The 72,089-nt window shown below is 38.0% G+C and overlaps 1 protein-coding gene across 1 annotated transcript; it reads left to right on the top strand.

Annotated features, from left to right (window-relative positions):
* Positions 1 to 3,055: 3,055 nt before the first annotated feature.
* On the top strand, positions 3,056 to 41,207 carry APOB (apolipoprotein B). The gene is made up of 29 exons (XM_065055783.1): positions 3,056 to 3,213; positions 4,781 to 4,819; positions 7,493 to 7,608; positions 8,457 to 8,602; positions 9,657 to 9,810; positions 9,996 to 10,151; positions 11,154 to 11,278; positions 11,473 to 11,558; positions 12,291 to 12,510; positions 13,521 to 13,748; positions 13,919 to 14,036; positions 14,160 to 14,306; positions 15,360 to 15,571; positions 15,929 to 16,166; positions 16,707 to 16,883; positions 17,178 to 17,369; positions 18,147 to 18,314; positions 19,513 to 19,724; positions 20,479 to 20,661; positions 20,888 to 21,009; positions 21,629 to 21,839; positions 23,229 to 23,404; positions 23,539 to 23,726; positions 23,974 to 24,119; positions 26,497 to 26,873; positions 27,703 to 35,283; positions 36,077 to 36,191; positions 37,008 to 37,191; positions 38,318 to 41,207. The coding sequence occupies exons 1-29, from the start codon at positions 3,156 to 3,158 to the stop codon at positions 40,142 to 40,144; spliced, it is 13,902 nt and encodes a 4,633-aa protein (XP_064911855.1). The 5' UTR covers positions 3,056 to 3,155; the 3' UTR covers positions 40,145 to 41,207.
* The last annotated feature ends 30,882 nt before the right edge of the window (positions 41,208 to 72,089 follow it).

Below are 72,089 nucleotides of genomic sequence, written 5' to 3' on the forward strand. Positions count from 1 at the left end.
ATGTCTCCAGAGTAGGAGACTCCACAACCCCCTGGGCAGCCTGTTCCAGTGTCTGTCACCCTCACTGAGAAGAAGTTTCTTCTCAAGTTTAAGTGGAACCTCTTATGTTCCAGCTTAAAACCATTACCCCTTGTCCTACTATTGTTTGTCACGGAGAAGAGCCTGGCTCCATCCTCGTGACACTCACCCTTTGTATATTTGTAAACACTAATAAGGTCACCCCTCAGTCTCCCCTTCTCCAAACTAAAGATCCCCAGCTCCCTCAGCCTTTCCTCATGAGGGAGATGCTCCACTCCCTTAATCAACTTTGTTGCCCTGCGCTGGACTCTCTCCAGCAGTTCCCTGTCCTTCTTGAACTGAGGGGCCCAGAACTGGACACAATATTCCAGGTGTGGTCTCACCAGGGCAGAGAAGAGGGGAAGGAGAGCCTCTGTCGACCTACTAGCCACCCCCCTTCTAATACACCCCAGGATGCCATTGGCCTTTCTGGCCACAAGGGCACAGTGCTGGCTCATGGTCATCCTGCTGTCCACCAGGATCCCCAGGTCCCTCTCCCCTAAATGATGTGCCATGGCTTACAAGTGAGAGTTCAAGCAGTTTGAAAATAAGCAAAACATTTACTCAGTCCTGAGCCCTAGTCCCTGCCACATGTATTATATTTGCATTTAGTCCAGATGTGCCATACATACACAACTGAAGCTAGGACTTTGTACTCCCAGACACATGCCCCAACATGCACAGGAGTTGTTTCATTATTTACTTGTTCAATTTTCTGGCTATACAAACTTTGAATCGTGTCTACAGAGTTTCCAGGTTCATCAGGAAAGCTGCTCCCAACCCAAAATTGCAGGTAGCCTTATACACAGGACACTTATATGTGGGATCAAATGCTCTCTTTTGATGGCAAAGCAGGAAACTTGGCCATCTACTTCTCAAGCAAGTACTGTAGTTCCAATGGAAATGTAGCTGTTCCAGTCATTTGAAGTATGGCAATGCACCCAAATACATATTTCTTCATGTACATGTGAGCAGGCAGTAACCTCCAGATAGATTGTAGTCCATGAAGGACAGGATGTCAAATGATCATTTGATTTGGCTTTGCTGTATGAGGCCCAGAGCATTCTGATCTAGAGAGATCTGCTTTGAGTGTGTGGTGGGTCTAAATGATTTTTAGAGATCCCTTCCAAACCAAGATTATCCTCAGATTCTACGATTGCTAAGGCTTGCACGTCATGAGGGGTTTTCCATATCAATAATACCCTTGACTAGGTAATGCAGCAATATAAACTTGTCACGATAGAGTGGTGCATGAATGTTACCTGCACGCTAATGGACTGAGTCATAACTTCTGGAATCTGTTTATGTCCATGCAGCGTCATATTATATACAATCAGTTAGCCTCAGCTTGACCCCAAATAACCACGTGAAGACATGGGGAGATAACTCTTAATGCTGGGCACTCCAGAGCTCTATTTATCTGCAGTGCTAAAGTGAATAAATAAATAGATTTTAAGTAATAGTCAAAATCTCTTGATGTTTGAATTCAGAAAGGGATCAAATGCTTTGGGCAAAGATATTGTATTTTTGTACAGTCTCTTTGGCAGAACCATACTACAAAGTAAAGTCATCATTATGTATCACAACACATATTGAGGCAGCTGTAGACACCAAAGTAAACAAAAACCTATGTTGCTTTTTGGAAGTAAAAAATAATAATCACCTATTGGTTGTTTTATTGATTTATTGATTGGTATAAGCCAAGGACAGAAATCAAAATGGAAAAACGTAAGAAATAATTTCTTTGTGATGCCTCCAACACTGATGAATCCAGGAAAGAAATTTTTGAAAGCTCCGTGAAATGGCATCTTGTTAATGTCATTAGATGAAATCCTAATTACAAGGATGTGTCCCTTGTTGGAAAGTACTTCCCATTGTACGTCAATGCTTAGCTTTTGCTTGAACTGATGTTAAGAGTTACATGATTGTAGTGCATTCTGGGAAATATAACCTAACTATGAAGTCCAAGAGAGAAAGGGTATGAAGAAATAAGAGACTTTAAAGATAACTGGCCTGATGTATGGTAACATGGTAAGAGTTCAAAGGAAACAGAATTACCACTTAGCTAGCCAAAATTTGATTTTTTGATTCAATAAGCTAAGAGGAAATATTTTGATTTGGGAATGTCAAAACATTTCAATTTGATCAGATATGTGAAAATTAAATTTACTGAACAATATATTCTTAACTATTTCCTTAGTGAATTTTTTTACTGCAATTAGCTTTGATAAATATGAGTAGAGAATTCAAACGACTAGAATTTCTGATGATATAAAATTATTTTTTTAGCAATATACATATTCATAAAAAGTTTTTTTGTTTGTATTTTATTAAGGTTTATCTTCTTCAGATAAATTTAATCATCTTATTTTCATTTTTTTTCCACTATTTATAGCAAAAAAGAAATTGAATCTGAAAATAAGGAAACAAAATAATTATGAAGGGCTTACTTTCAACATGAACATGACCTGATCAACCAGAATATTGCAAGTAAAAGTCAAATCATTCTTACGAAGGTATGTGAAAAATTTGGGTACCACAAAGGAAAAAAACTTACACTTTAATTCTCTTGCCTGTTAATGGAAGATGTCTAAACTGCACGGTACTCTTATTTTCTCAAGTACTCATACCCTTAAGTCTTTCAACATCTATACTGAAAGCATGCTGCAGTGATCATTTCTTCCAGCTATAATATATGCATTGTAATCGTTCCTATGTAGATGTGGGAAATTTATTTGAATACATTGTTAGAGTCTGCAGCTGAGGAATTTTGCTTTTAAAGCTCTGATTTAAAAAAAAAGGAACTGGAAGAGATGTATCTCCAGTATATACTCAGTCTTCTGCCTTCAGGGACCCAGAACAACCAGAGCAGAGCATTGTCTGGAGCGCAGTGAGGACCTGGGACTCTCACCTTTGGACCTTTGGCAATTTGCTCTGAGCTTTCTAAACCGTGTGCCTCAGCTGCTTGCTAAAGGCTATATAAATGGAGGTCCAAGTCAGAAGGCTCATTCTCCCTCTGAGGCAGTAAGGAAGAGGTGAAGAGGGGAGGGAAGGAAAAACAGGAAAAGAAAGAGCAGCAAGAGGGTTTGGGGCTCACCATGGGCCCTGTGCAGCTCTTGCTGCTCTTGCTGCTGCTCAGCAGTGGTGTTCTCACACGTAAGTACTGCCTTTTGTGTTAGCGGTTTTTGCTGATTTATGAACCCATTAAAAAATGATGCAAAAATCAACAGGACAATGATTTGTAGAATCAGATAGGGTAAGTGTGGCAAAGATGTAATCTCTTCCCTTTGTAGGAGTGTGCAATCATAGGAGAATCCCAACATAGAAAATGTCACAAACGTCACCTGGTGTCTTTTGATCAGATTTAATGCAGCTTATAGATATTATACAGACTTATTCCAGCTGTTGCTGACCTATTTTGAAGCAAATGTGAAGACAGAGGACAATAAAACAAAATGTATTTGGCATGCAATACTGATATTTGAAATACAGTTTTGTTTTTAAAGGGACATGGTCATCAGTAGTAGTAGTAAAAGTAGGCCAGTAAGGGTTTTTTTCTAAGATCAGAAAAGACAGCCTAGATCAATATGGTGCTGTGGATTGTGAGCTCTCCTTGCCTCCCAAGAAGTAGCTTTTTTGAATATGATACTGTAGTGTTACTTAAGACCTCAGGAACCTTAAGGAGGAAAGAGAGCCTGGGGCCAATTATACAGGTCTGGTTTTACACGCCAATCAAATTCATCATAAATACCCTATGGTTGAACTAATATCCTCTTGTTGACTGATGTTATACAATTTTAAAAGACGCACTTGTTTTTCATGGGTGTTAATAAAGTTAGTACAGTTACTATTGAAATAGTAATGGTAGTAGTACTGTTGCTATTGCCATTACACTCTAAATCTATAGAGTGGCCTAACTTAGAATTCTCGGAATGAAAACTTGGAAAGTGTGCAGAGAATATTGTGAAAAGTGCTGGCATTCATGTGTGATATCCCAAAGAACTACATAGTATCAGATGAATGCAGCAAATTTACTAGATTCTATTAATTTTATTTTATTTTAAATAGAGCCATATGGGAAATACCTAAGACAGATTGGAGCAAATGATTCTTCTTAACTTAAACAGACTTCCAGTCAGTTTTCTTTTCCTCCAAAGAATGAACTCTCAATATTCAGAAAATATTTAACAACAGAGATTGTAGTATTTATCATCAAAGTTTTCCTTTTTAAAATGTACAAAAACCATGATACAGCCATTCATTCACTACGCAGTATCTTTATGTGCTCAAATAGACTAAAAATTTAAAGTAAACCATGTTGTATGTTACATTTCATCTGTCTGCCTCTACATTTTGTGCCCATCATTTATAAACTTTCTATTTCACATAACATAGGGCTTTTAAAATTACTTGTGGACCTAGAAGCTGTTCCTTATCAGTTTAGATCAAAATAATTTAATTCAGTGACTAAAAGATCTTAATCTGAGATCTTTATTCACAATATCAAGGTAAATACTGTAATTCTCTTTAGATTTGACTCTATATTGTCCATGTTAATAGTAGGTTTGCTATTCACATCAGTGTACCAAAATACATTGACAGTTGGCATGAATTTGAAAGTTCTTACAAGAAAATGTAGTATTTCTATTTATATTGCAATAGCCTTTGTTTTATAGCTATAAAAAGTTTTCCAGCTTTTAATTCTTGTTTTTATTCTTTACAGAAGAAGAAACGCCTGAAAGTGGAAATTCTGGATGTTCAAGTAACTAATTTCTTGCATCTACTTGCATCTGCTATATTAACTGAATACATCTTTCAAAGCTTGACTTTTCCTATTCCATAAATCTGTTACTCTGAAATAACAAACAAAAGTGATGGCAATATTCTAAAGTCTTTATTGCCATTTATTTTAGGTTTTTAATTATCCATAAAGCTTGGCTCAAAGAATTTCTAAAGTTTCCTAAGATCGGAGGAACTGAGATTACATTTCCGAACTTCTAAAAAGCTCCCATTAAGAAAATACTTTTGTTTGTTTTGTTGATCTCTTAATTGTCAGGTGCAAATTATGTAATCTAGAAATTCCTGTTTATCAAATGTGAAGCTTTAGCAGTGAGGTAATTTACATTACATTTTACTATGGGCTGAATCTCACTTATTTACCCTTCACAGTGGCTGATAAACCCACAGAACTGCAGTTGGATATTTAACTAAATGCCAGTAGAATAAATCATCAACTTTGTCAGGAAGGGCAGCAATTTCTTTAAACAAGTCAAGACTCGGGAAATGATGACTTTCTGCCCTACCTTTACAATGAACTCTGACTGTCCCTGACTGCTTGGTTAGATACATAATGTTCCACCATAGGGTCAAAGTACCAAAGGGGTTGTTTTGTTCTTTGTCCCTTTGGAACTTGAGGGTTTTTTTCTCTTCTTGGATGCTTTAGCACCATCTCCAGGCAACTGGGTTTATTTCAGCTGCCTGAATCAGCTCAAAGACTTCTGGGCTTCATTGCCAATTTCTCGTGTATTTTTGATATAATAAATTTTGGGGTTGTATTTGCATTTCTAATCTTATAATTTCCCTATTCCTTTTCCATTTATTTCTGTTTAAAAGCAGGAAATGAAGCAATATTTAGTATTTTGACTTTAGCATAGTAGATGCTGGTGTTGCAAAAATTTCTGAGAATGTACATTTAATCTCTGTCATAGTCCAGGACAGCCAAAAGTGACAGGGATGGTGTTGAATTTTTTTGTAGCACTTAATTTTAAGGCTAATTATGTAACTTAATTCAGTTTTCAAATGTCTGTAAGATGCTGATTACTGTATGATAAATCGTATTAATTAAAATAATTCTGTTTAGTGATTACATGAAAGTAATCAGACTTAAAACAACATTAAAGTATGTAAAACTTATAAAAGTGGTAGTCAAAGGAGAAAATATGAGATTTACAGTAATATTCTATCCTGCTCCCTAAGTATGCAATTCTGTGACACAAATGGCAAGGTAACATTGCCATTGGCCTCTGACATGACAAATATTTTATAAAAGAGGAAGACTAAGGTACATTCATGGCAGATATAGGCAAACAAAATCATACAGATTTGATGGTAGATGTGAGTTTACACTGAGATGACTTTAACATTTTTCTTTCTATAAAAGTAGATCAGGGTTCTAATATATTCAGTCACAAATAACCACAGAGGAGCAATTTAGGAAATTGCTTTTCACTCAGCATCACAACAACATCACAATCCCAGTGACGTGCTCAGTCCAAACAGAGGGAACAGTGCTTCTGGTTCAGACAGACCTAAACTGCTCTAACACAGTCACTTAAAATGCCCATTCATATGTTTAGCTCAAAATGATATCTGCAGTTATAATGGGAGCAAATTGTAATTGAGGCCATTGTTTGGCCAGTATTATGCATTCCAGACACCAAAAGAAGATCTTATATCCCTGTATTTGACACCAGGCCAAAATATTTTCTTATGTCTCAGTTGTCATGTTTATTCCTGTGGGGTTCCTGTGTCATGTTTATTATTGTGGGGTTTAAAATTACGGATTAATTGCCTCTTAAAGCAACAGGGAGAGATTAAACACAGGTGAAAAAAAAAATCCCTTTGAGAAAGTCCATTAGGTTTTGGGGCTTCCTTTGATTAAAAGAGAAACACCTCTGTGAATACTCTCTCCTGCCTTATTCTTACTCATAACTTAGTGGTTTTGCTTTGTTCTCAATGCTCTTCATTTAACAAAAGTTTATCTCCACTAAAAAGAGTCTACTGTAGTAAAATTTGCTGATTTAATAAGTGAATTAGAGCAGATCATGTTTCAAGAGGAAGATAATCTCTAGATTCAGGTGAAATTGTATTGAGGAATGCTAGTTGTTGTATTTTGTCTCTTTCTATGTTTATTTTCTTTTAGTATCAGTCATGTGACTTAGGTAAAGAAGTTCCTTGGATTTGAATTATGATGGAAAAATTGGAGTTGAATTGAATGCTTTCATCACCAATTTGAAAACTAACATTTGATAGGTTTAGTTTAAAAGAAATAGGGTAATTTTTAAAACAGTTCCACGTCTTAAATTTTGTCCTCTTTTTATCATTAACTTTAAAGGGGCATGATTTGAAAGCCAGACACAGTCATATTGTCAGATCTCATCAAACAGCAGTGAATACAAAAGCTTATGCTTCTCCCCACAAGTTTTCTCTGAGCTATAACTTATACTTTAGAAAGTGTCCAGCTGACATGAAGGCACTACTTCTTTGTCTGCAAACCCTTCTATAGCAAATATAAAAGGAAATATTGGGAGGGTCCTCATGCTTCCTTTATATGTAGCATTCATTTTAATTACAGAACACTAAGTGTATACTATAAGGATCTACATACACACATCCTACCCAAATTATAAAAGTACTATTGTTTTCCTAATTGCAGAAGATGCAACGAGATTCAAACACCTCAGAAAATATGTGTACTCATATGAAGCAGAAACATCAAATGGGATCACGGGAACAGCAGATTCTCGAAGCGGTTCAAAGATCACTTGCAAGGTAGGGAAAAACAAGTAGACACAACCCCTTGGGATTGTACACTGAATAAGATGGAAGCTGATGACCGAGGAGAATCCTTCAGTGGTTTTCCAAATAAAATCATTATTTTAAAGGGCAAATGTTGAGTGTCCTGAAGACTAAGCCCTTCCTGTCCTAGACCTGGACCTGGGCACTGAGGATGTCAAAAATCCTTCATAACACTGTGCTAGTGCATTTTGATCCTGATCTCACATGAGAGAGGGGAACGCCCTGGTAGTTCGTTTTTCCTTGGCTCCAACCTGAGTCTATGAATGCCCACCAAACAATTCTAGAGTTGAACTAAACCAGCACATTGATGCCATGAAGACCACTTCATAGCCTGTTGATGGTGACAGTCAAGACATGATCAGGGCTGTAGGAGAAAAAGGTCCCATAGGCCATTAAACTATCCCTCCATTTTGCACAAAATTCTCCCATCATGACTTTTTTTCTGAAATGCAGTAACTGCGGATTTTTTTTTTTTAACTAGCACACACTTTTATGACCAAGTATAGAAATTGATTAGTATAATGAATCAAGTTTTCATACTATTCTAGTACTATAAATTTTCAGAACCTACATTGCTTGTTGACCATGTAGAACATGTACTACATGCCATGAGCCAAGCAAATAACTGCTTTCATATCTTCTCCCTCAAGTTACCTTAATGTATTTAGAGTACTTTGGAATCCTTCCCAACAACTGCTAGCAGAGAGATTCTGACACTTTATAAAACCCAAGGAACACCATGTTTTCAAAACTGTAACTGGATGATTCTGGAAACATGATCATGAAAAAAAAGGGTAAATATATCGTATTTGTGTTTTCAGGTTGAACTGGAGGTACCACAGCTGTGCCACTTCATCCTGAGGACAATGCATTGCTCCCTGAGGGAGACATTTGGTGTTGACACTGAGGGAAGGGCCATGCTGAAAAAATCAAAGAACTCAGAGGACTTTGCAAATGCCATGTCCAAGTAAGCAATATCAGTTGTCAATAACCAATTCATCAATACTTGTAGGCTTGAGATTTGAAAAGCAGTAATGTTACAGTCCATCTTCACAAAGTTTTTTTCAAGCATAGAATACATTTCATGATGACATGGCAGATTTATAAGCTGGTTCCACAACAGAACTCTCCCTGATATAATTTAGAGCTAACTTGGCACATTTCTCAGTTTCTAGTAGGGGAGGACTTTTTCCATCCAGAATTTTGACCTGGAATGTCTTTGTCATTTCTATCATCTACATCAGGAATCTGTTGAGTAGTCCCCAAAAGATTATTGCAAGTGTTATGTTCCTTCTTGTAAGCAAATTCTCAAATGACTGTCTGCAGCAAATTTAAGATAATTTTCCTTTGCTGACATGGTACGAAGAATGTGCAATAGAAGGGCATTTGAGACTGAAGTCCAGGTTTCCTATCATGATCTTTAATGACCTATGCAACTTATCTTCTCCTTACTTATCTTCTTTCGTAACTTATTGCTACTACTCCCTCCACCCAACTAAGTCTCCAGTGCTTGTCAGTGCATGTTTTACTCATGCACCTTCATGTTTGTTTCAATGCCTCAGTATCCATTCTGCCTTGTCTCACAAGCCATAGATCTCAAAACAGCTTGAGACAGTGTTGAAATATGTTTTTCGGAAAACAATCAAGGTTTTATTTGAAGACTTCAACTAGTAGAGAATCCTACCCATCATTTTGTAGCTTATTGCAGTAGTTAATAATTACCCCATTCTAAAAATTTACTTATCTCCTCTCTGAATTTGTGCAATTCCAACTTCCAGCCATTCCTCTTGATATTTACTTGTCCTTAGATGACGTAGTCTGGTGATATCAGAATGTCCTTGGTTAGAATTTTGCTGCTTTAATAGTAATACTCTGTAATAGTAACAAGAGAAACTAGTAAATAATGATAGACCAAAATAAACATTATGCTTTAGCTATAGCCCAGCAGTTTATTGGTAACATATTCTTCACTGGGTGGCTTTAACATGATTTTATACTGATGTTTGGGTTTTTTTGGACAGACATGAGCTAAAATTCAGCATTCAGGATGAGATGAAAGTCAAGCTGTATCCAGAGAAGGATGAACCTCTGAATGTACTGAATCTCAAGAGAGGGATCATTTCAGCTCTACTTGTGCCAACAGAAACAGTAGAAAATGTAAAAACAATTTCCATGGTAGGTATTTTGAAAAACATTCACCTTATTTCCTTAACAAATGGAAGAAATCTCACCTAGTAGAGTTAGTCCTGAATATAGTTTTCAAAAGATCTGGGAATTCAGATGAGAAAGGTCACCTTTCAGCCAGATCAGAGAACATCTGGCAGCATGAATAAAGACACTGACTTATTTCTTCTTTCCAGGATACTGTATATGGAAAGTGTGACAGTGAAGTTGAATTCAAATCTAGAAAAGGAAATGTTGCAGAAGATATTTCAATTAACAGGGACCTGAAAGCCTGTGACAACTTCAGTCCCATCAGAGATTATGTCAGCCCTATTGCCATTGTAAAGGGACTAGTAAGTATACCATTAAAAATTCTACGATACATTTTTCACTACATCACTTAAAATGATAAACAACTACTAGAATAAGTAATTTTTTAATTTATGTTCTAAAAGCTTAAGAAGCTTTTCTACACCCTTGTGTTAGATCAGATTGTGGCTTTGTAGACAGTCAATTGAGAAAAACATACAGAGAAAGAGTTTAATTACCTTCTTTCCTGTTCTTCTCAATTTTTAAAGCAGAGTTTTTCACAGATGGAGTTGGTACTACTGATTGCACAATAACCTATCAGATCATATCCTAATTTTTAATTTTGTGGGTCAAAATTTTCAGCATTCCCCTTTAATGTGAAATGCCACCAAAACCCTGATGTGTATGGGATGTGCAGGAGGAGAGAATTCTAAATGCTCTAAAGTAAATGGTTTGACATGCAGTTCAGCCTACCTGTGAATCCACAGTGATCAAGTGCAGTTGCTTGCATGAAAATTGGTAGATTTTTCCTAGTATCATGGCATCTGTAATTTTAAGTGTTTTCCTTAGGGGGAAAAAAAAAAAAAAGTCAGGACTTCATATCATACTAAAAAACCCCACATAATTTCCGCCACTTTTACAGCTTATTGTAGAAATCTTTAAAATGTGTATAACAAGACTGAAACCATAAAGAGCATTGACTGTTATGAGGGGCCTGAACTACTCCAAAAATTACAAACTGGTTTCTATGAAGGAGTCCTTTGTTGTAGGCAGCAGGGGATCAGTCATGAAGTAACTACTAAGCCAAACTCCTCAGTAAGGCCTGAGGGAAAATTTCAGTGGGATTTTTGCCTGTGAAGAGACTTAAGACTAAAGATTGATGCTGGCACGATTTTGTCTTTGTGCGAGAATGATTCCAGTTATGCACCTTTGTTTCCAATATGCTCTTAACTCTTAATAGTATGGGAAAACTGTGGCAGCCCTTAAAACTATGTTTGTTTCTTATACTATTCAGTAAAATGACTGCCAAACCATTTATTTTACAGAACATCCCATTATCTACCCTTCTGAGAAGCACTCAATTCTGTCATTACAATATTGATGCAAAGAAAAGACATATAAGAGATGCTGTCTGCAGTGAAAAACACCTGTTTCTGCCTGCCTCGTACAAGTAGGTTGTTCAATATTTGTCAATAGCCTTTTTTAATAGATATTCATTTTGAATGGTGATGTGTCACATTCTGTCGTGACTTCATCCCCAAATATAATGTGGGGTTTTTTTTCTCAAGGAGGCGGAAGGCATGTCCAGATGCCTCAACGGTACTTTAACTCAACTAAAGCACTAAATTTCTCTTTGTTTGCCAGAAATCGCTATGGTGTGATGACAGAGGTCAACCAGACGCTGAAGCTTGAAGATACCCCAAAGATCAATAACAAAAATTTTGATGGAGGTATAGCTGCATTTCTCGATAATACAAATACAATGTATAAATACAGGTCAAATACCAGGACAATTTTGATTTTTTAAAATGTGTATTCATTAATGATGCAGTTGATAGAATGAAAACAATTCATAAATTTCAAATTAAATTTGATCACTTTAGTCAGGAAAATGTTAGTGTATAAAAGGGGAAGAAATTAAAATTCTAAAAACACTCTGTAATTTTAAATAATCTTTGTCTTTTAATTTTGAAACTATTCTTTATAATTAAACAGTTATAATTTACTTGGAACATAGATTTAATGTTATTGCAAAGGAGTTTAATGATCCCTTTTTAGCTAACCATAATTTCTTATACAACTTCTAGCTTTATCTGCCAAAGATAAACAGTCCCTGATTACTGTATGTTTGGGATGCAGTTGTTGTTCCTAGTCATACCATATTTCTCCTAAGATATATTCATTAAAAGTTGAAGGAACAAACTGTGCTAATATAAAAGGTGGTATGGACGCCACAGAAATTTAAAATAATTTATGCTAACAGGTATTATTATTAATTTTATGGGAGAATGACATTTAATTTCCATTGTTTTATTTCTAAAAACTGTTCAGCTGTTAAACTACAACAATTTTCACATAAAACAATCTACAGAGTTTATATTTATGTTGAATGTATGAAAGAAGGTAAAAATTAACATAACTCCTTGATAATAACATAAAAATGCATTTTCTTTAATTACTAGATGAACTGGAAGAGAAAGGACTTGCACTGGAAAGTGCAGATGCCAAATATCCAAAGCAGGGGGATGCTGTTCTGAAAATCCTTCAGGAACTGCAGAAACTTGCAGCCTCCCAGCAGAACCAGCAGAGAGCAAGACTCTTTTACAAATTTGTTTCCGGACTCAGAAGTTTACATAACAGCACTCTTGGCTCTCTTGTACCAAAGATGATGGAAACTTCAAGGTATGTTACAACAGTTCATTATGCAAATACACATGTCAGTGCCACAGCCAGTTCTAAGGTCAATGATTTGCTGCAAGTGGTTTTAAATTTGAGATTAAGTAGATGTAAAGACTGTCTTTCAGAAAGATAAGTATAATCAGAATTATTGAGAGAAAGAAATAGAGAAGGGAGAGTAAAACCTGTGGATTTCACATTTTTCCATCAGAACTACTCAGTTGTTAACTGGAACGTGAACATTAAATATATGAAAACAATGTAAGAATTGAAATAGGTCTGAAAGTTCTAGCCTTTATGAAGAAGTAATATTGTTTTGATCATTCTCCCAGCAAGCCTTCCAAACTTATTGGGGAAGCTGAGCTGAACTGTGAATTAGAGTATAACCCAGCCCAGCAAAGAGTTTTTCTCCCCACCACCAGCCCAAGTGTGTTTGCCAGACAAAATCCTGTGGATATGTTATTATAGCCAAATATATTTCACACAGTTTTGCTCAAGGACAATGACTGTAAATCCAAACTTCCAAGTCTGACTTACAGCAAAGAACACAGTTTTGAAAGAGATTTCTGGAGACATGGAAGGGCACAATTCTTTGGTCTGACCCTGCCATCTACTCCATACCGTTACACTTCTGTCCCAGCTGGAGCTGAGTCAACTTACACATACTTTATGTCCTCAATCTGAAGTGGGACTATAGCCTCATTCTGGTTAAATATATTATAATACTTCCAAGTTGTGGGAAAGACTGTTGTGGAGAAAAATGATATGTCTGTGTGATTATAGTATATTAATACTTTCTTGTGGTTCATAGCTAATCAAGTTATTAGTATAAATTGTAAAACTAAGAGGCTTATTTTTTGTAAATAATTGTGTGATTTGCTTCCAGGCATGCATAAGGATATATTGTTATTAAAACACCTTCATAAACCTGGCAAATATTTATTTCAAACATGTAACATGCAGTAATAACTGCAAACAGGAAATTAACTAATCAAAGTCTTCTCTTTTCCTTTCAGTTCCATCACAGTTCAGGCACTGACTCAGTGCGGGACTCCGGAGTGCTATGGTGCAGTCCTTCAAATACTGAGGACTGGAAATGTGAATCCTCTTGTGGTAGACCTGGTGACATATACCCTGGCACTATTGCCTTCTCCAACTCCAGAAACAATACGGGAAATTCTTAACATGGCCCAGTATCAGCCAAGTAGAGCTTCTTTTTATGGCTTGAGTCATTCTGTTACTAAGTGAGTAATGGTAACATGTAATTGTACAAAAGTACCTCAAGAAAACATGCTTAGAGGTGGTTGCTTTTTGAGGGTTTTTTGTTATTCTCATGAATTTTCTCTTTGGGATTAAAAAATAAATAGATATTTCCCATTTTCACCTTTTGCTTCTATTGTGCTTACTTCTTTAGGTTCTACAATGAGAAGAAGATTGTGACAGAGGAAATAACAGATGTTGCAGACTTCATGGTATCACTGCTCGACACTGATTGTTCTGGAGAAGATGAGCTCACATACCTCACACTTCGGGTATATTTATTTACCTCTTTCCCTATGCAGGCTATTATTTTAAATTGTGGCACATAAACTACTCTACTTTTCTTGGTGGAGAAAAAAATGTGTATCATCTTTCTGTGTTTTCATAACTGACAGGCTATTGGAAACATGGGTGCCGTCATGGAGAAAGCTAAACCCAGCCTGAAATCTTTTCTTAAGACATGTATCAGAAATGAAGCTGCATCACTTTCAGTTCAGAAAGCAGCCATCCAGGCATTCAGGAAAATGACTGTTACTGAAGAGGTAAATTAGGTCACAAGAACCAGGACAAACTGTCTTCAGGTCACCTTGACTGTTCACAGACGTTCCTGAATTTGTGAAAATATTCCCATTATTTCATAGTTTTGCTGTCTCCCTTTTAGCTCTCTTCAGCGTTTTTAAAAATCCTTTCGTTAGTTCAGTTTCCGTACATATATCTGAGAAGACCTGCAGACTTCTGACTTCATGGGTGTTGCTCCTTTGAGATGCAGTTTCTTTGTACAGAAAGTCTCAGTTTAAATGGGAAGTTTGGATCTGTTCCTGTCAGAGTGTCTGAAATGGAGTTCTACTTATTTCAGAGTGGTTTTAACTAACAAATTACTCCAGATTTAAATGGATTTAACTGAGACAAAAATCAGTTCCCTATTTCATGTTGGCATTTTGTTGTCATTGTTATTAATGGTACTGGCTAGATTTATGATTACATTACAATGATATTAAAGCGCATCTTACAGAATAGATGTCATTATGCAGAGCACTTTAGCGTAGTATAATGAAATAATTTCAATACCAATGAGTTTCTCCTCTAAGAGACATGCTTTATTTTTCCAGACAAGGCTCAATGAGTCTGGAAGCCTGGAAACACCTGGAACTCATGTCCTCAGATTCAGTTTAATTTAAAGCATTTAATTTTTTAAAAATAATTATTTATTTTCAAACTATGTTTTTAATTTTCCTGCAGAAGAATATTTCAATCACCTAGTTTTCCTAAATCAAATGATTTTTTTTCCAAAATCTGAGTTTTTGTCTGGAGACCAGAACACTTCTAATTCCCACCAATCAAAACTCGGTATTCTAAATTAAAAAGTAACCTGCCAGTTACAGGATAAGGAAACCAGTTTTAATAAAACCATAATCTCTATGACATTTTCTGTCAATATAAACTTTATTGAATGAACTTTAATGAAACATTTTAAGACAGTTATAGAAATAAGGTATAGGAATACATCCTAAAATTATTTCACCCTCTATATTCCCAAAAGAGTTTAGCAATATCATCTACTAGTCTGCTAATCAGGGTGAACTTTCTCTAAATAGGACCGTTCAGCACTTCTGAAAGCATTCCAGGAAGGGGATTCTCCTACAGATAAACGTCTAGCAGCCTATCTCATGCTGATGAAAGATCCTTCCGCAAGTGATCTCGCAAAGATTTTGAGAGTCCTCACAAAGGAGAAGAACGAGCAAGTGAAAAGCTTTGTTGCCTCACACACTGCCAACATCCTAGACTCTGAAGAAGTAGGCATTGAAGAGTGAGTAAATTTAGTTATATATTGGTCTAGGAAGAACAAAGTTCTAACCATAATTGCAGTGGTAGTTATTTAGCGGTGCATTTTTTGCTTTTTGTTTTGGTTTGATTTTTTGCTTGTGTTTTCTTTTTTTTTAACAAATGCATCACCTGAGTAAATCTGTGGCTTTGTTAGAGCAGTGCCAGTTTAGTCTTTCTGTTAAGTATTATTTTTACTGTTAAGATGTGCAGAGACCTACCCATTTACAATCACCGTTGTTGTCTGAATGTCTGCAAGTGACACAAGAATTCCCGCATCTAAGACTAAATGAGTTTTTGGAATTTATACTAGTCATATTTGCATTGCTGTCCTCTTTCCTAGCCTAAAAAGCCGAGTTGAAGAAGCTCTGAAAGGAAACCAAATTCCATCAGCTGAAGACTTCAGAAAATTCTCACGAAATTATCAGATTTCCAAGAGAGTTTCTCTACCTGGACTTCATCCTATCTCTGCCAAAGTAGAGGGAAATGTGGTATTTGATCCAAACAGCTATGTTCCTAAAGAGACTATGCTAAAAACCACCCTGAATGCATACGGACTTGGCCCAAGAGATATCTTTGAGGTAAAAAAGTTATAAAAAACTTTTGCTGGTATTCAGCTGTTTTTGTTCTCATTTCTGCTTTCTTATGACAACTTTCTCCTAACAATGCATTGTTTCTGTACGCTTTGGGAGAAATCTAAAGATCATTATGCTTACAAGGGGACTTTCATTTGATCTCAATGGACTTTAGAGCAAGCCATCCGTTATGTGATGTCCCTTGCCACTGACTCAATGGACAACCAACCCTGTTGGAGTTACTAAAGGCCTCAGCTAGGGTAAAATGAACCCATCTGTAACAAATTGACTTCATGCTAATAAATCATTACTGGCACCCTGAAGTAGGTTTTAAGTGAGATACAGCATGTGTGAAGGTTTTTTGTGTGGATCTCACCACTGAGAAAAAATAAATCGTAAGACCTAGTATTTCTTATCTTCCCATAAGAATCAGAGACTTGTAAGATGCACTTGAATGCATTGCTTGTTCCTCAGAAAGTCTTTGTTGTAAAGCTCCAAAGAAGTGGAGAAATTGTCTCAGTTCTTGCATTGTCCTGTTCGTTTCAGTTTGGCTTGGATGGAAAGGGGTTTGAACCAACACTGGAAGCTTTGTTTGGAGAGAATGGATTTTTCCCAGACACCGCAAGCAAGGCCATGTACTGGGTTGATGGCAGAGTGCCGGAGCAGGTTTCCAAGGCGCTTTTTGGCTATTTTGGTTACTCCCCAGATGGCAAACAGGATCAGGTATGGCTAGAAAACATTCTCTGCACAGCACAGCATTCCTGTCTTTATACAATAGTTACAGCACTTCCCTCTTTTTTGTATGTGATCCTTCTCCTCTTCTAGTAAGCTGAAATAGAAATCCTTAATGATATTTAACTTTTTTTTTCTTAATCATATTTGGGAGGAGCCTTTGGACATAAAACTCTAAGAAGTGCACGTGCAGATTAGCAGACATTCACTAGATAACTGTTCTAGAGATATGATCTTAGAGATTTCTCATAAATCTGTTTTACTACTTTCTGACTGATTTTTCAGGATCTCATGAAAGGAATAATGCATAACCTTGAAAAATTGGTAAAAGAATTGGGCAGCAAAGAAGCTCCTGAAGGAAGAGCATATCTGAGAATCTTGGGAGAAGAACTTGGGTACATGAAACTCAATGATTTCAAATTTCTTGGAAGCATTATTTTAAAGAGTGTTAAAACTCTTCAGACTGTTCCTGAAATGGTATGTTTCTGATGCACTGATGTGTATTATGAAATTGTTCTTGTTGCTTGTTTCTTCTACAAGATTATTTTAAGATTTATGTTGTGTTCCTCTATTATGTAAAGAATGGATATTTGATACCAGCATGAAAATACAATTATTTAAAACAAAATATCCAAGTTAAGTCCAGTTTAGTACTCTGAGAAACCCACAAAGACTCCTCAATAACCAGGTGGAGTCCTCCTGGAAGATGGGTGAGAGGAAGGAAAAAGGGAAGGTTCAGATCTTATTGTATGACTGAGATATCCACTGGAACGATACCTAAAATCTTAGTGTTGGCCATTATGTTATACTATTAAATTTCCAGTTATGAAAATATATATTAAAATTAGGCAGTAATTTGTCATGTTAAGAGCAAATAGGATGCAGCACAGTTTTGGAATATGTGGCAAACCCCTTCTTTCACTGGAGTGAAAAAATGCTTTGCCGTTGACTTTGGCGAAACCAGAGTGTTACATACAAACCAATTCACCTTTGTATGTGTATGTCAAGGTAAGTGATCTTTGTGTATCGAGGCAGGTGATAAAATCTAGTATTTGTTTAAAGCTGAGATTTTGGTAAACAGTCTTTAATAAATGTTTTGAAGCAAGGAATCCCTAGAAACTAGATTCTATACTTTATACGAAATTAATTTTTGGATTATACAGTTACAATCATTCCATGGTCAATTTTTAAAGTACAAAATGTACGTATTCCAAAGTAGATTCGTTGGAGTTCATGTCCTTGTTTTATTCACAGATTGCACAAGCCATCTCCAAAGGTGTTGACAGGGATTTATTTGTCCACTATATATTCATGGACAATGAGTTTGAACTCCCAACTGGAGCAGGTTTGCAACTGAAGTTTGCTTTGTCTGGAATAGCAACGCCTGGGGCCAAAGTAGCTGTGAAGCTTCATCAAAAAAGTGTAAGTCTCAACAGCTATCTACAATTTCCTCCTCCTAGTAATCTACAATCTCATTTAGGGATAAAACTGTAACACCAGAAGAATTTCAAAGACTACAAAATACTCTTGAAATGAAAAAAAACACTTACTTATTAGAGGTCTCCAGTTAACTTGTGGATAACATTTACATTAAAGCAGTAATACATACAATGAATGATGTATGAGACATAATAAAATTTATTAATTAGAAGTATTTTAATCACCTTTTCAAAAATAATCATTTTAATCTCTATTTATTTTTCTCTCCCTGCTCTCAAATGAGAATAATACAAAAGTTACAGCATATGCATTTGCTGTTCAAACCAAACAGTTAATTATAAAAAATGATGTGGCCAATTGAAAATGAGAATTTTAATTTTTGGCTAAAAGAAATATTGAAAATTGTGTTAAATGAAACATTTTTTGATCTAAAAGGAAACATTTTAAAATCATAACAATTAAAGAGCATGTGACAAAACTAATTACCTGATGACAGTAAAAAAATAAAAATAAAAAAATAAAATATTTATGTTTTTAACCATTTTAATAACTATTTTATTCTAATTTAGTCACTTCTCGATAGTTTCAGTTCGCCTAAGCTTTAATTTTCTACCATACGCATGATTTAAGTACAAGTAAAAAAAATGAGCCCTCTAATTTAGTACTGGTTGTCTCTTAGTTCCCTTTGGAATATTTTTGAGAATTTTGCATTCTGTCCCTTCTTTCTTTAATGGCCAAAACAAAAGCTTGGAAATAATCTGTTTTCTGTTTAGAAACATTAAAATCTTGGATCCATTTATTTTTTTGTTGAATAGTTTGCTCATTGTTTTTGAAAACTGCTTTTTTTTTTTTTTTTCTTTTACAATGGAAAACTGGCTCTTGTCTTCAGATTTAAAAATACATGCAAATAGCTCCATGTACAAAATCTTCCTGAAGCATGAATATTTTTACATTAAGTAGATATGGTTCCTTGGTGTTATCATCTTACTGTTGCTGTTACATTATAGTTACCGCTTATGTGGTCCCTCTGCTTATGTGACTTGGAAATCAAATTTTTTGAATAGCAAAAACAATTGTATAAAACTTACCTATAGGTTATCAAGAATATTACATTTGTTTCATAAAACCAGTAAGATATGCATTGGGCAAATAAATACACCATTTTATTTTTATAAACTAGATGCAAGCAGAACTCGTTGCTAAACCTTCAGTGGCAATTGAGTTTGTAACACACCTGGGAATAAACATGCCTGAATTTGCCAGAAGTGGTGTGGAGATGAATTCGAATGTATTCCATGAGTCTGGAATTGAAGCACATGTTAGTATGAAAGCTGGACAGCTGAAACTCAGCATTCCTGCTCCGAAGACTCCAACAAAGCTTCTCAGTATCAGGTAATGAGAACTGACTTAGAACTTTCAAGGCTATGTTCTTTACTTCTCTTCTTGCTTTTTATTGTGATGGAATTGAGAGGCTAAGGGAGGCACAGAGAAATTTTCATTTCAGAAAAATCCTAGACATCATAAAACTGTGATGTCTTCCGTTAGATAAGCAAATAGCCCAGATATGTGGTGACTGCAATCTATGGCTTATAGATTATTAAATTTATTGCTAGTTTCTGAAATTTTCAACAAGACTCTTACCGTTATTTAGTTTTCTTTCATGGAAAAAATATTTTAGTAGCAATGTCTATTTTTTGATTGAGTTTAAATGAACTACTTAACACTAATTTTAGAGACGGTAAATGGCTCAATACAGACAATTATAATTATCAGTAATAATACAGGGTGTTTCAAAAAGGTGGACCAAATTTCACTATGGTAACATGTTATAATTACACAAAAATTTACAAACAGTTTAATGAGTTACCAAGTTTTAGTAACCTTCTTATAAACACTCTACATTCCCTCTGCCTGCTGTATGGACAACATCTAGATGATAGCTGAATTCATCCCAAACGCCTCTCAATTGGGTCCATCTTTTTGAAACACCCTGTACTTAACAATAGTAAACCACCATCATTTAGCCATCTAATGTTGTTTCATTAAGCCCCTACCTTAACAAGTGATTTTTATTCAGAAAATAACCTTAATAGGACAATGTCTGAAACAAGTCCTGGTAATAAATGGCTCATTTTTTTAATTTCAGCAATACGCTACATTTGGTGTCTCCAGCCAAAACTGAAGAGATTCCATCTCTGACTGAGAACCAAGAAACCTGGACTTCTTGCAAGCCTTTCATTCCTGGTCTAAATTTCTGCACCAAATTATTGTACTCTAATGCCAGTGCCATGGAGGCAGCTCCATATTATCCCTTGACTGGAGAATCGAGGTAAGTCATATCAGCTTTAACTATGTTTTTCTTTTATGTTAACTAACTTTCCCTCCTAGGACGTGGTATCTACAGAACCCTCTCACACAAATCTTGCCTTTAAAAATCTCTAAAAACAGGCTAGCAGGAGAAGCTCAGTAAGAGAGCTATTGAGAACTGTATGATTTATTTTGTTTGTGGTCATACACAAAATAGTTATTTGAAATACATTTGTTTACTCCTTTAGATATGAAGTTGAAATAGTGTCCACAGGTGAAGTGAAGGAATACTCTGCAAGTGCAAACTACGGCCTGCAGAGAGAAGGAAATGACCTGATAGACACCTTAGAGTTTGCTATACAGGCAGAAGGTAAGAGTCTGAAAAAAGCAGTATGGATTAGCTCAGTTTTGAACTGTGTCGTTTAATGGAAAAAAGATTTATATGAATAAATCATAATAGAATTCTTTACAGTATAAAATAGGATGCAATTTTCAGATGAAAACAGGCCAATACTGTAACTAGCATTTCATTTCATGTGTGCAATCACAGTGCAAGACTTTCATGATCAGAGACTGATTTCATATCCCCAAAATGCTTCCCCTTGATTTAAATAAAAGCGTGATGTTGGTGAATGGAAGCAAGGAAGACAAGTTGGTGGCTTCTATACGGGCAAGAGAAAAATATAATTTCTGATCAAATCTGGAAGTAAAGTACACAAACTGAGAAGAACTTCTTTAGCATCTAAGGGAGAACCTGTGAGATGGCAAGTTTACGTAACAAAACTAGTGACAGGATTAAGTGGATTAGACCATGTTGTGTTTCGAAGATGAGGAGAAGATGACCCAGTTTTTGATTCAGGCTCATCAAAAGTTATATTAGATCTTCAGGGTGATATAATTTCCAGTCGATCCTTTTTTTATTCTCCTTTTAAAAAATGTCCAAACAGATTCCATAGTTGCAAATAACCGTATTACATTATATCTTCCAGGTGTAAAGCAGCATGAGGCCACATTGACATTGAGGTACAACAGAGACAGAAAAATTTTGACCAGTGATGTCCAGATTCCACGTGTTGATGTTGACTTTGGTACAAACTTCAGAATTACTGATGAATCCATTCCTGGGAAGAAAGCATATACCATTATCTTGGACTTTAACAACAAGAAGATTTCTGAAGTTACTCTTACTGGTCAGATAAGGTAACACAGAAAACCACTTAGACTTTTATATTTGAACAGCATATCTAAAGGCAGAATACTTTGGAAAATTTCATCTGATTTTTGAGAAATTACTTATATAGAGAGACACATACACTTATCATTAAAACTCTCTTTAAAAACCCTTGAAGTATTTTATTTGTAATCCATCATGTATACATCAAATACATACATCTAATACACCAACTGATCTTTCCTACTATATGCATATATATATATATATATATATATATATATATATATATATATATAAAAAATTTGCATTACAGTTTCTTTGAGCTAGTTCTCCCATGTTTGCACATGTACAACTACAAGAATGACATTGTACTAGTGTTATTGCAGGTGTGATAATCCAAGGATATAAACAAGGCAAGGTTTGTTCAGAGAGGTATTATCTTTTACTGGATATGTTTGGCTCTAAAAAAAGTTATTACATCTCCCCATGAAGAAGTCTAATGGCACTCAATAAGCAACAAAATCAAAAATAACTGAGAGCTTCCTGTAAAAATTCCCACGCTTCATGATGAGAATATTTCCGGGAACATCTACAGGGGAGCTAACAAAAATGTTCAGCCTGCCAGGGTTTCTAAAATTGTCTGCCTCACAAGCCCATAGTGAAATGAGCTGATCACATTCTTTAATAAACCTCAATCTTCCATGGAATTCTGTGATCTTGATGGTGCCCTGGGGAGTCTTTGTCTTTGCTGTTCATGCAGAATTGCCTCTGATATCAGTGGGAGCTTTGGACAGATGTCAGGGACCTCAATTCCCTTTCATTTGCACTAACATAATAGTAGAAGTTTGCTCAAGTCAACAAAGTTACAGAGATATAAAATAAATGTGAATAGAGGAAAATTAAGCCCAGTGGCATAATATATTTTGTCAAGTGTTTTGTTTCTGTGTGATTCATGGCCACAGTCTGTACCCTTAGTAGACAATTGAGCTTGAGTAAAAAGTTCAGAATTTGGTCCAGGTACAACTTTAGCAAGACAGGTACATATTTCCATCCATTTCAGTGTTATGAAATTAATACAGAATTATTATTCTGTGTATATGCACAGCAGCATTATAATAATTTATCATAGATTTCCCAAAGTAACTAACAGAAGCTGAAAACATTCATTGAATTGAAATAGAGTTTACAAGTTTGATTCAATTTATTTTTTGTAACACCTATTATTCTTTTACTATAGATTTAAATGCTCAAATTGCTCCTGAAACATAAGTGAAAAAGTAGAGAAAAATGGGTTTTTTAATTATTTTTCTTTATTAAAAATACCTAAACAAACAAACAAAAACCAAACCAAACCAAACAAAAAACCCAAACAAACAAACAAAAAACCCCCACACATTTACTTTTTGCTTTCACAGATATGCTGGAATGGAAGAGGCAATGTTAGGAGGCACCATTTCTATTCCTCGCCTGCAAACTGAACTTAAAACTGAAGTACTGGTTCATTATTCACCAGCCAAAGGATATCTTCAGATGAGCTCAGCTGCAACAATTCACGGAAACTCAGTTTCAGAAAGAGTTATTTTCAGATATGGTAAGGACGAAAATATTATCTACATGTACAACCTATGCATTTAAACATCTTGTTACATTAGTTTATAGTATATCCTTAAATAGACTACGATTATTACTAATCCTACCATTTGCTTTTAAATTTTTGATTTTCAGATTCTGAGAAAGTTGAGCTAGAGTGGAATTCAGGTGCCAGTGCTGCTGTGAAAAAAATGTCTTCTGGCTTCCCAGTTGACTTTTCAGACTACCCAAAAACTTTAGAGAAACATGCCAATGAACTGCTGGATCGGAAAGTGGCTCATACAGATATGACACTGCGACATATTGTGTCACAATTTATTGTGGTATGTTTCAACTTATGGTAGATATTACAGTTTGACCACATAGCCCTGGTGAATTCTTGCCTCCCCCATGAAAGCCAAAACAGGAAATATGTGTAAAAGTACTCATCAGGTTGAACAGGATGTATATTTCCAACTTTATCAAATGCCTTGGGCTCAGTATATGGATAGTTACAATGGCTTTCAGATAACTGACTGGGAAGTGCTGAAACTTGTTGTTTACTTTGAAAAACGTGTCTCCTCATTTCAGGCAACCAACACCTGGCTGCAAAAGGCATCAAAAGATGTTCCTTATGCCCAGATTCTGCAAGACAAACTAAGTGGACTTCAGGAACTGAACATTCAGAAAATTAGCCTGCCTGTTATCACCATTCCTGAAGAACTTTTCCTGAAAAGGTAAGGAGAGAAATGAGGATAGTCACACAGGAAACTGAAAATAGATATTTGTTCATATTGTTGTGTTATTTTAGTGTACTTTGTTTTATAAAACAACGGGAGTTGCTTTAAATATTAGCATAAAATTGGAATCATAACAAAGAATATTAAGACCAGAGAGATTAAACTATGTGGAGGAAATGATGCACGTCTTTAATACATATTTGAGTTTATAGCATTCACACCTGCAGTATGTGAACACATCCTGAAGTATTGAGTTATATAGTAATGAAAACCAAACAAAAATACAGCATTCCACAATCCTTACTCTAAGCCACAGAAATCATGAAGCCAGGCTTCCCATAATTTTGTGTCCTAAACCCCTACAGACCCCTTGTCTTTGGCCATAACCTTAATATTTCTAGTTTTTCCTGTGCAGTCCTGTTGGACAGTTTTTCCCATGCCCCAACACATACTGGTTGATCTCCACAAATATATTAACAGCACCCTGACTTCTCCACGGGGTCTGACTTCATCTTCCACTTGCTCAGAGGCAACACGTGCCACTGTTATACACGTATGGACTCAATGCTTGCACTAGTTTCGGCCCATCTCCTCTACTTATAGAAAGTTTCACAAAACTTGAATGAATGCAATTACCCTTGAGGCTTTTACCCTTCTGTCACATTTGATAGAAATCATCCAATATGTTAAAAAATTCTAGAAGGTGGGGTTTGGCAAACAAAAGGAGAGACTGGAAGGCAGATAAATAGTATATTTCTTCTGTTTCTTGGAAGTTAGACTGTATGTCAGCCCCAGAGTGGATCTAGACTTCAAAATGCTCATGCACCTGCCAGGATTTGCTCTCATTACAGTTTGTAACACATATTGTTCTTACCATTTAGTGTTCATATCACATTGCTGCTCTGCTTGTGTGTAAGAATTCAAGGAACAATATTGCTTGGTAGTATCTTCAGAATACAACCACAGCCACCACTGTGATAAATAGAAACATGTCTGTATAGTTTTCCCATGAGCTGGGGAAATATTGATGGTTGAAATAAATGTAAAGGACAACAGAAGCTAGCATAAGATTGGATTACAGAAACAGATGGAGAACAATCTTGCATTTTGTGTCTCTTAGTGCTGTTTTTCCATGTGCTATCTTTCACTGTGGTAATACAAAACTGTATGCTAATGACACACATCTCTATTACTTCCATTGTGTTACTAAACTAAGTATAAGCAAGGAAGAAATGAATTTTCTCCTATATTCTTATCAGCAGTGCACATTATAATAATAGGAATTTTTACTGCTCTGTGATGTTGCTTTTTTAGCCACTTGAAGTAGAGGAAAAAAATTACAATAATATTTCCTTAATTTTCATTTTAAGCTGTAGATCTAACCGTAAAAAAAAAAAAAAAAAAAAAAAAAAAAGATTTTGTAATATAAAAGACCAGTTAGGCAAACAAGAGGAGCATCTTTGCCAGCTTATTGTTCATGAACAAATTAAGGCCGAGTTTCCTCCTGTTTTGCCTTTTTGTAATTGCACTTTTTCCCCACAAGCTTTTCAGCTGATGATCCATTTTTTCCAGTCCTAGCTCCTGGTCAAATGGTTAGATTTTAATTTCTTTTTATTCAGAATAAAGTAAGTGTTGAATATCTGGATGAAGCTTTGGAAATGCTTATAATCAGAAAGATAAATTAATTATAGTTTAGGTTCTTACAACTTCTAATGCTAATAAGACCTTTAATGCATTTCTATAAGAATACGTCACTTTTTTAAGGAAGAATATAATTGCCTTTTTGTGGTACTCAGCATGCCACATTGCACAAGTGTGGCAGTAGTTTTGGAGGATTTTTTTCCTGTATGTCAGCTATTTTCATTCAAATTCCTTTATTTTGAGGATCATTTTCATGCCAACATATCCTTTCATTAATGTTCTTAAAGCAGATTTGTATTCTCAGAGTAGAAAAACAAATGCAAAATTCCTAACAGTTGTGTGTTTAGCCCTTGAATGGCACTCTCCACCTGTGAGCTAAAGTTAGTTAAGCTCTGAACAAAGAATCAGGAACCTTTGAATACTAATATGAGGTCTTACAGAAAGAATGAGTTTCTGGACTACGTGACCTGTGAGTCTCCCCAGTTAGGAAATAAGGGGAAAAAACATTGATAGCATTCACTGATCTCAAAAGTGCTTTTGGTAAATTCTGATAGATGAGTGCTTAAAAAATGCTAATAATAATATATGATCATCACATTTCTTTCTAAACCCAAAGTCAGGACATTGATATAAACATGTAAGATCAGTATCATGGGAATAGTAGGATTCATGGAAATTTCTGTATATGCTTCCTGGACTTCCAGTTTCTAACAGAACCACTTTTATTTTCTAGTGAAGGCCGGATCAGATACAGCTTAAATAAAAACAGTTTTCTAATTAATATCCCGTTGCCATTTGGTGGAAGATCATCCCGTGACATAAGGGTGCCACAGACTGTTAAAACACCTCCTCTGGTAATGGAATCAATGGGAATAAGTGTGCCATCTCAGGAATACAGAATCCCGACATTTACTATTCCAGAATTCTACCCTGTTCGTGTGCCTTTATTTGGCGCATTAGAGCTCTCTGCAAATGTGTACAGCAACTATTACAACTGGACAGCAGCGTACACCTTGGCTAACAGCACCACAGACAAAGCATCCAGTGTAAGAACTACATATGCCATGAACACTGACTCCGTTTTTGAGCTACTTTCCTACAGTGTGAAAGGTAAAAATGTGTGCTAATACTGCAATTTCAGCAAAACTATTTTAATGACATTATTTTCCATGTATTGGGTATAGCACATTGATTTTCCTGTTGTTTATTTAAAAAAACTGCTATATACATTCAAATCACTTTTGCTTTGTTTTTAAATATAGTATGTGAATCTGCTTATTCAGGCACTAAAGGTAAAGTCAGAGTAATTCAATAAAGACTTTTAAAGTCCACATTTTCTTAGAGTTTCCCTAGTGGATAAAAAGCCCTTCAAAACTAAAGGCATGATTCTATAAACACCTGTGTATCTGACAAATCGAGTGTTTTCAAAATCAAATGTGCAGGTGAATGTGTAGGTATGACCACAGTTTATTAAACTGGTATTTTTAAGTTAGTTCCTCTCAAATTGCAGTTTGAGTTCTAAAATTGCAAAAGAACAAACTAAATTCAGTCCCTTCTAATCTCCCAACCATAAATTAAGCACAATGAAGAAAACATTAAAAAGGGGGAATGTTAGATACGGGTTATTCTTGAGAGTCCACATTCTCAATTTAAGTTTAAATAATTAAAGAACTTCATGTAATTTCACATAAGTATATTTAGTAGAGTACTGTAGAGATTTAATTTAGTTATAGTTCAAAACTTTAGCCCTAAATATCAAAATAATAGCTATATTTATAGAAATATTCAAGATTTACTGAAACACTTGGGTCTTTAAAGCAAAATGGTATAATATCAGTAATTACAATTCAAGCAGTAACATCAAAGCTTAGTGGCATCAGACTTAAGACAAAATGGTATAAATTACACCATTTTCTTTTGTCTCCTTTTCCTATTTCAGGTTCTGGAGAAGCATCATATAGTAGAAATGGATTCACCTGTGCATATGAAAATCACCTGAAGCACAGACTCTTAACATCAGTTTTTAAGCTGGCCAGGACAAAAAGTAATGAACCTAGTTCTGTTGCAAACTACACTTTATCACTTATGGCATCCAGTACTCTGGGTCCTCAGCTTTCACTTTCCGGTGATATTGTTTCTGAAAAGACAAACAACGTGAATATCAATAATGTCAAGATGGAAGGACAGCTGGAAGTGGCTTCTGTCTTTGCAAGAAGCATTTACACTCTGTCAAGCTCATACAATGAAAAGAGACGGATTCTAGAAGGAAAATCAAATCTGAAGTTGGATTCTTCTTACCTTCAGGCTACCAATCAGATATCTGGCAGATACAGTGATGATTTGTTTTCCATTACTTCAGTTTCTGATATACAAAGTGGACTGTTAAAGAACACAGCTTCACTGAAGTACGAGAACAGCCAGCTGAAAATTACATCTGAAACAAATGGGAGGTATCGACATATTGCAGGTGTCAATAAGCTTGAATTAATTTTGTCAAAGAAGATGGCAGCACTTCGATCTGAGTACCAAGCCACTTACAAGCAAACCCAGTGTTATGCCTTGTTTGCAGGTTCTCTCAATTCCCAGGACCTTGTTTTCAACACTGATATCTCTCTGAGTGATCAAAGGAATCGAGCTGCACATAAGTCATCACTCAATGTGAATCAGTATGGTCTCGCCAGCAGCGCAACCACAAATGTGCAGTTTAGTCCATTGACAATGCAGAGTGAAATGAATGCTAAACTTGATACTGCTGGAGGCTCCATGTCACTGTCCTCTTCTGGGCGCTATGGTAAAAACAATGCCAAATTCAATCTAGGTGGAAGAGTAAGCCTAGCAGAAATAACGCTGGGAAGTGAATATCAGAGTACAGTTCTGGGTATGGACAACAAACATGTTTTAAACTTCAGAGTTAATAGAGAAGGACTCAAGTTTTCCAATAATTTGCAAGGGTCATTCAAAGAGATTAAGCTGGAGTACACAAATGACTTGAATATTCCTGGCTTATCCCTAACATTTTCTTCAAAGTTGGACAACAGCTTCAGCTTTGACAAGTTCCACAAGCACGTTTTTGACCTACAACTGCAGCCTAGCTCACTTACAGCTAAACTGAGCAATAATATGAAATACACCAAAACAGAAGTTTCCAACAAAGCAGAACTTCAACTCGAGCCTCTGAAGCTGAACTTGGGTGGCAACATTAGAGCAGCCTATGGAGCAGATGAAATAAGGCATACCTACACCATTACATCTGAATATCTAGTTGTAAACTTTAAAACAGATACAGTCGCAAATGTTCAAGGTGCAGCAGTGAGTCACAGAGTCAGTCTGAATGTGGCAGGACTTGCTTCCTCACTTACTATGAACACAAACTGTGATTCCAAATATCTCCGGTTCAGCAATACTCTCCGTTCCACTATGGCCCCCTTTGCTATCACTGCTGACATTCATACCAACGGTAATGGAAAGCTGATCGCTATGGGTGAACACACCGGAGACCTCTACAGCAAATTCCTGTTTGAAGCAGAGCCTCTTGCTTTCACTTTCTCCCATGATTACAGAGGATCTAGTAGCCATAGTTTGACATCCAGGGGAAAATACACTACCCTGCTTGATAGCAAAGTTCATATGCTTTTCACTCCATCAGAGCAGTCAAGTGCTTGGAAATTGAAAAGTCAGCTAAACAATAACGTATATTCTCAAGATCTCAGTGTTTATAATGATGGAGAAAAGACCGGTGTGGAACTTAGTGGAAAAGCTTTGGCAGATTTCTCTGTAATGGATACATCAGTAACTCTACCATTCACACCTGGACAAGTTAATTTAATTGATGCGTTGGGCCTCAGGGGCAGCGTGTCAGAGCCTCAAGAGTTCAGCATCTCTGGCTTTGTGAAATATGACAAAAATAAAGACATGCATATCATTTACCTACCATTCTTGGAACATTTGCCAGTGTACTTTGAGCGAATCAGGGGCACCATTCTATCCACACTGCAGGCTGTACAGAGTTACCTGAAAAACATTAACATAGAACAACAAATGAGAAAATACAAGGCAACTTTGGATAAACTCCCACAGCACATCAATGATTACATGGACAAATTAGATATGAAAGGCAGAGTTAGCAGCATGAAAAATAATCTGGTTGCTTTTACAAAGGACTACAGAATAACATCTGATGATCTCCAAATTATGCTGGAAAAAGCCATGGGCAATCTTCAAGAAATACTGTCTCAGCTGCAGGTCTATCTGATACAAATTGAGCAATACATCAAAGATCATTATGAGCAATATGACCTTAAAACACTTCTTGCACAGCTTCTTGACCAAATAGTTGAAAAAGTGACAGCTCTAGATAACAAATATAAAATAAGAATGACTGTACTTGACACAATTCAAAAATTGCAAATTTTTTTTCGCCAGTATTATCCTAGCAAAATTGGAAGCAGCACTTTGGCTTGGATTAAAAATGTAGATGATGAGTACCGGATTACAGCTAGGATACAGGAAAACCTAGAGCAACTGAAGGTTCAGATTCAGAATATTGATGTCAGACACATTGCAGAAAATCTGAAACAGCAGATTAAAATGTTTGATACTAAAGAAGTTTTGGAAAAATTGAAGCGTTCATTACCAATTGAAAAAATTAACGTAGTTCTTGAACAAATCAAAGACTTTATTCTAAATTTGATGGAGGAGTATGAAGTCTCTGAGAAGATCAGTGCTTTCCGAGGTCATATACACAAATTGATTGTAAAATATGAAATAGATAAGCAGATTTTTTTTTTAATGGACAGAATTATAGAACTGTTTAACCAGTACAGAATAAAAGAAACTGCCCAGAAACTGATCGTCTACCTGAAAAATATTGATGTGAAGTCCTGCTTTGATAAAGTTGTTGTTTTTATTGATGATGCTGTCAAGAAAGTGCAGAACTTTGATTATGAAATGATGATAAAGGAAGTGAACAAGTTCCTTGATATGGTTATAAAAAAGCTCAAGTCTTTTGACTATAACCAATTTGTTGATGACACAAATAAAAAAATCCGAGAAGTGACCCAGAAAATAAATGAGGAACTTAGAAATCTAGAGCTTCCACAGAAGGCAGAAGCACTGAAACAGTATTTGAGAGATTTCAGAGCTGTGATTTCAAAATACATGGAACAACTAAAGGACACCAAGCTTGCTGCAATAATTAACTGGTTCAAGGAGCTCATAAACTCAACAACATTTGCTAATCTCAAGACCAAGGTAAATGAACATCTGGAAGACCTGCGAGAGAGGATTTCTGAATTGGATATTTCCCAGGAGTTCCAGTGGTGTCTTCAGAAGATAAGCCAGTTCTACAATTCGGTTGTCATTTACATTTCTGACCAGTGGAACATAGCTTTTAAGAAAATCATTGCTTTGGCTGAAAAGTATGATCTAAAAAATTGGGCTGAAAATTTAAACCAGTTTGTTGAAACAGGATTTACAGTCCCTGAAATCAGAGCTGTTATAGTCACTATACCTGCCTTTGAAGTTAGTCTCCGAAGTCTTCGGGAAGCAACATTTCGAACACCAGACTTCATTGTTCCATTGACTGATCTGCATATTCCCTCCTATGAGATAAATATTAAGAGACTAAAGGACATGAAACTATCAATGAAATTTACTACCCCAGAATTTACAGTTCTAAATACCTTTAAAGTTCCTTCCTATACAATTGACTTGAATGAGATTAAACTCCAGATTGTGAAAACAATAGACAAACTCATGTCTGGTGAATTTCAGGTGCCAGCAATTGATTTGTATTTTAAAGATATGAAGATGAGAGATATGCCCTTTTCTGACATTTCTTTTCCAGAAATACAAATGCCTCAGTTTCAAATACCAGAATTATTGGTTCCAAAGCTCAGTCTAAATGACTTCCAGATTGCTGACCTGAAGATACCAGAGTTCCAGCTCCCACATATCCCACATACTGTGACTGTCCCTACATTTGGCAAATTGTCCGGTGCTTTCAGAGTCACCTCTCCATTCTTTACACTGTCTACACAAGCTGGAGTTCATAATACTACAACATCTGCAAACAGTCCAGAATTTGTGACCTCCATTTCAGCTCAAGCAACATCCAAATTAGACTTCTTAGATTTCAGTGTTATCGCAGATTCACGTCTCTTGGCCCCTGAAATGAAGCAGCTGAACCTTAAAAATTCCATGAAAGTCAACCACAGGTTCCTTAAAGTTGATCACACCAATGAAGTGATATTTTTAGGAACTTCAGTAGAAGGTGAAGCTGAAACTAGAGCAAACTTTTATACAAAGAAAAATTCAATAACACTACAGAATAATTTACTGGTCAAGCTGCAAAGAAAAATTTGGATGCAGAGTGGAACATCATATTCCCACAGACTGAGTATTCCACAAGCTGATTTCTCCAGCCAGGCTGATCTGGTCAACAACGTGACAACAGAGATAGAAGCAGGACACATATCATTTACCTCCACTGGTAAAGGAAACTGGAAATGGGTTTCTCCTAGCTTCTCTGATGAAGGCACTCATGATTCACATGCCACTTTCAGGGTTGAGGGCGCCATTATGACATTTTCTGCTGACAACAGAATAAATGATAAGTACCTGAAAGTCAACCAAGCTGTGAGGTATGAATGTGGTTTCCTAAATTATGCAACACTTCAGCTTCTGTCTGAAATTGAGTCACCGCGTGTGGGACGTAGTGTTCTGAATGTGAAAGGTGCAGGACAGCTTGGAGGAATGAAAGTAGAATTAACAGGCTCCCACAATGCTCGACTCAATGGACGGATTACTGGAACTGTAAATAATGAGGTTTCATTCTTGGCACAGCCTTTTGAAATTCGTCTGTTAACAAACAATGATGGAAATGTGAAAATCAGCTTCCCAATGAAACTGACTGGCAAAATTGACTTCCTGAATAACTATGGTTTTGCACTGAGTTCCTCTGTTCAGCATGTCAGCTGGCAAACTACTGGCAGGTTCAATCAGTACAGATATTCCCATAATATGTCTGCTGGCAACAATGATGACAAAATTGAGGCTCATGTCGAAATGAATGGAGATGCCAACCTGGACTTCCTAAGTATTCCTCTAACCATTCCTCAGCTTCAGATTCCCTACACTGGAATCAAAACTCCTCAGCTGAAAGATTATTCACTGTGGGAACATGGAGGCCTGAAGGATTTATTGAAGACAACAAGACAATCCTTTGATTTAAATTTGAATGCTCAGTATGACAAAAACAAAGACATGCATGTAATCCCACTTCCTTTAGCAACAGTGCATGAAGTACTTAATAAATATATCATTTTCTTCAACAAGTATTTTGAGAGAGGAAGAAACACCGCTTTAGATTTTCTCACAAAGTCATATAATGAAGCCAAAACAAAATTTGACAAGTACAAAATACAGACATCACTGAACAAACTACCACGGACCTTCAAGATTCCAGGATACACCATTCCAATTGTGAATATTGATGTTTCTCCTTTTACTGCTGAGCTGCCAGCCTTTGGTTACATGCTCCCAAAAGAAATAAGCACAACAGGATTCACAGTCCCATTTATTGGCTTTTCAGTGCCGTCTTACACACTAGTCTTACCTTCTCTGGAGCTTCCAGTCCTTCATGTTCCACAGGATCTACGCACTCTAAAGCTTCCTAGATTCAGAATCAACAGCCCGTCAAACCACATCTTAATTCCTGCCATGGGAAACATTACTTACGACTTCTCATTTAAATCCAGTGTGATCACTTTGACTGCAAATGCTGGGCTATTTAATCAGTCAGATATTGCTGGGCATCTCACTGTCTCATCCTCTTCTGTCATTGATGCACTGCAATTTAAGCTGGATGGTTCAACAAGTTTGACAAGAAAAAGGGGGTTGAAGCTGGCCACAGCATTGTCCCTGAATAATAGCAAATTTCTGGGAGGAAATCATGACAGCACTCTTAGTCTCACGAAGAAGAACCTGGAAGCTTCAGTGGCAACAAATGTAGAAATCAACACACCAGTTTTAAAATTGAATTTCAGCCAGGAACTTTCTGGAAATACTAAGTCTAAACCCACTCTTTCCTCAGGGCTAAAATTAATGTATGATTTTAATACTACTAAATATAGCACCAGCGTTAAGGGGCGAATTGCTCACAAACTTGCTTTAGAGAGCCTTACATCTTATATATCAGTAGAAACTTCTACAATTGGAGATATTGATGGAGAATTTTTCACTGGAAATGCATTTTCTGGAAGTCTAGACCATGAGGCACACAGCTATCTGAATGCTAATGGAGCACGGTCATCTCTCAAGCTTGATGCCCACTCCAAAGTGGATGGACTCTGGAACAGTGAAATGAAAGAAATACTTGCAGTTGAAGCATCTACCCGTCGTGTTTATGCAGTCTGGGAGCACAACGGGAAGAATTATGCACGATATACACCTCTTTTCACAACAACAGGGGCTCAGAGATGCAAAGCAACCTTTGAGCTGGCTCCTTGGGCTATATCAGCAGATCTTCGAATTCAAGCCACGCAGCCAAATTCCTTCCTGGACATAGCCTCAGTTAATCAATTTGTCATAGTGAAAATCAGTGCTGCAAACCAGAAAGTTGGCTGGAAGGGTGAAGGCCAAATTCATTCATTATCCCTCAGTCATGATATGCAGTTATCAAATGAAAAGTCAAAGGCAAAGTTTGATATTTCTGGATCTTTAGAAGGATACATGGACTTCCTCAAAAAGCTAAAGTGTCCCATTTCTGAGAAGAGCTTATGGGATATCTTGAAGCTAGACGTCACGACCAGTGCTGACAGAAAACAGTACTTAAATGGTTCAGCATCCCTCGTGTACACGAAGAGTGACGATGGTTACTTTTTCCCCATACCTGTGAATAAACTGACCGACGGCTTCACTCTCAGTATTCCTGAGTTACATCTAAAGGCTCCAAGTCCTGTTCTCAGCACTCCAGAGTTCAGAGTTCCTTTCACCACTCTCCAGGTCCCAGCATACACCATTGACTTGCGCAACATAAAAATTCCACAGACACTAAACACAATGCCATTTGATGTCAATTTACCCACACTGCCGAAGCTAAGATTCCCCAAAGTGGATGTAGGAGCTAATTATATTACATTAGAAGAATATAAAATACCGTATTTTGAGGTGACGATACCTGAATACCAAATAACTGTGTCTCAATTCACTGTTCCAAAGACTATTTCTCTTGGCAGTTTCCATGTAGATCTGGATGAAGTAGCCAATAAGATTGCAGATTTTGATCTGCCTACTGTTACAATTCCTGAACAGAAAATTGAGATCCCCCCTCTCAAAATGTCCTTGCCTGCTGGAATTTACATCCCATCATTTGGTGCCTTGAGTGGATCTTTCAAAGTTGCTTCACCTTTGTACAATGCCACCTGGAAGACAGACTTAACAAACAAAAAGGACTCTTTTGAACAGTCCATTGACTCTACCTGCAGCTCAACATTGCAGTTCCTGGAATATGACTTGAGTGGTAAGACCTTAAAATTTTATATGCCACAATACTATATACTGGTTTTTTTCAGATTTATTTCTTTCAGAACTATGCATATGAAGGTGTTGCTCTCTATTTAGCATTAGTGTTTTATTATGCTTCTTTTATCATCATCAGCATTTTTTCATAAATTATTCTCAGAGTCTCTATCAGTCACCCTGAAGGCTACTGACCAGGCATATGTATGACTAATGGCACAGTGTGAAAAAAATGTAAAAGATCTCTTTTCTTTGTGGCAGCTTCATACTTTAAATTGTGAACAACATAACATTCCACCACTACTTAGATAATACATGTAAAGGAGAAAAGGCAGGCTGACTTTTTATCTGATTCAGTTCAGATAAAGAAATACCTATCTTTTTCCTTAGGAACTAAGCATATTTGATTTCAAAAATTATTTAAACTCAGAAAACTCTGGATTTCCATATAGAATTGAGTTTAAGAATTTATAATAATACTAAAAATGTACATCAGAATAAAATTCTGAACTCTCAGAAAGTTAGAATCCCCACTTATGATGTGCATGAATGCAAAATATTATATCCATGTTGTTCTAAATATAGAGGAAAACTGAATTTTATAACATTCCAGTTGAAGAAATATATTCATATCTTTTTATTTGGGGCATTATGAGCATTCAGTTTCTTGATGCATAATTTTACATACTACTGAAACACCCCACAACTGGCCATCTAACATACAACTGGACATTTATTTTGTATTGTTTGCTGATAAGCCCTGGAAACACATACATTTGAAATCTTTTTCACAGCTGTTTCAAACTACAAATATGAAGAAGGCGTGTTTGTTATGAAGTCAATTGGCAGCTTTTCACATCGTGACATGAGTGCAAACTACAAGGAAGATCTTACTCTTTCGGGAATTAGGTAAAGATTCTTTATAGACAACATCGCCAGTGATGTATTGTTGCTTTGATCTCTAATGCCTCAGATTGCTTTGCTGTGATTAATAAGAACCTGTGTAGCTACCCTGTCATTGTCGGATGTGACTTTTTCCCTCTCAATATAGCTGCTCTCAGTATTTCTAGAATACCTTTTCTCAGCAGCCTCATTTGAGAAAACTTCTGAGATATAAAAACAGTAATTTATAATCAGAATAGTTCTAGATCTGACCATCAACATAGCTGTTCATTTTTTTGTTGTGTTTTTTTTTTCTTTTCTTTTTTTTCACTGAAACGCTTTTAAGAGTAATTTTTATTCACAAATACCAGTACTAGGGATTATAAACTTGGCCTTCTAAGTGCCTGGTTTATTCTGCAAGTGTTTTCTTGAAATATCCAAGGGATAGAAGTCTGTGAAGACAAGTACAAATGCAGGTATAACTTACTGCCTGTATTTGTGTCAGTGGAAAAAAATGCAGTCAGCTTGTAGAAGTCTGTAGAAAGCTGACAGTGGTACAGCTACAGGATTTGATTTGCTGTCCTAATTCAATTAAAATTCTCAACAGAGCTCAATACAGTTTTATCTAAAACAGGAAAATTGGAGTGAGGTAAAGTTTTGAATGTGTTAGGCTAAATCCTAAGAAATGTGCATAGTAAAAACCTACATTTTATTTTTATGACAAAGGTATTTTTTACATATATGCACATTTATAAAATCACAAGTGGCATTTCATTTAGACATACTGTACCGAGTTTGTGCTTCGTGCATTCCTTCATAACTGCCTATTCACTGTTATTATAGACTTGTGGACAACACTGCATCACTAGACATCATCAGCCCAACATTTACAGATGTCCATGTGCGTTATCAAGGGACTGATAGGAGGTTATCTGGCTCAGTATCTTCACCCTCTGCTGGGACCTTGGGCTATCTTGTTGAGATGGACACTGACGTTCTCACAGCAAAAGTTTACTACCGAACCCGGGTAAGCTTGATATTAGAAATAAAAAGCAAAAAGGTTGGGTGTGTTAAGAGGAAAAGTTTTTAGAATTTGTGTATGTTTATCTTAAGACGTAAATTACAGATCCTTTGCGCAAGCAAAAAGTATATTAATAGTAATTACAGGTTTTGTTTCCTGCACTGGCCTTTCCATTACTAAAAGTAGCATCTGTGTGAAGAGGCTGGTTCGGCTCCTCCATACAATCAATTTTGCCCTCTCCGATGATTGAGGAAACACACCCCCTGAAAGTGACGAAAGTGCAAATCCAGTTCTAGATAAGCCACCCATCAAGTTTAATGTATACCTATCAGACTACTTATAATTACAACAAAAGTGTCCATTCTAGGAACCAGGCCACTGGAAGAGAACAGAACACCTATAGAGTGTCTTATTTTTTCATCCATTAGTCCATCACAATACTTTATGTGAAGTAAAAACCTTATTAGATTTGCTAATAAAAGGTGCCATTATTATTGACACAGTACAATAACTTCAAACTTAAAATCTTACCTTGCAAGATGATATACTAATTTAGGAATCACAAGCAACTCTTAATTCACTATTTACTACCAAAACCTGGAAAAATTGTTTATGTAAAGAGATTCTCATGCAGGGATCTTTAATTAGTCTGAGCAACTCTTCAGTTTATCTCATTGATTTAAATGATTACAAAATGAAATTTTCTAATATTTTCATATTAAGAAAATGCTTTTTGAATTCACTTTAAGTGATTTCAAGAATGACTAGAAGCCTTATTTTCTCAAGTACTTTTCATGTCTTATTAGACATCATAGACGTTTAATACAAAGGAAGGGAAAATCTTATATGCAGTCAAATTTTAAAAAAGACCAGACTAAGTTATGTTCTAGTCCTGCTGTTCAAAGAGGCACAAAGTAGCTTGATAGAAAATAATTTGTTCCAAAATAAACTTTCAAGATGAAAACAAACATGCAGTATACAAAAAAATGTAGTGTGTGTGTGTGTGTGTGTGTGTGCTAATATATGGTAAAATTAAAGAAGCAAAATTAGACTATTGAAATACATTCATGAATAGTATCAGATTTGTTTTATATACGAGCTAACTTTTTATTATACTATTTTATATTTTCAGTCTGCTCCTCAGAAGGACATTGACATATTAAAAAGTGAGATATCCTTCAAGAAACCTGACCTGATTCAAATGAAGTTCAACTGGAAACAGGATGCTGCCAAAGACTTGCTGCTGGGTCTAAAAGAAAAAGTACCTAAAATTACATATGCAGTCTACAGGTATGTTAATCGGTATCATAAGGAGCATATGGGACTGGAAATTAGTGCTGCCACCTTAAAGATGAAGAATATAATGCAGAATAATGCTGACAAAGCATACACATTTGCTGTAAAACAAATAGATCAAATAGATGCTCAGCTTCGCACAGCTGCCAATGAGGCCTCTGACAAATATCAGGAGATGAAGGTCAAAGCTAAACATCTATATCAAGAAGCAGCAGATCAAGCTGAACAGTTTGACTATGAAAGCATAAAAGCAAAGCTTTTGGATGCTACAATTGACATAATAGAAGAGTACCATAAGAGGATAAAACACCTAATTGACTCAGCCATTGAATTCCTGAAAACCACAAAATTCCAGGTCCCTGGACTGTCTGAAAAATACACTGGTGAAGAAATATACCTTATGGCTACAGAGAAGGTAGCAAAAATTGCTGATTTATGCCTTTCAAAACTCCAGGAGTACTTTGATGCCCTGATTGCAGCTATCAATGAGATGGAAGTCAGAGTTCCTGCTTCTGAAACAATTCTTAGAGGTCGTAATGTGCTTGATCAAATTAAAGAAATGCTGAAACATTTGCAGGAAAAAGTCAGGCAGACATTTGCTACTCTCCAGGAAGCTGATTTTGCAGGAAGGCTTAAGCAACTGAAACAAATAGTGCAACAAGTTTTTCAGAAGGTAGAAGAAATGGTAAGAAGCTTGCAATCCAAAAATTTGGGAGACGTCAAAGTCCAAATGCAGCAGCTATACAAAGATGCAATGGCTTCAGACTATGCACAGAAACTGAGATCCTTGGCAGAAGATATTAAAAAATACATTTCTCAGTTTAAAGATTTCAGCCAGAAGACATTCCAGGACCTTTCAGAAAAGCTGCGCCAGCTGCTCCTCTACGTAAAGGCGTTGCGGGAGGAATATTTTGATCCATCTGCACTTGGATGGTCAGCGAAATACTATGAGGTGGAAGATAAGGTACTAGGATGGCTGAAGAATCTGATAGATACACTAGTGGATTGGCACAACAAGTATGTTGGAGATCTTGCAGACTCAGTTAAACGCCTGACAGACCAAGTAAGAGAATTGGTGGAAAACTACAGGCAGGAATATTATGACCTTATAACTGATATTGAAGGAAAAGGAAAACAGAAGATCATGGAACTCTCTGCTGCTACTCAGGAAAAAATCCGATATTGGTCTGCAGCTGCTAAAAGGAAAATCAATGAACATAACAAACAACTCAAAGAAAAACTCCAGGAGGTCTATGGGCAGCTTAGTCATTCCCAAGAAAAGCTAATCAGTGAGGCCAAAAGGTTAATTGATTTAACTATAGAAAGTTACTCTGCATTCCTGCAATATATCTCAGAGCTTCTTCATTGGTTGGAGCAAATAACAGGTGAGAGCATAAAGCCATATATAGCTGTTCGTCAAGGAGAGCTTAGAATAGATGTGCCCAAGCCATTTGACTGGCAGTCCATTTACCAAATGCCCCAAAAAAGCAGAGAGGCACTCAGAAATAAAGTGGAACTTACACGCACACTAATTCAGCAAGGCATTGAGCAAGGCTCCAGGAAATGGGAAGAAATGCAAAGATTCATTGATGAACAACTTGCCGTTGAGCAACTGAGCCTTCAGCAGATTATGGAAAATATACAGCAGCGCATGAAGACCTGAATGGACGTGCAGAAGAGGAAAAGTAACAAGTTTGTACCACGATGTATTTAAAAATAACAGCAATCAGCTTCAGGTAGATACTGTTTGAATCTGAATTTGTAAATGAAAACTGAATAATCTACACTAGGTTATTTTAATAAGCTTAATAAGCCAATAAATGAGTTCTTTACTACGTTTTTGTGTCATTCATTGCAGCTACTTTTACTTGGACCATAGGGCTTAATCCAGCAATTGTCAAGGTCAATGGGAAGTCTTTGCTATGATTTCACTGTATGTTGGATCAAGCCAATAATGTGCAATACATATTGTAAGCAGTCACAAAAGCTATTGAATACACAGAATAAACAGGTTTTAACATAAAAAAGGTCACATTCACAAGCCAGCTGAAGAACAACTTGGAAACACATCTATTTCTCAGCATAGAAATGCCTTCACAGAAAAGACCGGGAGAAAAAGAAGATGAAAAGAGCATGTATAAAAAACATGAAGAAAAAAAATTAATGAATTCTGGAAATAACATCAAAAAGTGAAAAAGAACATAGAAATATGAACATATATAGAAAACTGCAGATGATAATACCAATGTTCTGTTAAGAAAAATAAATTTATGCTTGTGTCAGTTTTCAGAAAACTATGCCAAGAATTTTAGATGGGTTTTCTTTCTACTGGCTAATTTATGATTCAGAAATACAGGGTTTTCTTACCTGTTTCCCCATGATATTTCTGGTTTCACATGAAATTGTCTAACTTTTACTTACTGTGAGTTTACTTAACTGTCAAAGTTTCACTGGCATCACTGAATATGATGGGACTCAAGAAGTTTTCCCCTAAGTCCCCTAAGGCTGAAACCTAGACTTCTTTAAATGAATTCTCAGTTTAAAGATGAATTTAAAAAATGTTGAAGAAGTCACTCACAAATAAGACTACTTTTGAGTGGAAAATGCATGGACCTGTTATGGTTTATTTTCAGCTGTTGGAATACTATATAGATAGTCCTCGAGAAAGGCATGTTCGGGCTGAAATAATGTTGCCTCTTTGAGAATAAACTCTTTAACAAACAACACTAGAAATTTTGCACAGATGTCTGTTTTAAAACAATCAGTTCACTCTGTAATATGTTTGTTGCTTGTTCATTGATGGGAAAATAGAGAGTCCAGTTCCATCTCCTGGTCCGATTAATTGCCTACATGAAGCAATGGAGCATCTTTTTAAAAAATACATATTACAGATACATATTTACATCACAGAGCAGCACTACACAAAGGGGAGACCCCAATGCCAGTGTTGAATTTTGCAGCAACAACACTCCCATCTCCACAGCTGGCCCACACTGATCTGGCAAGGTCTCAGAGCAAGTTGGGCTATACGACTTGGATATCCCTATTGCCAGATAATATTATTACCTGAGTAAGTTTGCCAATAATGATTTTTCACCAATGAGTTACATTAACCTCAAAATAAGAATCCAGCAAGCACGTTAGTATACATGCACCTATCTAGCTGTCAGCAGAGTGGGCATCTCTTAGAAAGTAAGATAAATCCATTTTCTCTTCAGAGATTTCAGCCATCACAAATACAGCAATAATTGTCAGATAAAGAGATGGAGTAGTCCCCTGCGAACTATAAAACAAGAATTTTACATTCTGAATAGAACCCATCTGCATATGTCACCCTGCCTGGGGGAGCCAGACGTATAAAAATCCCTGTTTACATGTCCTACTGAGTACCCCAGTAAATAGAGATGTCAGCTGCAGAGCCCTTTCACCTTCATTCACAAGGAAACTGAAGCCCATGGGTCATCTGATCTTTATTTGATGTCAGATTGCACAACTCATTTCCCTGAATTTCACAAATGTTTAAGCACAACCAGATTTCCAGACACTGTCTGATTCTTGCTTCCCTTCATCATGACAAATAGCCCTGTGAAACAAAGGACAATAGAAGAAATTATAAAAGTTATGGGAGAAAAGAGATTTAAAGTTTTGTTTTCTTTTGTTTTCCCCTCTATTTATTTCTGTCCATCACCCATAGTTCCTGGGAGAGTTATAAATTCTAAAAAAGGATTTACTTATAAGGAATGGGTTAACTGAATAAAAAAGATGCCAAATAGCATAAATACTGGCTCTGTTTGGCAAGAGTGAAGCTTCCCAAGAGCAAACACAATAGTTTGCTCACTAATCTGTGGTTAGAGGTTAGAGGAGATTTCCAAGTCCACAGCAGCATTGCCGCCAATTGGATTAAAGCTCTCAATCCTGTAATCGATGTGACAGCCATCTTGCAGTCATCGCACAGTTGGTTTTGGGAGGGCCTGGAAGCAGAACGTTGCTCTCGAAAATGAGATCTTGCTGGAACTTTGCTCTGTTAAATCCTGACACCAGAGAGGCCATCTCAAGAACCCTCTTGAAACTCTGGCAACGTTTTGACAAAGGAAGGAGTAGTGTCTAATTGCATGTGTGCACAGGTACGTCACACAAGCACGTACAACCAAGTGTAACTTTAATTCCCATTAGTTTTCCTGTTATTTGCTTCCTGATTTGGGGTGGATGTTTTTTGGTTGGTTAGTTGGTTGGTTTTTTTTCTTTCAGATTCTAGCACATTTTAGCCTTATTTTTCACGTAATAAGTTACAGAAATGTAGACAAAACTACAATTATTCAAATTATGCTGCAGTTTACTCAACTTATTAAATGTCTACAATATAATAATTTGAAATATTATTAGTTCCATTCTGGCATCTTTTTCAGTCTGGTTTATATAATAAGGAATTTTATATTATATTTCATTACATCAAATAGTGTGGAAGATAACAGGGAATCAGCAACTATCTAGGGCTCAGTGACACTGTTTCTTTCTTTTTTTTTTTCTATACTCTTCATTATCTGAATTCTCATAAATGCCAGAGGGGTTTTTCTTTATAATTTACAGCAAGTATCAGACATAGAGCAGAACTGGTTGTAAAAGTTTAATTAAGTGAAACATTTTAACAAGAAATTCAGAGAACAATATGCCCTGCTCTAACTAAGTGATTGTAGAAATAACATTGACAAGAAACGTGTGTGTTCCTAAATGAAAAACTTTTGCAGACGTAGGACAGCAAAAATGTTCCAGAATTTTAGATTATGCAACTAACTAGAGCAGATCTTTTATTGAGTGATTTGAAAATACATGTATAATTTTCTGCGAATACACAGATTCTGCACATACATCCACACCCACACACACTATATAGTGCATCATCCACCTCTGTCTCTAAATTATGCGATTGATACTTTTAGAGCAACTGTCATTATGACCTACTGATACCTTACAAAGTTTTATTGAAACATTTACTTGTTTAGTAAGTGGCACCATATTTTATATTGCTCTTCTGCTGGCAGATTTATTGCTCAGGTGAGAAACCAGAATTTATTAAAGGCCATACAGACATACAGAATTGCTTGTATTCCGTTTCTACACAGCCAAATCCTGGCCCAGATGAAATAGATGGCAAAATGTCTATTGGCCTCAGCAAGAGTAGGCTTTGGCCAGTTATGTATATAACTTGAGAAGCACTTTGGGATCCTGTAGGACAAAGTCTATATTATTATCTATAAAAATCTACACAAAAATATCTTTGAAAAACCATGCAGACAGGAAAATTAATCACTAACAAATTCAAGACAGGCCAGAATGAAGGTTGCCTGCACAACACTAGCCAGAGCCTCTTTAAGTATTTTTACTCAACTTTACCTAGTTTCACAGAGAAAGTCTGCCAGGGCCAAGAATCCTGGGTTCTGGTTCCATGCCTTAAACATGGAAATATCCTTATACCTCTCATCACCCTTTCCCCCATTTCATTATACATCCAAGTTATTGAGAGAAATTGGGACCTTCTAGAACAAAAGCGTATGTTGGAGGTTTGCAAGACATGACTGGTCAAAGTCTTGAGTAACCCAGTCTGAGTTGAAGGTTGTCCTTGCTTTGAGTGAGAGGTTGCTCTAACAAGCTCTCAAGGTCCCTTCCAATCTAAGTTACTCCTTGATTCTCTGTGACCAAACCAGTATGGCTTTAGGTTACCTGACTTAATACCTTTGGTAAATGGCTTATGTGCAATTGGCTTCATCACCATTCTGTTATTATAGAAAGACATACGTTTTACGGTATCCCTGTGTGTAAATGCATTGTCATTCTGATTGAAACTATGAGGCACAGACCCTGATACCAAACTCATACAAACACCAATTTTAATAGTCTCTGTCACTAGGCTACCACTGTTTTGGCAGCATCAAACAGCACACATATGCATACTAGTGTATTTCTTATATCCACCATTCAACAGTCCAGTTAAAGGCCAGCTAGATGTTTGGAATGCTGTTGAACAGGTATGATGAAGGCACATTTCAATAGCAGGAAATTGAAATAGTGTGGTCAAGACAAGTTATTACAGAACACATCCATCCATCTTTCATCTCCAGTTCAAGCAACCTGATAACCAGTCATGGCTGAACTGAGGTGAAGCAGGTGTCAGGGCAAGTTTGCTAGGAGGCTTGAACTTCTGTCTTTAGATTGACAGTAAGATACTGCTACAGCTCTTCCACCATGTTTCTATTGCAGCTGTTTTCTTTCCAGGATGTAGCTTCTTCCTTAACTGTACGTAAAACACACAAAACCCCTAGGAAACTGCACATTTCCCTGATATTACCTGCCAGCTATCTGACATTATTCTTTGGTATAATTTCCTTTGACCATCAATGTCTGTGATGCTCACTTCTATCAACGTGGACCATCTTCTGCAAAAATCTCCCTTAATTTCTCTTTAATATATCTGGGTTCCAGGCCCACCAGAATTTGTGAGTCCAGGGCAATTAAAAAATGCTTCAACCTGTAGTGTTGGAAACCTTTTCTTTCACCTATTCTTGCACAAGAAGCAACACTTCACTGGTTCTCTTACTGATGAGAATGTCTCTGCCCTTGTCTTTACCTTCCTTGAAGTATTTTTTCTCTGTGAACTTGACATGAATTTGGATAGGTAATGTGTTCACAACCAGCCAGTCAGTCCTATAACATTGGGTATGTCCCTTTGTGAGTAAAAGTTTGCAAAATCAAGTAGGTAGTATAAGTAACAATGTAGGACAAATTCTTCATGGCAAATGCTATCATTCTCCACAACTGTATCTTGTACTCTTTATCTGGTCCATACTTAGTATGCAAGCTTCCTAAATTCCCTGGAAGCATTCCAGCAGTCAAAATCTTCTCAGCTGATTCTGCTTCTTTCCTCTTCTGTGTTATTTACATCAATTTAAACAAAAGTACCTTTCTGCTTTGCCAAACCATGGAGATTTCCCAGCACACAAGAACTGATCACAAAACCATGCTATGGTTCTTACCATTTATAGTCAGACAGTGTGGTTTCGGTAGCTGTTAGGAGAATAAACAGCAACACTAGATCTTCTCAGAATGTCTGAAGAAGGATCATCTATTAGTCTGGGCATTGGCAGAGTGAGAGGATCAAGCACACTGAGCAGCAGTACAACCAACAGCTTACAGCGGTATAAAGCTCACGTGAGATGCTTACACCGGGCATCTGTTGTGAAGATTTTGCCAGCTGTTTCCTGTAAGCAGAGACCCATGACAAGTAATAACCTCATTTTGATTTCCTAATAAATTATTTCAAGAGGACATGCTAGAAACAATCTTGAATTTATGCATAAATCTATACTGCCTTTGGGACTCAAGGAGCAAGTTCTGGTGAACAAATGATAGGAACTAGCTCAAATGTATATAGCCTGTAGGAAACAGGACTTGGAACAACCCTCTATTTAGTGTCCAGTATTCCTAAAGAGGGAACTTTTGGTTGTTTCTAACTGGAGCCAAAAGCCATATGCAGTATGGACCTGAGACTGAAGCAAGGAGTGAACCAAAGAGACCATACAGAATGAAAATGCTCACTACATCTACTCTACAAATGGCGTCGTCCAATACTTAGAGGAAGCCACCAGGGTGAGTAAAGATGATCTTAGCTGAGGAGATGCATGGGGAAAAATAACAGATGTGTAACTCTTCCAGTGCTGCCTGCCACTTGTATAATAATTCTATGGAAGTGACACCTCAAGAGGCTGGGGACTCTTGGGTTTCTGGGCAACCTTGTTATTCTTACAGAGGTAATATTCTGCTCTGGTCTGTGTACAGCTTTGGCTAAGGATGGAAAGCAAATAGTCTCCAGAACATACTTTTCTCTTCCCTGCTAGCACTACCTCTGCCACAGTTAAGATGTATTCCAATATTGTTGCCAAATAGAGGGAAAAAAGTGAACATACACTTTTGCAGTAGGACCTTTTCTGGTATGCACTATGATTGCAGGACTTTATTTCTAAAAAGCTTGATAGTGTTTTTATTCAGAACTGTTTTCTGTAGAAAGTGTTTTATGGATGCCTTTGTATTCAGCTCTACTGCTGCTCTGAAAGCACTGGCAATTACAGCTCTATTGGCAGGTTTTCTGTATGGAAGATTTTTGTTCTGGAACCCCCAGAAATCACTCCATCTGCTAATATACTGTTTTGTCACCAGTCTCTTAAACAATCCCTCATAGCACCCACCAGTTACTCTGAAATATCACATTTTCTTTTCCTTCTGAAGTCTTCTTAATTTGTAAATCAGAGGCTAGCCTGAGAGGCTGTTAAGATCCAAAGCCAGTAACAAGATGGTATTAGACCCCTATCCTCAGGCAATCCAGTCAAGCTTCTGCATTTAGCCAAAAAATCCCCATTTCCCCATCGAGTACATGCTCACTCTCTCACACTTCACACTCCCATCGAGTCTGCATCACACTATTCTGCAAAAATAGGAAGAAAAGTGGGGAGGTGGTATCACTGTCTGAAATTATTTTAACTTATTTCAGGTTTACTACCTTTGAATATTCTCAAAGAGACAGTGATTAAAAATAAGGTCTCACAAACACCTACTACCTTTGTGTTGCGTGACACTTCAGACAGACATTTCACATTGTTAGAAGGCTGTTTGTCTCCCCATAATGTTTTTTCTCAGTTGTTATTGTATTGGTTTCTTTAAAAAGCGTTTGGTTTTCTCTAGGGTAATGACTGGCTTACAGCTTACAAACAATACAGAAAGTTATGCAAAATAATTTCATTTTAAAGTTGCAGAGCAGAAAACCAGCCAAATTTGAAGGAACACACATTCCTCACACATAGCCCATATACACAAAGCTATGAAATCAAATGCATTACAGCAGTACAAACCCCACCTCGTCTCTCAGACACATCTGTCTATATGTGCACACATCCATGCAAGCACACGCACATGTACAATGTACGTTACTGTCAATTTAAAAGCCTAAAGCTAATCTTTAATTCTTAGGTCATGCCCTTCGTTTCAGCACATCAAGCCAGCCAAGTCTCCCCAACATGTCTGTCAACTAACTGCTGACATAACTCTTTCCACCCTGGTCCCATTAATTCAGCAGCTCCACCAGTGGTGTTCCACCAAGACTGTCACCTAAAGCTTCAATTTTTGTGTAAACACAAGATCAGAAAGTTATATTTTTTAAATGCTGCAGTGAGGCAGTTTGACTTAACTTTGTTCTTTTAGCCAAAATGCGCCGGTGAATTTAATGTACAATTTTGTGAAGTGATACGGTTGATCTTATTCAGCATTGTCCTGTTCCTCCTCCAAAAGATTTGAAATGAATTTTTTCAGTCCTTGTAGAAACACACTTTCGTTTTAAAAAAAGTATGTTGGTGTTTCACTAGTGGGATAATGACCTGATGACTTCTTTGTGGTCAGGTATGTGTGTGATCTGAACTGCTATGTCTTCCCTCTTAAAGTTTTCACTGAATGTTGTCAACTTTCTGCTTTTTACATATCTTCTTAATCCATACACTATGTCTGATTACCCTGAAAACATATTATCCATTACAGAGATGAGATCTAGTTATAATAGCTCGTATTCTGAATTTGGGTTCAGGTCCTAGGCCAGCTTTGGATCCACTACATGATTCAATCAACTAATTTTATCATATATTAGTTTCCCAGCAGTAAAGTAGGAATTATACTTCTCTGCTTTTCAGTGGAGTTGTCAGAATAAAACTAATTCATGACCTGGAGATAATCTAATAACTCTAATAGTGCTGAAGACCATGAAGTAGATAGACACACTGTAATGGCAACAAGAAATCATGATACATGTATTGACTTCTCTTTCCCATCATCATGTTTATTGTTTTAGAAACTTGGAGTTGATTTCATGTGCTAAATCACTCAGAAACACTCTAGTCCACCCCAAAACCGTCATACATACCAGGCATCAAACATATAACACTCTCATACAGATAAATGATCCGAGGAATGGACTCAACGGCTGCTAGCAGTTAATTTATATCGTGGTTTCACCATAAACTTTTAACTTTGGAAATAATCTGCCACCCGTTTCAATTTTTGGCTGCCACATAATGCACCTTTGTGAAGTCACTTTTCTGTCTAATAAAGATGTTTCTTTTTACGGGTGAACATTTGTTTAAAAATAACAAATAGTTATCTCATTTACCATTCACAAAAGGCGTGCCACTTAACCGTATGTAACCAAGCCCCATTTCATCTGGTTTAATGTTTAGCAAGGCATGCAAACTAGTCGATATTACAGGGAGGAGAAGATTTATTTAATAAAATTACATTACCATTTTTTTTTCCATTAAAAAAAGGCAAATAATTACAACAAAAAAAAAAAAGTGTTTGAAGTAGAAAAGCATAGCCTGCGAAGATTGATACCGAAAAGTCAGCACATACTGGAAAGTCTCATACTAAGCTCAGCTGCTTCTTCACCTTCCACTTCTGTTCTGTATCTGGTGTGCAGCCAGTCTCTGTTTCTGAAGTCGAGTACTCCCATAGTGATTACTATAATGTAGTTAGCAGATAGCCCAATTTGTTCCGCTATGGATAAGGTTGCAACAGAACTTTACGCTCATTTTTTTCCATTGGGGAGGATAAAGTTCAGGATATATATAGATATAATATGTAACATGCAATGTATAATAGATACATTTACATGCTATATCTACCTGTTTGTATTCTCCATGTGGACAAGAAGTTGAACAGGAGTCAGCAGTATGGTCTTTTGCCCAAGAAAGCCAACTGCATACTGGACAGTTGTAGCTAGCAGGTCAGGGAAGAGATCCTTCTCTTCTCTTTGGCATTTGTGAGACTACATCTGGATTACTGTTGTCTGGTTTGGGGATTCCTGGTGAAAGATGTGGACATACCAGAGTGAGTTCAGCAGTGGCCAGCAGCCTAGTCACAGTGCTGGAGCACACAGCATGTGAATAACAGGGAGATTAGATAGATAGATAGATAGATAGATAGATAGATAGATAGATAGATAGATAGATTTGTTGAGTCTTAAGAGGAAAAGGCTAAGGGGAGGTACTATTGCTGTCTTCCACAACCTGTTGCAAAGGTATAGAGAAGATGGAGTCAAACTCTTCTCAACACAAAAAGACAAAATGCAACAGATAGAAGTCATATGAAGAAAAAAAAAAAAAGCCACCCTGGGAGTTATCAAACACCAGCACAGATGCCAGAGGTGTTGTGGATTCTCCTTCTTTGGAGATGTTCAGGAGTCAGATGGACACAGCCTTAAGTAACTTCATCTGACTTCAAAGTTCAATATAACTTCAATGTTAGTCCTAGTTTGTGCAGGGCATTAGATCAGAAGATCTCCAGAGGCACCTTCCACCCTGAATTACTCAATCACATGGGAAGACCTGTGTTCTGTAGGCAGCCCCAAAAAGTGAAAGGCTGTGAGTTCACACCTGTTCAGTGGTAGAGACTCCTCAAACAAAAGCTTAATTATGAATGCCCCAGCCACAGGAAAAGCTTCCAGTGGAACTCATGATCAACCATGCAAATCAAATGTGTATCAAATCTGGCTTCATCACTTCTTGTGCTCCCAAAACTAATTAATGTAATGTAAGTGGAAGAAATTCACATTTCCCACTCACATTAGAAGTCACAGAAAATTGCCCTAGACAACATTTTGTAGCCATAGATTCTCTGCTTTGCTGCTGTTGTTTATCTTCAACACATGTAGAAACTGTTTTTGGGAAAAGATAGGCCAATAAATGTGATCTTTTGTTTTGACGTAATGCATTCCTCTTACTCATTAGATGCCTTTTTGAGATTAATCTGAGAATGTTGCTCTTGCAGTCAACCAAATAAGGTTTCTTTTTTCCTTTGGGGAAGGGAGGAGTGGGATGTCTTCAATTTTTTTGGCTAGGGGCGACACTGACGCTTTATGCAATTGGCCCTTTGTTCTTAAAATAAATACATAAACTTGGCTTAAAATAAGAAGTAGTAGAATTTGTTTGTTATTAGAATGCACTTGTGATTAGCAGAACCATTAACCAGCAGCTGTTCTTTTGCACTGTGTGAGATGACTACACTTTCCCCACATATTTTCGAGGACAAGAATGGCATGTGCTATGATGCTAAGGATGTCAGAAATGTTGAGGATGCCTTTTAAATTACATTTACTGCTCTATGTTTCTCCAGCTTGAAGAGGCACTGTAGGAAAGCAAGGTGACTCTGAGCAAGATAAGCAGTCTATGCCCAATTAATTTTGTCTTCTAATACCAGGTTTTGAAGCATAGTCTGTTTAGGATAGCGTTCCCTGGGAAAAAAAAATCACACAAAAAAAGACCAGTCATGCATACATGCACATCTTTCTAGGAGTGTCTGTAGCACTGCCATATGTACACCAACTACAACATGCACATCAGAGTTTGGGAACCTTTTTCAGAGGCTATAATTGTGTTGATCCCTTGTATTCAAAGTTACTTGTGCCCTTTTCACGCCCCTTCAGACACTACCCCAGAAGGGTCTGGTAGAAAGCCATGGAGGACTTCTCCATATTCTTTGTTTATGTGACTGATCTGGCTGCCAAAAGGCACAGTGACTGCCAGACCATGCCTCTGTCGGTTCTGTCACAGAATCAGAATCACAGAGTGTTTGCGGTTGGAAGGGGCCTCTAGAGGTTGTCTTGTCCAACGCCCCTGCCCAAGCAAGGCCATCAAGAACCAGTTACCCAGCACCATGTCCAAATGGATTTTGAATATCTGCAAGGAGGGTGACTCCAGAAACTGCCTGGGCAACCTATGCTGGTGTTCAGTCACTCCACAATAAAAAAGTGTTTCCTGATGTTCAGAGGGAACCACCTGTGTTGCAGTTGTGCCCATTGCCTGTCAGTTAAAGAGGATGCAACACTTTTACAGTGAACCAAAAAGATAACTCATAGATGCAGGGTTTGGAGGTGGACATATCTTTAATTCCATAAGTGTGAAATATTACCTTCAGTCAATTTGACAAGCATTTCTTTTCCCAGAATTTGATATTCAAATCAATAAGTCTCAACAGCATGCACCAGCACAAGTCCTTAAAATTGGGCAGTGGGTAGGACCTGCTGCTTTTAATCCACTTTTAACCTATGCTGAGTTGCTGTTCTTTAAATTGTTGCTACAGTTACTTGATTTCCTTCCCCGGCATTATCAGTTGTTGTTTATTATGATTATTTGATTGTTTCTTCTTGCTTGAGTGGCAGAAGACAATAGCCATGTCACAGTGATGCACCAGCCCTGGTGATGTCACAGCCATGTCACAGCAGGAAGCCACCAGCTCTTGGCACCACTCTGATGATGCAGCAGCCACATCACAGCAGGCAGAACATTGGTGGTGGCCACAGCGTGGGCAGATTGGTGACACAACCAGCTCCAGTGGATATAAACAGAGCTGTGCCAAGTCAGGCTGACAGACAAGTTGGAAAGCTGACCAGGTGAGCATGGGCAGGAAGAAGAGAGCAGGGCAGGGCCAGGTGGCTGCTCCAACTTTTTTTGCTTTTCCAATGCATTACAACTGGACACACAGACAGGGATGCAACCGGACCACAGCATGCTCTTCTCCTCTCCCTCTGGAGAACTGTCAAAGCTCTACGGGACAGATTAAGTACCCCACCTGTACCCCCTCACGGTCTTCCAAGGAGCTGGAAGCTCTCCAGGGCCATGGACAGAGAGCGCTTGCCACCCTTTTACCCTGGTTAGCCAAGGGCTGTCTGGGCCCCACATGTTCTCCTGATACCACCCCTGGTGATGAAGTGGCCTTGTCACAGTGGGCAGAACACTGGGGGTGGCCCATGTCCCCGTGAGGTGAGTGGCATGTGTGGCCATGGAAGGGTGCCTCGTGTCTGTCAGGGAGATGTGGGATGGACAGCCTTGGCACGAGGCCAGGAGACCACCAGGTAAGGAGGCAAGGGCTTTCCATGGAGATGAAAGGTGGCAGCTCCAGTTGCTCCTTCTCCTGACATCTGCAGTCCTGGATATGGAAATGAAGAGACCACAGCCTCTGTCACACAGCCAAAGAGTGCTGCAATTTTCTAAAAGGAAAATGACCTAAGATATAAGGAGAGACACAGAGCCCCAGCCAGTACCACATCATAGTCCTACAGGCAGCTGGAGATTCCTCACAGCCATGGACAAGGGAGCACCACACCACCTAACATCTCTGTACCCCACATTAAACTGTTCAAAACTAGCTTGTCTCTAAAAGCAAACGTGACTGCAATTGTGGAAAATGTCATTGCTATATAGATTTTAGGGTGCAAAACTCATGTGCAACACCAGTCAGAAAAGCATGGATTCAGGAAAAGCAGTGCAGCCCATGGAAGCCAAATAGTAGCTTTAAGAAAAGGGTATTATCCAAAAGGTCACTCATGATTAAAGGCATCCTGTGCTGAAGAGTGAGACAGAAACAGCTCCAGTGAGAGCTCTGGCCTTAGCTAAGGCCTTATAAATACATGGATGTAAGGGGAGGTGGAAGAATCTTCTTAAACTGTTTTTTTCTCCAATATTCAGTACATGCACAGACCTCACATCGTGACTTGACCTTCACTGGTGTAAAACCCTTGAAGTACATTACTTTTGGCAGCTCTACAGTGGGGTCAGCAACCTCCAGCAAGAGCCAGTAACAAAGAGCTCAGGTGCAATAACATCTTAAATCACCACAGCTGCTTGTTTGGCGTATGTGAGACACAGGTCCAAGTGGATGAGTATAAAACCTAAAGGTTATGTCTATATTAGTAAACTAAACAGTGTCAGGGCTATGAAGCCATCTGGAACAATCTGATCACATCCATAATATTAAACTCTCTTAACCTCTAGAACAGGACAGCTGCCTGCATGTTGCCTACTGGCAACAATCCCTGGCCTGTGCTAACTCATAAACCATACCTAGGAATTGTTTGGGAGATTGTTAGTTGATCTGGGCCAAAACCACACCAAGGACTGTTCTAACAATTGAATCGCGTGGATGAGTAACCTCCAGTGCCTGTGCCCATGCCTTGACACTGTTTAATTTACCAGAAAACATGTAACCATAGTTTTCCAAAAGTGTCACTGATCCATCTGCTATCCCTACATATTTTAGTCTCTGAATTTAGATATTTAAAACATATGCAGCCTGACAGTACCTCTTTACACACTCATAATCGGTGTTTTGGCGTGCTGCACCCAAGTTTTTCTCCATAAATATATTTTTTTTATGACTGCAAACAAATATATCTCTACTTGGAATAAAACCCCCCATGTTTGGTCAAGCCAAGTATACTTTCAGAACTGGAGCAGTCTGGAATGCACATCTGGAATCTACAGTGGCGTTAAGGGATCCTGAATAGCAGAAGAGCAACAAGTTGGGCTTCTGGAGCACGGCACTTACTATATTTGTTGCAGAGACTTTAATTTTCTCTGGTTGTCAGGCCTGTACAGTCACTTCTATAATGTGAAGTGTCTTAGTGCTTTTAACCCATCAGGTCTTGGTAGAATTCAGTAAGGTCTCTGGTTCAGGTCCCACAATACTATGTTAAAGGCAGACTTTGTGTACAATACCTCTCCTGGAAATGTGAGGTCTTTCCTTCAACTACCCTAAATGCAAAACCATTCTTAGAAACCTCTCAAAATGTATGCCCAAGCAGGTTACATATGCACAGTCCTACTTAGACACTTGTCAGACATTTCAGCCTCTTACCATAATTCTTTAAAAGTGAACAAGGTCATATATGTCACAGTCCTTCTTGTAGCAGAAGCTGTTGCCCAAGCAAGATAAGGCAACAGGTCTCCACATCCTCTCTACCCCCAGAATGGTTCTGATGCTTCCTGACTCAGCCTGGAATGTGGGGGAGAACATGACTTGCAGATCAAAAAATTTTGTGGTTATCAAAATTCCTTCTTCCCCACCCAAACACCACAAGTACTGAGGGACAGTATATCATCAGGGTTAAGCCTTTTCAGGACTCAAGAGAGTTCTTGGTGGCTGTGAAAATCATAGAAGATCACGGAAAAAGAAAATTCATCCTTAGACCCTCAAAGTTTTCCAGGTAAACAAAATAACACAGAGGTGTTTTGCCTGAAGATTTTTGGTTTTACTACCACAACCACCTCTGGTTTGAGCACTGCCTCTTCTACACCTTGCTGCTTCTGCCTTTTCTGTGGAGAATAGAACAGGGTGTTACAGCTTAAGGAAAGTAAATGCAGAAACCTGAGAATCTGAAAATCGAGCCCAAAACACAACTTTCTGACTTTAAGTTGTTGGCTTCTTCTTTGCTTTAACCTGCTTTCCTTCCAAATACAATTTTTTTTTTTTTAACATTAACATGCAACATGCTTTGTTATTATCTAGTTAGTTCTAGTTATTGCAGATCCCTAAGCAGATCTCAGTTCTTTATATATGAAGAAAATCACCTTTAGCAGAAAAAAAAGAATGAGCCACAGATTGGTCCCCACCTCCTTGCAGGAAAGTTTTGGGTGTGGAAAGATTCTATAATCCTCAAAAGCTTTCTTCCCAGTTGTTTTGAAAATCATTATTTTTAACATGGTATCAATAAATCCACTCATATTTGGAGCAATGTTGGCTTGAATAAACAAGAACAAATTTAAAAATAAACTATCTTCTGTATATGTTCCAATAAAGAGGGTGATGTTATACTCTATAGTAATTATGAAGTGACCCAATAAATTATTGTCCAGTGATTCATGTTATTCTATAGACTCTAGGTCATGTACTTCATTTCAAGCTGAAAGTGCTGCAAAGGATATATTAGGCTCTGGAGGAAACAGGGAAAGAATATAGTGTACACTCCATATTGGTATCATGAGAGACCTGGCTGTGAGAAAACAATTTCCCGCAAAATATACTGAAATTACTGCAATGAACCCAAGCTGAAGAAAGCAACTGGAGTGCATGTTCTCCTACAGACTTGAGAGAGGGAGGTCCTCAGCTTGTCAGCAGAAGCAAGGACTAGAATTAAATCTCCCTAAATTCTGTGTCTGTTTGGTCCAAGATAGAAAATAAGCACAATAACATTAACATGGTTTTGCTTCACAACACGATTTATGATGATGTCATTGTATAGTAAGAATCGACATACTCCATTGTCTCATAAAGACAATGTGTCTTCAGTCTTTACCTGAAAACACTTCCTGTAGGGGGCAAATAGACTTTAATATTGGAGGTGGAAAACAGGCATGAGCAACTAGAAGTGAATTAAGTGTCCCGCTTAGAAGCAAAAATCCAACTGGAAGTTTGTGGGCCAAGGCACATGCTATATACTTTCGATTTCCTGAACCATTTTTTTCCATATCCAAACCGCATCTCTTAGAGAAATTGGGACATACCTGTGAGTGCCTAAAGGAACATAGACAGCCTCTCTCTGATCAGCTGACTCTGTCAAAAAATAATCAGCTGGCCTCTCTAAGAATCAGTCAAAGCTGGCAGAAGAGGAAGAAAACCCTTCACTAAAATGGGAAATCTAGTTTGCCTATCTTGATTTGTTAGATCTTGGAGCTTACTGATTCTGTGTTTTCCCTTTGCTTTTAATTAACAGCAGAGAAATGTCTTGTCTCCAGGAAAATGCATCTCTGCTACTGGAGATGAACAGATGTTTCCACAAATGATTCTCTCTTCACAAACACTGACCACAACCAACCTTCCCTTTGCCTCCCAAACTCATTACATTAAAAATAAGCCTTTTTTTGATGTAATTCCCATCTGGTTAGTCCTGTCTATGGTCTACTCAGACACTGCTATGAGGAACTGGCTGTGAATCAGGTCAATAGTTCTGGCAGAATCAGCTCAACCCAGCTGGTATCTTCCTGACTATATCACACCTCATGTCACATCACCAGCATGCTGGTGTCCAATATACATCAGGAAAAGGGTTGAGAAGCCCCATGAGGATGGCAACTGAAGCAGGCTGCCCAGCCGGGATGGTACATCCATCCCAACCCTGCGTCCCAACCCACAGCTTGCATTGCTCAGAAGACATTAGCTGTACGATCTTCCCTGCAACAGCATCCTGCTCTCAGTGTTTTCCCAGACACTGCCAGAGGTTTATACAGCAGGAAGATGCATATGCTTTACAGTTTATATGCATGAATGATGATACATCTCATTTAGGCTGGGTTAAGGGCACAAACTCAGGTCAGCTTTACTGCACACATGCCCACATTGCTCACTGAGTGATGATGGAGGAAACAGATCATATTCGAGTACTTCCAGAGGAGTCAGCCAGCCACCAGAACAAGATGTTTGGGCACCAGTGCTCTGCAGCATGGAAACACTTCTGCAGTGTCTGGAGGGTTGTAATTTTCCTTCTGGTTCTTTCAAAAGCCTTTTCTACCCATCCACTTGTCAAACTATCTGAGATTTCTTTCATGTGCTCATCTCCACGTATTATGCAGCAGGCAATGAACAGAGGACTTTTGCCTGTTTGGTGGCAGAGCCCTCAGTAGGCTACAGGACGCATTGCGGTTAGAGGTTGCCCTGCAGAAACAAGTTGATATGCTTCTGTAATATTACTGTTTATATGTTGGTGTTATAGTGTGGAATACAAGGTGAGGAGAAATATGAAGTAATAACTTAATAAGGCCTGTCCTTTGCTGTGCAAAATGGTTCATCACTTCCAGACATATTTACTTTTCCCTCTTCAGAAGGTCAAGGAGTTTAGGGCAGGTGTGAGACCTGCTGCACAAAACAGACAAAGGCTTATATAGTCCACTTTTTAGTGGGTGGTCCCACCAAATATTTTTTGCATGGGGCCTCCAAGTTGTCCCTAAAATGGTTTCCAAAACAAGGTCAAGAGAAGGCATTTGAAACTTCTGCTGCCACCATTCAAGGAGCAAACAGCATCAAAACATTAAAACTGTGGAGTAAAACGTACCATATGTTACTGCTGTAACCACATCCAGCATTACCTCTGCGGCTTTGTAAGCCCAGAAGATCCAGGCAGCAAGGAAAATGCCTTGGCAGAAATGCAGTGGTCAGTCAGATGATGGCACTACAGACCCAGCTCCACCAGCTGCCTTCTGCGCTCATTAAAACGTCTGCTCAGCCGTTAATTATTCTGGTTTCATTCTCCATCCCTGTTTTCCCCTGGTTACCTGGTTGGAAACTGTACCCCCTGATAATTCATACACTCGCGCAGACAGCCCATGGCAAACGTTGCTAAGAGAGGGACTGCCACCTGTTAAGAATCCGTGGTTTGGGGATGCAGTGAAGTGTGCTCCTTTCCCACACTAGTATTTTAAAAGGTTATAGATCATGTGTGCATAATAGGCAGAACATTAGGTCACTTGTCTCACTTACAACAATAATCCATTTTGATATGGGTCAGGTTGACACAAAGGGTCCACCCATACCAGATCTATTGAGGAAACTGATCCCTTTCCCCCAAACTAATGAAATTTTCAACTAATGGGTACTTAAGTTAATAAAGTGTGCCACACATCTGCTAGAAGCCATTTGTAAAATAAAGCACTGGAGTTCAATTTTGAGATCATTGACATAATGTTTGAGTGGCATCCCACAGGGACCCAGCATGGCACCAAATTAAGGAGAGTAACACAATAAACGTGTGAGAAACAATGTTAGTATATAAACAGTAAGTAGGAGCTTCTCTTTCTTTAAAGGAAGCATAATACTACTTGGGGTTCATACCATCACTAATAAATTGAATGGGACAAATCCTGATCTCCCCTTGCAGCCAATGAGCATTTGGACAATGACTTCAATAGGACCAGGATTTAACCTGAGGAATTATTTTGATGGAATTGGCAACAAGCTGGTTCCTACTGCTAAAAAGTATCTTTTCACTGAACTTGTGCATGTCCAAAATTCTTCACTCTATTTTGTTCTTTCTTTTGTGGTAAAAAAATGAGGAAAAAAAAACATTTCAGCCAATCTTCAGAGATTTATTTTTTAATACCTGAAGTTACGTAGCTTGATACAATTCAAGCTAAATGTGTCTTAGCAGTAACAGAGGTATCCTTTTCTACAGTCCTTGGAGATTAGACATAGCAATCATTCTAGAATATCAGCTGAATTTTAATAGTCCACTCTCCTATGCTGCTCACTGCAAACTGAGGAATATCAGTGACTGTGTTATCATCTCCAGTGGCATAACTTATTTTTAAAAAGGTACTTTTCAAAAACTGCATTTTTACAGTTGATCAATATTATTGTATGAAAAACACCTTCCATTTTAAAATGAAATTGGATAATGCAAAACAAAGAAGTTTGGAAAGTATTATTCATACTCAATTTTCTTTTTAAAAGGGTAAATGAAACATCTTTAAAAAACATTTTTTGAACAAGGAAATGCCATCTTACTTTTATAGTACTTCTGTCATATTTTGAAGAGGGAAACTAGAAAAATTACTACACTAGTAGTGTAAAGGATTTGCAGCTTTGTTTACTGGTTACTCTTTTTCTCAGAGTTTATTTAGAGGAAAGATACGTTTGTTTTATAAGCAAGATCTTCAAATCTCCTTGTTACCATACTTCTAAAGCCGTGTTTCAGTGAAATGGGCAGATGCTAGGTAACGTGGACAGTTCATGCTGAAGAATCAGCAGATTTTATGCCTTGACTTTGCCACAGATTAATATTTACTGCCCCATTGCAGATGACAAAGCCCGGTCATAGACAAGAGCTCCAGGCCTGCCTTTGCTCTGCAGATCCCGCAGTACAAGCTCTCAAAATGTTATTAAACGTTGGAATTGAGTCAATGTATATTTTTTCGTAATAAAACCTCACCATTTTTAACCTGTTTCATCCATACTCCACATAGATTATCACTGTGAATATGCTTGTTTCCCTCTTTTCAATCAGTTGTCCTCCATTTCAGCTTTTAGCTTTGGAAAACAGGAAACAAATACCCATCCAAGTTCCTGGGCTGAGCCTAAATCTGGCCTTAATCTAAATGTGGTTGAAGCCCCCTTAACCACCCCACACTGGCACACATTCCCTCTCATCCCTCAGCACGTACATATGCTGTTCCAAGAATAATGTTTCTCGCAACATTTCTAAGCTTTCAACACCGATTCCAATTGTCTTTTACAGTACACAAACGGAGAGGGTGGGGGTACAATAGCTGGGGATGTGCAAAGGAAGATCCCACTTGAACATCACTGCTGTGAGGCTTTTTTTTCCAAGCTGGTTCACTCCAGGATACATTCATTCAATAATGCTGTTTCCCAAAGCAGACCATTTCTGTATTCATAATCTTATATCCTGCAAATATATGGGAGCCTTCTGAGTGATTGCAGCGGGTTTTGAACCACATCCTGCTTTCTTCAATAAAAATAAATTGAGTAGACTCAGGTGTCTGTTGTGGCTGCCACAGCTGCCCATGGCTGAGCCTTTGGGTGGATGAACACAGAATGAATTTTAACTTTGGTCAAGGCAATGTCCAAACTCGCTTGGGTCACTCACCTTACCTGTTTTGCCCTGCTCTCAAGTATCAACCTTTGGCTTCACCTCACTAGGCCTGAGTGGTTCTCAGTGCAAAGTGGTAAATACTTGTTTAACTGAACCCCTCAGCAACTGCACTGGGCAACTTTAAGTCACCTGGCTCTGTCATCATAAACACCGTGGGCTGTTAGGGAAGGCAAATCTGGAAGCACAGCAGAAGCGAGGCTGCATCAGCTCCGTGCCCCAGGTCCAAAGCAGAGGTAGGGCTTGAGCGTGCGTTCCCAGCGAGTACACAAACACACGCACATACACTCAAAAATCACACAAATGGCTTCCTCTCTCTGGCTGATCAGGATGAAGGTCTGATTGTGCAAAATATAGGTGTATGTACATATTTACATTGCATATCCCTCCATCATCTGGGATCAAATGCTCAACCCAATAGCTGCCTGTGATCCCAGACTCCCCAGCTGCTGGAGCTACAAGCCTCCAAGGCAGCACACTCACTCTAGCTGTTGGTATAGACTGTCTCATGAACACGTACACAAGCACAAACACATATGCACATGCATGCACATGCATGTAGAGCTCCTCAGCAGCTGGCCAGGACTCCAATGATCCTTTCAGTAACCAGCTTGCCACTGGTCTTACTCTCAGAGACTCATATCACCTTGGCTTTCTGGCAATTTCATCTATTTGTCAGCTAGTCCATCCCAACCTGCACTGGCACCAGCACACTCACACACCTGCATTTACTCCGGTTGGTAGCATTATGGTCGCACAGACCCTCTGAGCAACAGTCTGACTCCAAGTGCTGGCACTCAGACACCCCACATATAAACGCACACCACTACACCCAGGAAAAGATTTATAATGGAGTTTAATGAAAAGACAGGACAGATTCTGCTGATCAGGTGCCAGATGAACATACTGACTAGCAAACTCTTTACATGTAACCTACCCCTTTTAACACCCTATCCCTCTATTTTCTCACATTTCTTCCTCCTTCAAATCACCTAAATCCCTCCCTTTCCCCACCTTTTTTTCCTCCCCTAAACATCCCATCATAAGTCTGGTGTAATCCTGAAACCCTCTTTCTCTGCACCCCATAACATTTCCCACGAACCCTAGAATATACCTGCACTGCCTCTTCCCAGTCCAAAAGTTGCTCCAGTGTTGCCTCATTTTTCTGGGTGTCACACCTGCACAATGGAGCTGAGGCTTTCCTGGGACATCCCTGGAAGGGGCCCAGACAAGGTATCCCTTCCTCTGAGTCCTTAATTTGGGTTTCCACTTGCCTTTGTGCCTCTGGTCTCCTCTGGGCTTGTGAAGATGGACTTTGATGGTTTGGTGGTTCCTGGGATGGGCCTTCAAGGAGCCAGAGTTGGATGTTGTCTGGGCTTCCCCCTCACCATTGCCCTTCTGTGCTCCTTTGTGGATGTGCAGATGAGCTTTTACCACATAAGCTAACATGAACAGTATGTAATCTTAATGAGGTCAATCATGCTGTTCTAAATGATGACCAGTAATGAAGTCCAGGACATTTGAGGATCTCAGAAGCTTGACATTTTTTCAACTCTGTGTCTGGCATTAATAAAAACTGTTCCTTCCCTTTACAAACCCTACCACAATTACCCTGTTGCAGGATGGTTCAGCCGCAGCAGCCACATTTCAGAGTAGTCTGAGTAACACAATTTTTTGTAGTGGAAGAAACAGAACCACAGAGATGTTCTAACCTCACCTACAGAGCAGGTTAATGGTGGGGCCAGGAACATAGCCCCAGCTTCCCAGGTGCCAGGAAGGGAGGAAGACTAACACAACATATGCCTTAAATCTCATATTTGACCTTTCCTGAAATTCCACATATTCATTTCTAGCCAGCAAGACTCTCTTGCTTTTCAATCTGATTAGACTAAGCCATTTTGATGCCAGGTGAAAGCTGATGTACTTCTCCTGGATTGAAGAATTGGATTGAAGAATTAGTTATCGGCTTGTTTGTTTTCTTTGCAGATGGATCGTCTGTCAATTTTTCATAAGCACATTGGCAATACTCCCCTTCTTGGACTCACTATTGAAAAAAGAAAAAAGAATGAAAGAAAAGAAAAAAGAAAATCAAAGACTCCAACTTGACCTGTGACTTGCTCATAAGATTTACACTTTCAAGTTAATTTCAGCACATCACTTATTTGTTGAGATACTGAGTGATTTCATTTTGCGAAAATAGTAAAAGGAACTAAGAAAATCATGAAAATTGAAGAAATTTCCCTCCCTTTCCAAGACTGCTACTTACTCACCTCCTATTCATTGAGATCTAAAGAGAGACTAGGCTGGATTGCAGCTGTGCTAAAAGGCAGAAAAGCAGCTGTGCAGGCACAGAGGGGAGAGGAAAGGATGGGAATGGGACAGAGGACTGGGCAGGTTTACGAGCATTAGATTATGGTGCATTTCGGTCAATCCTTGTGAGATGTGATTAAACAGCTAAGATGCTGGTTGCAATTTTGGGGTGTGTGGTGCAAGTCTGGGAAAATTGCGCTGCAGTGTGTCTGGCTGGGTGCTGAGACTGATCTGATGAGGTGAGTTGGGGCAGTGGACAATGCGGTTCGGACAATGCATTTCAGACAATGCACCCTCTTCCTCACTGTACTGCAGCTGCCAGAGGGGCTCACCTGCCCGGCACGTGTGAGGAGCAGCTCGAGCAGCCTGGGGGGCTGAGCTGAGGGAGGGGGGGCAGTCCTTTTCCTATATGTTATTCTGTTGCCTTTCTCTCACTCTTTTATTGTTTTCTTCCTTCCTTCCTTCCTTCCTTCCTTCCCTCCTTCCTTCCTTCCTCCCTTCCTCCCTTCCTTCCTTCTTCTGTCCCTTCCTCCTATGAAGTTGCTCTTACCCATTTAATCCCTGCTTCATCACCAAATTGCCAGATGTTTTGGTTCATCTTCCTTGGAGCTTGTGCATGTGCAGTGAGGATTCTCAGTTGTTAACCCATGTCCTGATTGCTGGTGGGTAAATCCTGGCCAAATGATTAAATACATAACCTAAATACACACATATAGAATCATAATGGTTGCAAGACACCCTTGAGATCATCAAGTCCAACCATAACCTATATCTAACACTAAACCATGTCCCTAAAATCATCATCTACATGTCTTTTAAACACCCTCGGGGATGGTGACTCTACCACGTCCCTTGGCAGCCTGTTCCAACGCCTGACAACCCTTTCCATGGAGAAATTTTTCCTAATATCCAATCTGAACCTTCCCTGGTACAACTTGATGCCATCTGTATGTATACCCACCTTGCCAGGTTTTATGCAGGCACTGCACCTACAGTATTTAATTCCGCTTTTTTACCTAAAATCTTCTGTCCTTTACCCAAATACACTTCTTCCTTTGTATTTCTGGCTACCTCTGAAATGTTAAGGACAATCCAAAATCTTCTTTGGCCAAAGAGAGGAAAAGATAGTGATTATCACAGCAGATATTTGTCCATTCCCACAATGCCTGAGTCAGCCCAATGCTAAACAGAATAGCCAGGAATTTGACAGCCACGTTCCCATAAATGTAAATCCGTGCCTCCATACATCCCAACCCAGTCCACTTCCAACGATGCTGGTGGCCACAGCAGATGAAACACTGAGAGATGAACAGGGTTTAGCTGCTTTCTGATCCAGAGATCTCACTTAGCACTTCCAGTACTATAAAACCATTAATGGCAGTGGAAGTAGCCCTGGCTGAAGTAAGTGCACATAACACTTGGCAACTTTCACGAACAAAAGGTCCTTTTTTTTTTCTGTTTTACTGTAATTTCACATTCAAACATCAGTTGACTTTAACTGATTCATACCATTATAGATGAGAGGACATGCCACCATACAGGTTTTAGTTCTTCACTCTCTACCAAGGAGTGACTCCAGATGTTGTCTTTAGGGATGAAACTGCTGTAACTAAGCATATGGTAGGACTGGCCTTTACCTGTTTAGATGGATGCTGACACCTGAGGCAATGGAAAAGAATCTCGCTTCCCAGGTTGCAGAGTCAGCAGATTCTGTTTTAGCAAAATCTTCTAGAAATTGCTGACTAGAGCTGGTAAAAAAAAAAAAAGGAAACCTTCTCTATTTCAAATGTTTTCATTTTGAAGTATTTATCCTTTCCATTTTCTTGATTCCTCCCCATGTTTCTAATTCAAAAAGCATTATGGGAATAGCCACCAACATATTTCATTTATCAAATACAGGGGTTTTGACACATGATATATTTTAACATAAATTTCCTTATGCTTTCTATAAAAATTTATTTAAATAATATTGGGAAGATCACAAATTATTTCCTGGTCCAAACTCATGCCAAAAGTCTACTTACCCATGCTATCTTTTGTAGGGAAGCAATTGCCATCATATCTGTTATCAACCCTTCCTTTTTAGGGAAACACCTGCATAATCTGCACGGGGAAATCTGGCAGAACTCCACTTCAACCGCCTCGTGTCTCAGTGTTACTATTACAGCCCGAGGTTAAATTCTGCTGGCAAGACACATTTATGTTCTGGAAGCAATTTTTTGTTAACACCTATGGTAGCTCTTAGCATCAAGTTACTTAACATGACAATTAGTAGGAATCACAGCAGTGGTGCCCTTTTTTATGCCAAATTCCTACCAAGAAACCAAAAAGGGATGTAACCACCTCAATTGAGCAGAAGAAACACAATTTAAACGTCATTTGGAATGAGGAAAAAAGTGCCAGACTCCATGAATCCTGTTGTAAATTTATTAGTGCTGTTTATTTTATACGAGTAATGCTTAGAAATTACCTGTGTTGTATATATGTCAGTGCATGTTTTAAAGCAGAACTAAAAAAATCTCTTTAGTCCTTCCTTTATCCAAGATGGGGCAAGATTTTGCCTATCTGCAGCGTTGACTTGGTAGCTATACCATCACACAGTTTTTATTCTGAAAAGTCACATTTTTCCAGTCAAAGAACCTAAAGTGCCTCCTAACAGATGATGTTTTCAAGTTCAGCTCTCACGTTTCTGGACACATGAATCATGCACATCAGACACCTGAAGAGTCATCAAGGTATTTTTCACATGCACTTCAAAATCTGTCCCTGCGCATCAAATCAGATGGAGTTTCAGTGTGTTAACTGTGTGACTCCAATAGCATGTGCTGCGGACATCAGGAGTAGTATTAATTACCAGACTGCAAAGACAAGTTGAAATCCCTCTACAAACACATTCCAGGGTCCTAGCATGTCACCTTTGAGTAAAAAGCTGCCCGGAATTACTACACTTCAAAATATGTGGCCAAGATACACTGCTGCACAGAGGCGAGAGAGGAATCCAGATAAGAGCCTTTTAAGGATAAAGTCTTAGCCTGAAATTATCAGTCTGTTTATGCAGTAGCAAAGCATGAGTGAATTGGAAATGGCAAAGATGACTTCAAGGTATTGGTAGCTTGACCCTATGAGGCAATCAGGGCCCTGGACCTCAAACACACCTTGGTACTGAAATATCTTTATAAATTCTGATCTCAGCATCAACATGAGAAGACAGAACCTGTGCTCAAAGGAGGATTCATTCATGAATTTCCTAATTAGACATGCATATTCCTAAAAATAATTAAGCAGGCATTTTTCTGAAAAGAAATCACAAATTTATTAGAAAAGTGGAGGGACAGACATGTTCTGCCGCAGGGGAACTGGAATCAGACTGTGCAAGCAGCATCGGCAAACTCCATCTGTAATTGTCATCTCCCTGGTAGGCCACACCGTCAAGCATCTCCAAGGTCTGTCATGGTCTCTTTGCTCTGTGTCGAATAAGGATATTCATCAAAAAGCTCCAGGTTCCCAGCTCTCGCACATGGGTGGCTCCACTTGGGAGTGAAAGGGTACGACTGTATTGGAAAACAGCCACATTATAAATCTAGCAAAGGAAAGGATTTTGTAATAAACAGGGAATATCAGAGACAAATGAGAAATAAAAAAGTAAAGAGCCCCCTCCAGTGTCACCACATAAGTGATTAATGAGACTTAAGGAATTCGCCAATAGACTCTCCAAGCAACTGAGTTTTGTTTCGATGGTATGCAGTCAGGTTGTGTTTGTATTCAGAAATCCCAGCTGTACTCGATACCCAGGACGATTCCATATATGAAAAGAATTACACGCAACTCAGCTAAGAATAAAAGGAATTGCCATTCAAACATAGGATATTCTTAAGGCCAGGATATTGCTATGGGCATTTTTGCTATCTAACAGTTTCTCTCCTCCTTCTTTTAAGTGAAATGCAGGGATATTAGAGAGATCTGAAGTTATTAAAAACTTATAACGTTAGAGTGTTCTTCAGAAAAGCTCAGTTTGGATGGTACAAAATGAAATCAATATACTTATTAAAAGAACAAAACACAAATACGACGTAGTGAAAAACTAAGATAGTGAGGTTCTGTCTGCCTGACTTTTGTCTTGTTATCTAACTCACATGCTTAGCTTCTCCTTAAACCTGATCTTACTGTCAGTGGAAAGAAGGCACATTTTCCCCAGGTACTTTATTTTTCAGACTGCTGGCTTCAAATCTGAAAAGTCCCCTGTGCGTCCTGCACATTGGTCATCTTTCCATGTGCTGGAGGCCACACACTGTGTCTTTGAGATTGTAGCAATAAGACTGAAGACTAATCGACTTCACATCTGTAGAAAACTTAAGGAGAGAAACCTGAATAAATATTTCAAGGGGTGGATAAAGTAGCATTTATACAATTCTGGTCCATTTCAAATACCCACTGAGATCCCTGGCTGTTTCAGTGTGAAAACAGAAGTAAACCAAAGCTGATCTCCTTTCCCATTCATAGTTGTTCTGTGTCTTTAAAATAAATAAGTAAATAAATAAATAAAACATTTAAACCATATAGTCTCTCTATGAATATTTTATATTTTTCTGCAGTCAAAAATGTATTGATAGCTCTTTATGAATTGATAATATGATATGATGATAATATCTTAATAGTTGGATAGGAGTTAATACAGGAAGTAGGAAAAGAACTTAGCCTAAAAATCAAGAATCCACATCTTAGGACAATCCAGAAAGGGCTATGGTGGTTGTATGCAGTTTGGATGGAATGTTCTATGGGGAAAGATTATATTTAGTCTGGCAAAGATTCACTTGAAAAGTGGTTTAATGATAGTATACAAAACATAGACAACTGAAATCTGGACAAAAGACAGAGTTATTAGAGAACCTAATTTCTTAAAATACTGTAAGATGATTAAAGTAAAAAAAAACAACCAGATCTTATTCTAACAGACAACTGGTGGTCTTGTGTAACCCTTTAGCCTTTTAAAAATAACCAGGAGAATTGCAGAACAATTAGTAGAACAAATATTTGTTCTTACGGAAAGCATATTGAATAGATTTGGAACACAGGATGCAAGTAATTATTAGAATCAAAATAGGCTAATGTTCTCCCGATGCTATTTGTAAAGCAATTTGAGTTTCATTATTAGAATGTGTATTTAACATATCATTTTGAATCTCATTACATGCTATTCGGACTAAACTTAATAGGATTATTATTTTTGGCAATCATGGTCATGCAATATCCATAAACAATGTTTCCAAACCCTTTAATACAAGAAACAGCCATATGGTGTCAAGAAATGAGCAGACCTTTCTGCATTTTTAACAACACACTTATAACATGCTTTTCATTCCTGTATTTCTAGGAATATTTGTGAATGTGTCAGTAGTAAAGTATTACTTGTCCATCCCTCTGCTTATCTAATCTGCCTTCTACAGATCAGAATAATCATGGCTTTAATAAAAACCCTACTATATTATTTATTGCCCCTGGTTATGGTTCATTTTGATTTTTTTTTCTAGCACATTTCTGGAGAATTACTTAATGCTTATGAGGTGATAGAGAAAAAACGTTAGCATTCATCTTGTTCTAAAAGTACAAGGAAAGGAAACAACATATTATTTCTCAAATGCAAGAGGTCAAATTGTCTCCTCTCCACATAGCAGACAGAATACTTTCTAATATACTCTGCAAAGTCCCCATAACTGTCACTGGGCTGCTCTACAGTGTCTGCACAATGTGGCAATGTCAACAAAGGTACCTGAGATCAACCTTGAGCAGCCCAAAACCAGAACAAAGTGAAAGCTGCCCTGCCCTTCAGATATGAAACCACCATGCAGGTAGCAACAAAGCTTAGTGTTCTTCCTATTTATCTGCTGGGGAACATACCCATTGCTTCTTCAAGCCATGGGCCTGAAAAGAAGAAAACAGAACTAGAGAGCAAGAGCAAGAACCAAGGGACTGTTCCTGTACTTGAGGTCTGCAGCCACCTGTGAGATCAAGCACACAAGGAAAGCTGTGACAAAATGAACTCATGCATGAAAATTAGGCATGTCTTCCATTTTAGGCTGGATGTCCATCATGTGCTGATGTTACAAACAGTCACTGAACTACAAGATGAACATTTATGAATCAATACGTAGACACAGAATCACAGAATGGTCTTGGTCAGAAGGACCTTTAAAGACAGTTTAGTCCAACCCCCCTGCCATGGGCAAGGACATCTTTTACTAGATCAGGTTGCTCAAAGCCCTGTCCAACCTGACCTTGAATATTTCCAGTGATGGAACATCCATAACTTCTCTGGGTAACCTGTTCCAGTGTCTCACCACCCTTATAATAAAAAATGTCTTCCTTATGTCCAATCTAAACCTACCTTCTTCCAGTTTAAAACTATTGCCCCTTGTCCTGCCACTAGAGGCCTTGGTAAAAAGTCTCTCTCCATCTTTCTCATAAGCCCCCTTTATATAATGAAAGATCTCCAAAACTTTAAAAGCTTGAGTTCTCCATATCCCGCCAATCTCTGCATGCCCATCGTGTGGCACTTATTTTGAGAAAGACCTGAAAAATCACTTCTGTCACTTGCTTCTGCATCAAGGCAAGTATCTAACTTGGCCAGCTGGGAATCTGCCATGTTCCACTGGAGATGCCAAAGAAGAACACAGGACTTGGACAGAACAAATCTTCTGTAATATGGCAGCAATAAACATTTAGTGGTTTGATCCCTGTGAAGTCAGTCATGATTGTACTGATAATTTGTGCTGAAGGGAGGGAATTAATCTCCTCATAGGATGTCAGACAGAGCCCTCTTTACAAGAAGTTACATTTTTGCTTGGTTTAGCCATGTTATCTAACTCAGTGTGGTATCTACAAACATCTGTCAGTGGATTTTGCATGGGAGAAAGAAAGAAAAAAACCTGAATATGCATGAAAATGTGGTGATTTTAACCATTGAGTCAGGAAGAAGTTTAGAAGAGGAATTGAAAACATCTCAGTAAATAGTTGGTGCTGCCTGAAGTAATGTATACCAACTCCATCCAAGTGATTTTCTTCTGAGATTTTTTCCTTTAATTTTTCCTTGACTGAGTCTTTGTGCTAAATTACAAGCTCTTTGGGAGGGACACTGTGCAAATGTTGAAGGAACACCTACTGTAAGAGGGTCACAATTATGACTTGGCAGCATGTAAGAAATAATGAAGAAAAGAAGAATGAGAATTGGGCTCTTGAAATGGCATTGTTCAACCTTCAGTATCCCACAAAGATACAATTGAAAGTAACTAAACAGTAGGCTTAGTCCCACAGGTCGGAAAGAATTCCTGAAAGAATTTCCACCCTCTTCAAAACAATAAAGCAAGCTGCCAGTTTGGCATGTAAGGATAGATTGGTGCCTGGTGGAAGTAAATTCCTTGTCTGAGACAAACATTTAAATTACATAGCAGGAAATTCTATAACAAAGGAGTTTCTGCCACTTTCAGAAAGATTATAAGGGCTCAACTCTACACGTTGCACAGCAGAGAACACTGAGAACATTTTTCTGGCTTCTCTGAGCAAGAAAAAGGGCAACATTGTCCATTTACTACCTTTCCTCCTTAAAGAGGTCCCATGACATAAGATTGTATCCAGGTACCAACGAACTGTGGTTCATGGTGAACCTGAGTCCAAGTAAACAGGAAGCAGGGGAAGAGATGCCACCTCCTCTGAAACTGCAGAGGAGTAAGCCTCCAGTTATGCAACCAGAAACTGGACAAGGATGCAAAATTGAGTAATTTGTTGTTTCCCACAGTTTTTTAATACATCCTCCAAGATCAAAGCTGCTCAACAAATGTTGTTTTCGTCAGAAAATTTTAATTGCTTTATATCAAAACTTAAGCTTTTGTAATTCAGTGCAACATTTCAATTGTGTTTCAAAAAATGTGTGATTTTATCTTCTTGTTGTATTTCAGCACAGTGAGAAACTGAAATATTAAGAATTGCCACAGAACTATGTTGTGCTCAGCTCAAGCTTTTGCCTTGCATCTGAGACATCCCTTTCAGAACTGAATGCTAACTCATTCAGTAACTCATTGGACTAATGGGCTTCCTACTGAATTCTCATGTGTTTTGGGAAGCACTTCATTATTTGAAAAAGTACTTTTCCAACACTATTTCAGCATAAATGCACTTAACTTATTAAATATGACAGCAACCAAGGCAAGAAATAGATCATACATTCATGAGATTTATGGACTAAAGGAGACCATTGTGATGATTCTGTCTGACTCCCTGGTGCAAACATGGGTTAGTAGGGGAAAAAAAGAACAAAGACAAAGGAAATGGGTTAAAGACAACAGTTCGCAATGGCTTACTTCCCTTTTTCCATTTTGCACCAAAACTGGAGATAAGTCAAAAAAGGCAGCTGACTCTTACTTGAGAAAAGCTGTAATCAAGCTTGTTATTAAACATGCTTTTTTTCTCTGAATGAGAAGAGGATAATGCTCATAAAAGGTGCTTCAATATGAAGTGCTTGTCTATAAACAGTTTTACACCACTGTAACTAAATCAGTAGAAAATTATGACCAGCAAAACTAATGCAGCCATATAGTGAGATCCCATAGGAGATCTCTTGAGTAAGGCATAATGGTGTTTATACTGCATGACATCTTAACCAGAGTTTTTTTGTCTCTGTTTCTGTCCATTCACCCAGTAGATGCCATAATGACTATAGATCCATATATACTCCAAATACCACTGTGTGCTGGCACTGCTAGTCCCACTAAGACCTGCGGTGAGGCTGGAAATAGGGCTGCCACAGTGTCATATGTCTGTCACCTCTGTCCTATCTTTCTTGATTTTCCTAGTACAGGAGAAAGGGGTGGTCAGGTTTATTCTGTATCTCTGCAGGGTGAGATTTTTAGCTGTACAGCTCTGTTCACAATCAAACTCTTTTTTCAGCTTTCAAGATGCCAGTTTGGAGGAAGGCAAAGAAATGGAAATTTGGGGGAATATGACATAGTTAATTTAAATTACCTAAGGAGAAAGTGAGAGAAAATAAGAGGAGCAGATACAAAGAAAACATAAATGTTGATCAGAAGTAGAGAGGCTTTGGCATAGTTGTGAATATGGATAAATACGGCTTTTATACTGTGCTTAAATACTTAAAACATTTGTGCTCAGAAACTTAAGAAGGAAAAACATTGTTAGAACAGTTTTTTAAACAATATTTGCGTCACACAAAGTATATAAACTTTAATAACCTTTTCATCTCAAACCTGTTTTGTAAAAGAAAGCACTCAGAGGTAAAGGAGTCTCCATGACAAGGAGTATATCTCTGCGTGAGAGAAAACAGTATCACATTTGCAGAAAACTCTTGCAGTAAGCCAGCCGCCACTCTCTGCCTGGCCACCTCCTGCCATCGTTAGCACTTGAGAAGTGAGGAGACATGTAGAGTGTCAAGGGCGTTAGAATGTGCTGGATGGTTCGAGACTGGTTCCTAGGGATGGATTGCAGTAACAACATCGAACAGTCCCCACTGACCGCGAACACAACTGAGTCCCTGCAGTCTGCTCAGGAGATAGGTGATGCTGTAGTGAAGGTGAATGCAGCCTGAACAACCAGGCTAACCCTCAGTAAAAAAAAATAACGAGCTTATATGCCAGAAATCCAGGAGCCTGAGTTTTATGTGTGTTGGTAATATGGGAGAAGGCACAGCTTGCTGAGCTGTCTGGGCTATTTTCACACTTTACCTTTTGTTACAGCAACCCATTCCTTGCCATATTTCACTATGTTATAAAGCAGGGTTTTGCCTATGAGAAGTGTTTTCCTTTCAGGTCAGATACTGCTCTGACTTGGG

This window comes from Columba livia, chromosome 3 (genome assembly GCF_036013475.1).
Source record: "Columba livia isolate bColLiv1 breed racing homer chromosome 3, bColLiv1.pat.W.v2, whole genome shotgun sequence".
Classification (NCBI taxonomy): domain Eukaryota; kingdom Metazoa; phylum Chordata; class Aves; order Columbiformes; family Columbidae; genus Columba; species Columba livia.

What these genes read in the sequence shown, in the direction of transcription:
- APOB (XM_065055783.1), top strand. Translation starts at nt 3,156, where the DNA reads ATGGGCCCTGTGCAGCTCTTGCTGCTCTTGCTGCTGCTCAGCAGTGGT. An exon ending in TCACATACCTCACACTTCGG is followed by an intron (nt 14,037 to 14,159) that starts GTATATTTATTT and finishes CATAACTGACAG; the next exon opens with GCTATTGGAAACATGGGTGC. An exon ending in CTTACTCTTTCGGGAATTAG is followed by an intron (nt 36,192 to 37,007) that starts GTAAAGATTCTT and finishes CTGTTATTATAG; the next exon opens with ACTTGTGGACAACACTGCAT.